This window comes from Myotis daubentonii, chromosome 5 (assembly GCF_963259705.1).
Source record: "Myotis daubentonii chromosome 5, mMyoDau2.1, whole genome shotgun sequence".
NCBI lineage: Eukaryota > Metazoa > Chordata > Mammalia > Chiroptera > Vespertilionidae > Myotis > Myotis daubentonii.
In genome coordinates this window covers 98,725,967-98,793,050 of record NC_081844.1, presented here as the reverse complement: position 1 = coordinate 98,793,050, position 67,084 = coordinate 98,725,967, and the positions used below count along the sequence as shown (strand labels likewise).

The following is a 67,084-nucleotide window of genomic DNA, read 5'->3' as shown; positions in this document are numbered from 1 at the left end:
ACTCTCGGTCCTAGCCTCATTTCATAGATGAAGTCACTAGAGCATAGAGACGTGAATTGCCAATTTGCACAGTTTATGGCAGAGGTGGTATCTGAAATGTGATCTCAACTCCCCAGCCTATGTGATTTCTAAGATGGCTTATTCATGTTTCTATCTAAACAACTGAACTTTATTATAGACATTGGATGAGGGAGAAGTTAGAGAAAATTGTTTTATTATGTTGATATATTTCAAATCATTATAATTCCCATGCAAATGGTGGCCCAAATTATATTTGCCAGTCATGGATATTTGGAAGTTATTTTATTGGCTTAAAAATTATGCGATGTATCAATAAGCCATATTTTTTTAATAGATGGCATTAAAATATTACTAAATCCCCACTTCTATCCACTGAAAGGACATGGAAGGGTTTGCAGTCAAAACCCTGCCAGGCTCTTCTGGGATCATTTATTTGAACTATACATTCTTACCAAGTCATAGTGAGGTTTATGGTTCTTTCTGCATTCTGTCAAAAGTAAGAGTTACAATGCCAGCTATATCCTTAACACGAAAAAATTACATGTGCTAGAATATCAATATTACACTAGTGCAAACTACTGGCCCATTGTTTTTGTGAAAGACCAAATTTCTAGAACAGAGGGCAGGATGGGCAGAAGAAAGAATTTATTCTTTCATTTAGAAAAAGGGATGGTTTTGGTAAGGATTTGAAACAGGCCTTACAGATAGTTAAGTCTCATGTAAGAGTATGAGAATTAAGAGTTAATATGTGAACATGATATAGTGTAATTCCTGACACGAAGAAAGCAATAATTATTGAGAATTATTAATTAGTGACTCTTTGTTATATTGTACATTGGTTTATTTTCCTGTGGAAATTTCTATTTAAGATTCCCTGAAATAACGAGATATGATTGAACATCAAGAATGTACTTTTATCCTGGGGCACCAGCCAAAATTTGTTGAGATGACAAAGTCCCTTTTCTTTGGGTCACATATCACTTTAATCTTACTTCTGAATAATCTCTAACCCAAGAAACAATTTGTTGAACCCAAAATGTTCCAGAGACTACTTCTGTACTCAGTACTCCCTAAGGCTTGAATTTCAAAAACAGTTTTGGTATATTACTTCTGTTTATTTCTTTTAATTTTTTTCAGTAGCCATAAGGAAAAAGACTGAATTTACATGGACAATTGACCTCCGATATGTGGATTCAGTTCCTATATGTCAATTCTCCAACTCCTCATGGCAGTCTCTGCAAAAATAGGACTATTAAGGACCACCAATATTAATAAAAAAAATTTTAAATGTTTATCTTTTAGTACTTGAATAGCTTTGTTAAAGAGAAGTACTCTACAGTAATTTTAAGAGAGCCTGTTGCAACCCTCGCCCTGAGATAATTATCATTTCAGAAATCCAAATTATATTCAACAGTGTGGTTTCACAGCCTTCACTGTTGTGAACATTGAGGCAGTGTTTCATTGTAGTATTCACATTGGCCACCCTCCAAAGATAGATCCTTCTGAGCATGTTATACTTCATCTTTCAGGAATGTAAAAATTTATAATATCCAGAAACCTTTCTCCGCTCTTACATCAGTTGCACACTAGAGCTAGTGGGCAAAGTGGAGATAGCTACAAAGAGCAGGAGCTAGTGTTACTGCTGGACCTATGAGTAGCTGTTCTAAAGCACAGAGGAGGATATATTCTCATTTATAATGTCTGAAATTGAGCTTCCTCTTTAAAGGACAAAGACATTTAATTTTCAAAAATATTTGAGTTTATTGTCTAAGAAAAAAATGTTTTAACAGATTCATTGAATTTTATTTCATCACTTTACTTATACTTGGGTTTTCCTTTGTGGGTAGAATTTATTGTAGTTACTGATTTTATACTGCATGAGGTGAAATCTCTAAGTTTATTTCAATAACATTTTTTAATTCCTTGTCATTGTCAGTAAAATGCATATATTTTCCTTTCTGTCTCTCTTTTTCCTTTCTATTTTTACTACCAATATTTTATGGTAGTAAAGTCAGACTTTATTGCTTAAATCTTCCGTCTCCCCACTACCTTCCTCATATCCATGTATTATTTTAGTTTCTGAAATGAAACCAATGAATCAATAAACATAAGCTGTAGGGAATGTTGATGCCACAGACAAATAATAAAATAATACCTCAAATCTGCTTTTGAGCTCCTTTAGTAACTTAACCGCTTTAATTATTCTTATTTCCAAGTCCAGATAGTCCCTCTGGATTTAATTTTTAAATTATTTCTATATCTTTCTTGAGATCCCCTATTTAGTATATCATTGTCATAATATTTTAGTTTTATTTGAACATTGCTTATTTCATCCTTTGAGCTTCATTATTATACAGTAGTCCCTCTTAATTCACGGGGTGGGGGGGTGGGGGGGTGGGGGGGGAAGGGAGGGGGCATTCCAAGACCTCCCTAGTGGATGCCTGAACACACAGATAGCATCAAACCCTATGTATACTATGTTTTTTCTTATACAGAAATACCTATGATAAAGTTTAATTCATAAGTTAGGCACAGTAAGAGTTTAACGTTATTAACTAATATAAAATAGAACAATTCAAGAATATACTATATTAAAAGTTATGTGGTTGTGCTCTTTCTCACTAGCAGAATTTTCTTTCTTCACAATTTTATGGATAAAAGATTCATTTCTTGCCATAGATCTTAGCAACCTCAGCAAGACTTTTTCTTTTCTTATTAAGTTGAGAGCTTTCATCTTTTCACTTAAAGGAAGCACTTTACAGCTTCTCTTTGGCCTCTCTGAATTTCCAGCATCACTACTGTTGAGCTTTGGGGCCATTGTGAAGTAAAATAAGGGTGACTTGAACACAAGCACTGACAATACTTTGACAACCAGTCTGATAACAGCTACTAAGTGACTAGCGGTGGGTAGTGTATAGTGTAGAACTGCTTGCACTGGATGAAGGGCTACAGCGATGATTCACATGCCGGGCCGGTCAGAGTAGGACAGCGTGAGATTCCATCATGCTACTCAGAATAGTGCACAATTTAAAACTTATGAATCGTTTATTTCCAAAATTTTCCAATACTATTTCAGACTGCAGTCGACTATGGGTAACTAAAACTGTGGAAAGCTAAACTGTGGAAAAGGGGAGACTAGTGTACTTTTTTTGAAGTTAGCCCTCTATGGATGCCTTACTTTCCTCATCTTCCTGTTAGATTTTCATTCCTGGCTCTCTGCCAGTCTTTTTCTTACTCACATCAGTAACTTCTGCTTACCTTCAGTATTGGCCTTCCTGTTCATTTGCAGGTAAATTGCTACTGTTTCCACCAGTTTCCATGGGTATGGAACTGGTGCCTACTTGGCCCCAAATGAAGTAAGAAGCCCTCGGTGGTGAAGGTTTTTGCCTGTACAGCTTGTCCTTCCCTGGTAGCATTATTGCAAAACTGGAGCAGAAAGGGTCCTGAGTAAAATCCCAGGTTAAAACATTTCATATGAATATTGTTACAAAAGTTTCAGTAGTGCTTTTTGAATAAACACTGCTTACTTTGTTGAATGGCTTTGGTTGATTTCTCTAATCCTGGAATTACTGCTTTAGAAAACCTGTCAAGTCTTTGCTTTTGGGGAGTGGATTTGCTCAGGTCTTTATTCTGTCATTCTGGAAAGTCCACATTATTATTGAAGTTCAGAAGGAACTGCTCAGTAGGCCAAGTCAGTATATAGAACGAGATCTCTGATTCTAGTGGCCTTGCAATTTCTGCGACAATGGCAGAATATCAATATACCGAAGAGTATCAGAGAATACCACAGTGCCCTTCACGGCCCACCTCATCATCTCTAGCTTATTTAGGATGACTTTTCCTTACTCTGATGACTGTTCTTTTCAATATGAAATGTCTATTCTTTTCATATTGTATGTCATATCTTATAAGATTATTACTTTTTCAAATAAAGCATAAGTTCATTTTCAAATAAAAGATGAGTTTTGAAAATATCATCTTTATAAGGAGCACATTTAAAAAAATCTGGCAACATCACTTTCTGTGTTCTTTTGTTTGTTTGTTTGTTTGTTTTTGGTAATCCTCACCTGAGGATATTTTTCCATTGATTTTTGGAGAGAGTAGAAGGAAAAGGGAGAGACACAGAGAGAGAAACATCGATGTGAGAGAGACACATCAATTGGTTGCCTCTCGCACGTGCTCTGACCAGGGCAGGATGGATCCTGCAACTGAGGTATGTGCCCTTGACCAGAATCGAACCCGTGACCCTTCAGTCTGTGGGCCGATGCTCTATTCACCGAGCCAAACTGGCTAGGGCACTTTCAGTGTTTTAGGCAAATCAACAGACCTATATGAATTTCTCCTTTTGTAATTGCACTGCCTATGGTAAGAATAAAAAAAAGTATTATGCATTATACTTTGATAGACTACTAATGAGGAAATCATCCTTTCAACCTGTTAGAGTTTGAGAAAGGTGAATTATTAACAAAACCAAAATGAACCTTCATATTTTACAACTTTATGGAAACTTTGACTTCTCTTTATACTATGTTTTATTGACAAATAATGTGACTTTTGAAAATGTAGATAATTAGCATTGTTTTAAATATCACTTTTAAGCTTGCTAACTAACAATGAGGAGGACCACTTTACCTTTCTCTGAAATAACCCTAACACCAAACATAACTGATCAGTTAATGATGATCACATGAATGTGTGAATCTGCATAAGACATTCTGAAAACAGAGATCACTAATCAGTTGAATTAGCTACTTTCAACTAATTCATATATTATGCTTGACAAACAGAGTTCTTTTAAAATTAGAGTCAGAAAGAATTTCAATATCAAATGTTTTTCTGTAACATTAGAATATACTAGTGTAGTGAAACACAGCTTCTTTCTCCTCGTGGCACCAGGTAGCTGGACCTGAGGCTGCAGGGACAGGTTGCACTGTTTTCCACAATCCCCATCGCTTCCTTTAGTGTCCTTTGGGTCTAGTTCCCTCTGAGGTTTGAGCATCTGATCGATGCTTCTCTGTCTCTGGATCTGTTTTTGTTCATCAGTTTATATTGTTCATTATAATCCACAAATGAGTGAGATCTTCGTGACTCTCTGAGTTAAGTTTTAATGTATTATATTTGAATGCAAGGTCTGTCCCTTATCACCAGCAAAAACCCCAACACTGAAGAGCCTGGTAAATGCTGAATCATCCTTGAAAACATAGCTCAGCTAACACTTTCAGTTGAAGAATTTCCTCATACCACTAGGCAAGGATAAATCCCTATTTATTGGTAGTTGTACATCTAGTGTAAAGTGTTGTAACTTCAGGTTCACTTGGATTCCCCATGAAATTATGAGTTTTCCAAGCATACTGTCATCTTTATCTCTGTCATCTCAGGACCTACCTCATTAGCTGAAGGATCTAAGGGTCTCAAATGTTAGTCAGAGATTAAATGGCTAGAAACTCCTAGGGCTGGTGCTATATCCAAGTCCCCGACTTGTGGTCCAGGGCCATTTCACTTCTTATATTTTATTTCATTTTGATATTATTAGTTCCTACATATTCTATTATGTAACCTTATGCAGAATAGTAAAGAACCCCTGTTATGTGTCTCTTATCCTGTACTTTTCTCACAATATTTATATTGTCTTTGCCTGATTCTCTTTCTTTCCCATCAGAACTGTGATATCCTTAATGAAAAAGGCCATGAAATGCTTGTCTCTACATCCCTATATTCTAGCACAATGCTTAACACAGGGTAGGGATTCAGCAATATTGGTAGAATTTAGTTTACTAGTAGTTAAACTACATTCACATTTGGAGTCAATGTATTTGACCGAATTGTGGCTATAATGTAATCAAGTGAGATAATTGTTCTTGCTGTTCACAAGGGCTGGATAGATTTTAGAAACATCCAACAGAAGGTCTCAACAAACAGGTATAGTGAAATTCAAACAGATGGCCAGCAATCATGCCAAGTCCATCCTTGTTTCCACTCCTTAGATAATTATTATGGTGAGCCCCGGCATGGGTGGAGTTGGATAGCCAACATATTCATCATTCACTAGGTTCATTTTTAGGAGAGCCAAGAAATCAATGAATGTGATGGTTTAGCTAGTTTATAATGGGCTGTTTTATGTTGGTTGAATCAGTCAAGTGAGTTGGAGGATTTTAAAAGTATTAATTTTGCTAATAAGTCATGAATAACTTTTTAGGAAGACGCATACTTTATCTGTAGAAGTACGATATACTTTGTTTTCCCCTGGCCATCATTGACATAGAAAGATTTTGCCTCACATGGTCTTGTCTGTAGAAACCAGGTACAATTTTATGCCTGTCATTTAAATGACTTTTCTATTGTCTTTCAAGTAATTATAAGTATTCTGTACTTGCGTCTGACTTTGTGGTTATAGAAACATTAAGGAATGTAACAGCTCCTGGGGAGCTTTTAAATAAAACTACAATACTCAGATTCCTCCCCAAAAACAATTAAACCAGAGTCTCTTTAGAGTAGATTTAAAAAACAACAATAACAGATTTTCGGTATTAACAATAGATATGACCAGACTCTACTCTGATTTAAGCATTTTTTTATGCTGTTCTGTGTATGCTTTATAAAATTTGAGTTGAAGTGCTACTAGTAACACCAGATACCAAGTGTTTAATAATTTTTCTTTTTTAAAGTGATTCATTAAAAATGATAGGTAGCTCTGCTGGTGTGGCTCAGTGGTTGGGTGTGGACCTATGAATGAAGAGGTCACGGTTGTATTCCAGATCAGGGCAAATGCTAGGGTTGCAGGCTCAATCCCCAGGGGGGGGGGTGTGCAGGAGACAGCCAATCAATGATTCTCTCTCATCATCGATGGTTCTGTCTCTCTCCCCCTCTTCCTTCCTCTCTGGCATTGATAAAATTATATATTTTTTGAATGATAGTTTGGGATTATACTACTGAAACATCTTCAAAAACCTTCTCTATATAGCCTAGAACCCTACTAACACTTGGCACTTTTAGGTACTCCTACCTGAAAATGTCTTAAAATAGGGAAACAGCATGTCCTTTTGATAATATGAAAAAACAGTCAGGCATTCCATCTTGTTATTTAATAATGTTAGCTTTATTATTATAATAGAATACAGTATGACATAAAATTAAGAGCTTTTGCTAAACGCTGTAAAGCAATACATGCATCTGCGATAAACAACCTCAATTCATCTTAGGTTTTATTGCCACTTCACTGCACTAATGTGCAATAAACATTCAGTGTCATCTTTAAAAATATTCCTGGTAATAAACAGGAACTGTCCTCTTTAAGAGCATAACTTTATATTCAAGGAAGACTTACCTAGTATTACATGGTTTAGCAAAGCACTGTAGAAAAACTACATAGAATTATTTGTCTTCCATAAATTATGTAATCAATTAATACAATAGAATATTATCCACATATACTAACAAACTAAGAAATGAGAGAAATGCCATCATTGCATAGCAGGAAGCTGACTAATAAGAAATATTCACATCTAATGAGCAAACTACAGACCAAACGTTAGTCATGACGAGTCTGGAAGATAAAATACTCTTAATAAACACATTAGATTGACACAGAAAAATAACAAGATAAACAGTAACATAGAAGTTAGAGCCATATTTTACTTTATTTTCTATACATGATATCTACACACAATACCAGAGGATGAACACCCTTGCTTCAGCCTTTATTGGCCTAGCTCATGGAATTTCGGCAGGACCAAATCAAACAATAAAGCACATTTAAAAAGAAAACCAGAGTTTGTTTAGGAAAACATAGTGTATTTTCCTACATCATTGGATAGCAGCTTTTTGAGAAAGACATAGCTCCAACCCTGGGTATGGACCCTACTGTCTCATTTGGCAATTAGGCTGACAGGCTTATGTTGTGGTACCCTAAATGTGTTGCTTAGACCATGAACTGTGGATTCTGGATGCTAATTTTAAATATATCTGAAACCCTATCGGACAAAAAGGAGACTTCAAAAATACCTTCTGCATAAATATTTATCTCTAAAACATCTGGGAAGTAATGAAACCGCCTAGAACTTTCATAGGGAGTATTAATGGACCTCTTGTCATTAAAGCCCTTACATAGTATACCTACAAATATATTGCTACAGTATAAATGAAATAACATTACTCAATAAAAGCTATTTCCTGTACATTCTTTCATGAATTTTTATAGTTGGTGCTACATATGGTACAGCACATCGAAATAGTTGATATCAGCAAAGATAGCGGTAATATACAGTTGATTTTCTCGCTCTCACTAATGCTTTTCCGTTTCGTTTCTGTATTACAAGAGTGTAATTTAGGGAACTGTGGCAGTACTGGAGCAGATAGCAACTGATTTACTACTGTACACCAGACAGCAGTTTGCAATTATAAGCTTTCTCTACGTAAATGAACTTTATGCCCATATATTTGAAGTTCCACCTGATTCCTGCAAGCTGTTCTAATCTTAAATGCAGGCTCTAAAGGTATTTCCATAGCACTTAACAACATTCTAACGGCTAAGAGCGGTGAGTCTTACACACTATTTTAAGAACACAACCTTAAAAAAAAAGTAAAAAATGTACAATCTCATGCTGTATATGTACATAGATAATTTATATATTCTATTTTTGTTCACTAGTCATAAATTTCAATCTAAAGCTTTTAATGTATGGTATATAAAATACATTCAACAATTCTAGAGCTTGCAAAATATTTTTGCCCCTCTAAAACATCTTTATAACGGGAATGAAGTGATTTATGGAACACATGTGCTATCTGTAAATAGGCATGATGAGAAAGGGAATATTTTTTTAATTATTTTATTTAATTTTCAAATTTTGGGGCTGTTATTGAGTATTAATATTTTTGTTAAAATGATTCTTCATCAAGTCCAGAGATAAAAGTGGAGATGATAGTGAAAATAGCCTGTGTAGAACATTTCTCTCCTTTGGACAAAATGTGCTCTACAAGGAGGAACTGCTCTATTATGAATTTTAAAATAGCACTTAGCAACAAAATAGCATGTTAGGCATTTATAACAGGAGAAAGAATGGGGGAATTTAGCTTTGGAAACAAAAATATTGAAGTTATCCATCGGTTTAAAAAACAAAACAAAAATGTAAGCATACCATAGTTTGTGCAATAAAGATATAGATTCTTTGAAAATTTTCTTCATTAAACATTTATAATTTTCTTTTCTTTTAAACACCTTCACACAAAAATATTTTTGACATATATAGTATCTTCTTTGTTTAGAATATTTGGAAATATATATCTACAAATTATCTAGCGTTATAGTTGTTTTATTTTTCTTCTACTTTACCTCCTATCTTGGGAACTGTGTCCCCCTTCTTCCCTCTCCCTTTCGTTCTGTCTCCTTCCATTGTGATTGTTTTTGCTCTCTCGTTCTCACTCTCAGAATCCTGTCTCTCAGCTGTATTCTCTGCTCTGCTCTGCACTGCTGGACAGGGGTGTGTTCTTGTAGGAATTATGGAAATAAGGGAACCCTCAAATTCTTTAAGACAGAGGCAATAAAGCAGATGGGAATTACCGCGTTGAGAACAGAAAGCAATTTCCGTTGCAGAGGACTGAACAGCAGAATGTGAATAAAAGGACCTACTTATGCGGGGTGGGGGCTTTGAGCTGAGGCTCTCTGTTTAAATAGGTAGCCCAGTAAACCAAGTTGAAGATTCCAAAGAGCAGCGGGAAGGCTATTCTTGACAGGCGGTCAATTTTGCTGACACTGTTAAAGGTTTTCTTGGGTTCTGGAGGTTTGACTTCTGGTTTGGCTTCTTTTGGTTCTATGGTCGCGCTCTTAGCAATGGTGGCTAAGCCAGGGTCACCCCTGGCCATGTTAGGGGTGTAGCTGGTTGCTGTCGGAGCGTAAGTGTTGTTTTTCTTCATAAGAGGATCCTTCACTTTCTTTGGCTATAAAAAAGAAAGAGTAAAAACAGTTTGTTCAGTAAACTGTGAGATAAGCATGCTTATAAGTTGCTGAGTAAAAGTGACCTTCACTTTGGAACCTAAATCTGTGCTTTATTTAAAAATATAAGAACTGTAATTTATGACTGTATTTTTGAGGTAAATTAAAATTGCAGATACCCGTATCCAGTCATAAGATTGACAATTTGGGAGATATAATTTGCAGCGTGGTGATTATAGCTTATAAGACTGTACCATATATTTGAATGTTACTAAGAGAATAGATGTTAAATGCTTTCACTACAGAATGAAATGGTAACTATACAATGAGTGGAGATGATAACTAATGCTACGGTGGTAATCAATTTACAATATCTACATGTATCAAAGCAATCCCACTGTACACCTTAAACTTACCCAATGGCATGTGTCAATTGTATCTTGGTAAAGCTGGAAAAATGCCGACACAATATTTTCCCCACTTTTCTGTCAAGAGCTCTATTTCCCCACCCATTGAGTCTAGAATGGACTTGGGACTTTGGACAGAGTGATGCTGTTGCAATGTAGGAGCCTAACTTCCAGAGGCTTTGCAACCTCAGCCTTGACCTTCTACAAACATGCCACTGCCGCATGAAGAAGCCTGGACCAGACTACTGACTGACAGAGACCAGGTGAGAGACACAGCCAGCATCAGGCCCCAGACCTGTGAGAGAGGCCACTGTGGGTCTTCTCGCCCTGGTGGAGCCTGCAGTTAACTGCAACCCTGTGAGTGAGCCCAGGTTAGACTAATGGGATTACCCCCGGGCTGTTCTCAGCCCCAAATGCTTGGTTGTTATTTTAGGATCTATACCTTGCCATTGCCAGGTGGTTTGTTTTGCAGCAATAAGTTGCTGAGCCAGTTAGTATTATTTGCTCCTTCTCCCCAGGCTTCAGGTAGGCAAATGATAAAGCAGAATTATTGAGAATATCCAGAATTCAATTCTTGTGCAATGTTAGTTGCTCATCAATGACGTCTATGCAACAATTGACAAGTGCAGCATTTCTTAGGGTTTCTGTCATGTACACATTGCCAAAAAATTGAGTAGATCGTTGACTATAGCTGAGTGGCCCAATACAATTGCCAATAGCCACATGTGGCTACTGAGCAATAAAATGTAGCTAGTCTGATTAGATACATGCTGAGAGTATAAAATCACATAGTATTTTGAAGACCTAGTGTGAAAGAAAGAATGAAATCTATCTCCTTAATAATCTTTTGTATGGTTTCCATGTTGTAAAGATAATATTTTTATATATGGGCTAAAGTATATTATTAAACTTAATTCCACTGGCTTATACATAAAAAATAAAGCTACTAGAAAATTTCAAAGTACATATCTGGCTGATGTTTGCAACGTACTTATATTTCTGATGGACAGCAATAGTCTCTGGTTTTCATTCTTTTTTGTACAGTAATTTACTAGTAACATTTTTTTTAAGTGCAGTGGCTTGGACACAGTCTCATATTTTGATTAGGATTTCTCAAGATTTGAACCTGGTTATTGATGTCGCAAAAACTTAGCCATCGATGAGAACCTAAACTTGACCCACCAGATGCAGTACTCTCTGAATAATTTGTATTTTTAAATTATTCAATCAGAATAAATTATTACTTCTAGAAGACCTGATGCTTTTCACTAGACACAATAGTTAGGAATTTTAACAGGTAAATTTATTTATTTTCCAGCTATGTGCCCTGTCTGCTACTTTTTTTTTTCCCTTTCCAAATCCTTAAGCTATTTTGAGACTTAAAAACAAATATATTATGATTTTTTCCAGTGTTACTCCATTAAAATAAGGCCACTTTCTCCAAATATACACTCATTTTTCAGTGAAGGCAGAGTTGGTTAAGCTTTATGAGGAAGAACAGAAATTTCCATAATTAAGTGAAAGTGATTCTCTCTGAATGTAGTCCAAATGACTACAGGTCAGGAAGAGATTATGATTTATTTCAACATCGTTAAAGAGCCAAATTGACCTTATGTTGAGTTCAGTTCTTTAAAAATGAGAGTTTTAATATTATAGATACATTAAACAGCTTGTTATGCCCTTTCGATAACATGTATAATGTACTCTGGTGTTGAAGAGAGGCCAAGGGTTCCAGTGTAACCAAAACTTGTTGAGTGACAGACATCCTATTAGGCAAACTGAAAGAAATAATCTTCTAAAGAAAAAGTTCATGGAGATGTCATCTCTTCCTGTTTCAATTTATCATAACTCCACTACTAAAAATTCTCAAATTAAGTGTTGTTGTATTTTTGCAACGTCATGTTGAATAGAATATTTAGAAATAACTGTTTGGTTTATCGGGAAATACTAATTTCTGAAAATATTGAGCTCCCCCACGTTCTTTAAGAAGTTGGCATTTCTTCCAGCAATTAACAATAGAAGGATGGGTTATAAGCAGGATGCTGTATGCTCATTGGATAATGTGATGACCCTGTGGGAAAGTTCTTTTGAATTTTAAATTGCACCTTGTTAAGGGTTGGAAATTTAACTCTCCTAGAAACATTAAACTAGTATCAGAAAAAATATATTCTTCTTCATCTCTGAATGTCAAGATGAGACCTAGATTAGAATAAGCAAATCAAACTGTCAGAGCCTGCGGGAAGATTTTTACAGAAGCATAAATAACTTATAGAAAATATTGTCTATTTAATGAGGATGATTGATGTAAATGTACATGTATTATTACATATAGATGTAATAATGTAACTAGTATACATATATACTCACTAGTATGGACTAAAGATTGATAGAGATTAAAATATTTTCTTTGAGACATAGCACATGAAAGACTAATGTAGGGGTTAGAATGGGATAAATAACAATCAGGACTATGAGCTCACCAATGCCTCAACCAAAATTCCATGGTCTCCATAAAAATTCCTATTCATCTAACCACTAGTCAGTAACAGCTGATACTTAGGAGCCAGAATCGGAAAGATGTTGGCCTCTCACAGCATGCATTGAAAGTAGAAAGCTAGAAAAGCAACTTTCCCAATGCTTGCACCTCACTTTCACTGTATGTCACCCATGTTTGCATATCATTCATCCTGAATAATTTCAGCAGAATATGTCAGTAATTCTAAGATGTACATTTAGAAATTTTTCACAGCTCTGTCTCTGGGCTGTGTCTTACAATTCTCAGTGTTTTATGATAACCTGTCTCCTGGGTTGGCTCTCTCTCCTTCAGGCTGCCCTTCTGGTCTAGGGCAAAGGGAGCCATGGATGACAAAGGCACATATTTGACAATTAACTTTGTCTCCACCTTCTTGGCCCTCTCTCCAGCTGATATATGCAGTCCCTGTATCTTGTCTCTTCTCTCTACTCAACCTGAGTCAAAGTTCTTGGTTTGCAAATTCAAATAATGTTTATAATGGGCAAGAAGGTTTCAAGGCAGGCTGGATTTTCAGGGCCTGCTTCTGGTACACTTTGGCTATGATAGTACATCCTGTGCAGAACCCTTTTGCTTTTACTTATGTAGCGCACTGGGGTGTTGAACTGACTCATCTGTTGCTGAGGGGTAAATCTAAAAGAATTTTACCTTAACGGAATATTTTCTTTCAGTTGTATTTGATCATAGAGCTGTATTTTCAGGGACCATCACAAGAAGATAGCATTCAATGGAGTGGAATTCGGGGAAAACTGCTGAAGAGTGAATCCTCCTAGATTATTTCTAGAGGTCTTACAGCCTCTGTCTCTGACTTGCCCTTCTTCCTACTGTCCCAAGACTCACTTGCATTTTGATATATTTTTTTCCTTCAAAAATCAGAAGTAGACATAGCCTCTCTGTTTTCAAATCCACTCTAAAATAGGTTCTGAGTGATATACTCTGTCTCTCTCTTTTTTTCTTTCCTTCTTTTCTGTTTTATTTTTGTTTTGTTTTGTTTTGTTTTGTTTTGTTTTGTTTTGTTAATCCTCACCCCAGGGTATTTTTCCATTGGTTTTTATGGAGAGTAGAAGAGAGAGGGAAAGACAGAGAGAAGCACTGATGTGAGAGAAACATATCAATTGGTTGCTTTCTGCACAAGCCCCCACCAGGGCCCAGGCCAGGGGAGAGCTTGCAACCAAGGTACATGCCCTTGACCAGAATCGAACCTGGAGCCGTTTGGTCTACAGGCCAATGTTCTATCCACTGAGCCAAACTGGCTAGGGCTGAGTGATATTCTTGACTTGATAGTTTTCTACATTTTTCTGTGATTTCTATGTGTCATGACCCTTAAAGCAAGCCTTTATTTTGGAAAGAGAAAATGTTTCCTGCCCTTTGCTTCACTGATAATTGGAAATAATGCATTTTTCAAGCACAGTTAAATTGAGGCGGTATAGTAATGATGTTTATAACCAAAGGGATTAGGTTTAAAAAGTAACCAAAAGCCTATGATTTTCAAGTTATAAAAATTATAATGCTATGTGTAAGTTTATTTGCTCCTAATGTCAGGCTTGTTAAAACTCTTCTAAGATCAATTGAAGCAATAGAAAAGCATATTTGAGTAGAAATATTAATTTTTGTCTCCTTTCTCTTCTGCATCTACTCTGCACATCTGTCCATCAACTTTCTTTAACAAGAATTAAATGATCATAGCACTTAATCATTGATGATATAAGAATTGCAATCCTCATTAACCACTCTCTGCATTCTTCATCCATTTCCACAAGTCCAAACATGCCATCTAATATGTTTAAAAAGACATATTAGTGCTATACCACAGGGGATATTAATGCATTTACCTTTTCTGGAACCACGCTTTTGCCATCCCAGGCATAACCTCTCTTGGTGAAATAGTTTACTGTGGCGAATTCAATCAGAGCGGAGAACACAAAGGCATAGCACACTGCGATAAACCAATCCATAGCAGTTGCATAAGCCACCTTAGGGAGTGAATTCCTGGCACTGATGCTCAAAGTTGTCATGGTGAGCACAGTTGTTACTCCTGTAAAGAAAGAAATTAAGTGAATTTGTCAATTGCTACTACACAATGGCATCACTGGATGTCATGCTACTTGTACAGAGGGAGAGCCACAGTACCCCAGAGTATAAGTTTTCTTGTTCATCACATTGTGGTCTGGAATGGATGAGTTTTAATTTAATCCCAGTGTAGTTTGCAGTTGATGGAATGGCAATTTGAAGGGGATCTCTTCTAGGGATAAACTACTTTGCTGTTGAGCTGTTAATAAAATAGCGAACTTTTTAAAATGGGCATCTTGAACGTGGTGTCCTGGTTAGAAAAGGAAATAACATTCACTTTCTCCAACTCTTTGAAATAGAAAGCATAGATCACTATCTCTGATCCACAAGAAAGCTCTGAATCCTCAGCTCTGTTTGGTATTCTCCCTGTGTACCCCAAATGTATAAACCGAGAAGATAATAGTGTATTGATGATTGATAAGTGATAGATAGCTAAATTATCTTCAGATAATACTTTGTTACATTATTAACTCTTCTGTTTTTATACTATTTTTTGTGCTGATTTTGAAGTAGCCACTCTTTTGAAGAAATTCCTGAAATAAATTGCATGTAACTTGCCTGAGGTAATACATTTCAGAAGGAGCAAAGCCAAAATGTAAACACATTTTGAGATTTAAATGTCTGCAATCTTTTCTTTCCTGTTACTGCTGCCCCAATGCCATCTTTAAGTCAGTTGTTTTTAGTTAAGTTATATAATTATATGAGTTGGTATATGAATAATGATACCCATTAATGGTCACTTAACAAATTAATATTACCAGCCTACTAAATATAACACACTGTATAGTTAGTCTGTTGCAAGGTTCCGTATAAACCATTTGAGAAGTATTTAAAAATTCACATAATCCAGTAAGGATGACTCAGGCTGCATGATGTGGAAAAATCGTGACCTGTTCCAATGACTACTCTCAACCTGACCACTTTAGCTCCATGACCTGAGTAAGTGAATTAACTCCCAGGGACCTCAGTCTTCATATCTGTGGAGGCATGACTGAAACTTCATTCCTTGACTGTCTATATCATCGTTGAAGCTCTAAGAGAGGAAAATTTCCACACAACCATTCACAAGATTACTTGAGGATAAAATGTAGTAATATGTACAAGCATTTTAAAGATGTAAATAAATTATTTCCATAGAAGATGCTATCTTCCAATGGGTCTAAGATTAATACCTATAATTCCCCCCATTTGATGACTTTTCAGAGAATTGGTAGGACTACAGAGATGGGGGTGGCTAATTTTTATGAACTGCTTTAAACCATCCAGTATTTCCTAGTTTTCCATGAATGTCAAGGTAGATAATCTTGGCAACTATTTTAGAAAGTGATAGGATTAAGAAGGAACACTGAGACTTTTATCGAGTCATAGTTATTAATTTGAACTTTGATGGTGTTACAGAAAGTTCTGGGGCCTTGTCTATATTACCTAACCAACAAATGGTTTAAAGAATATTGGCTGGAAAACAGCCCTCAAATGTACATGTTGATATTAACTTGAGAAAATAGCAAGGTAACTTAAATACCAGTAACTAGGAAACAGAGCAACCCAGTTTTAAATCTCAGTTCTATAATTGCTGGGTGACCTTGGGAAAATTGCCTCACAATTCAGAGCTTCTGCCTCATTCTTTAAAAATAATTATTTCTTTGCAAATTAATTTCAATAAGTCTAACTCAGAGGAATGTGTGACTATTAAATACAATACAGTAGGAAAGTGTTTAGCACTTAGCCTGATATTTACTTAGGGCAAGATTAATTACTTATCATTATTGACAAATACAGTCCTTTTGGATAAATTCATGCTTATAGTGAATTCATTTCTTTAATTTTGTGAGTTTTGGTTTATGTAAGCAGCATAAGGAATTCAGGAGTAGGTGTTCTTAAATCAAATGCATGCACAAATTAAAAGCAGTGAAGAATAGCATAAAGAGGTGTGTGTGTGTGTGTGTGTGTGTGTGTGTGTGTGTGTGTGTTCTTATAATTCCTGCTATAGGGGAAGGGAAAAGAACAAAAGTGTTTTGAGCATCTCTTAAGTTCCAAGTACTAAGCCATACAATTTACATATTTTATTTTTATCACTTAATCTTTTAAACAGTATAATTTGACATTAGTTGTATTCACATTTTATTGGCAACTGAAGCTTAGAAAAACAGATTAAAACTAAAACTTGACTCTGTCTGGCAGCAAAATTCCATGACCACATTTCCTCCAAATGTGAGCATGGAAGGTCAAAAATATGATATTGACATAAAACAGGCTTCAGCTTTGTTATATAGTCTGGGTTGCCTTTTAGTAAGCTGTTATAAATTACAACTTTTTTTATTTTTATTCTTGTATTTCTTTAAATACCCATGGCCCTCTCAGGCGCCTTACACAGCTCAGAGAAATATACTGAGTTCAGACAAAAAAGGAATAGAAACATGTGTACTAAATAAATGTTAAGAGGCTAAAGGTCTTAGAAAGTAGTATTTATGTTTTTATTGAGCTTGAAACATTAGAAATATAAAACTTGATAGACAGAAATACTTGCCACAACTAAGGTTATACATAGGTAGTTATGTTCAGCAAAAAGTCATGAGTTGCCTGATTGCTGAAAGTGTTAAAAGCAAGGTTTTTAAAAATAAATGGATAAGTATTTTTTTTTAAAAAAAGAAAAGTTTTTCATTTATAAAACAGTCCAAAATGTTTTAGAAAGTTTCCAAACTGGAAGGATCAGATATGTTGGGATAAAGTGGGGAAAATGACATTAAAAAACGTATTTTTTACTGTAGTGCTGGATTCATTCTACATAAAATATAATGAAATATCTTATGTGTTCTAATTAAAAAAATGCTTGCGGGGAAAAAGGGGCTCAAATTGCATATACACACAGAAGCTATTGTCTTCATTTCTAACAAGTAGTGTCAAAGCTGGTTAATATTGACAAATGGTGATAAGGAATGTTTGGAGTGATCGCCTTTGCTTGGTAGCTGACTCTTTCTGGATCTTGATTTAGTTGTGTTCTTAGGTTATTGAAGAACAAAGATTTGGTGGTTTCCAAAACCTAGAAGCACCTTGCAACATTCAGACGGGAATAGTCTTTTCTGGGCACTTGGAGTAGAGTCTTGCTTCTTTTCTGAGGTAACTGATTTTCTCATACCTTGCATATTATTGGAGGATCTTTGCATATGAATGATCCCCAATTTAGATTTTAAGCTTCTTAAGGCTTTTATTCTGTAGTTAAGGGTCTTAAATATAGCATTGTGCCTAGCTGATATTTCTGGAATGAACCTTGGTAACCAGACCTTTCACCAATGAATATATGGTTGTTATTTACAAACAAATGATGTTGCCCACAAGAACCCCATCCCATGTCTTGTCATTGCAACAGGATAGCCCACTGGTGGAGGTACAGCATGTCATTAAGGGCACAGACTTGGGATCTAAGGGTGTGGGTCTTCCTCCACACTCCTTCACCTCATAGCTTCTGACCTTGAGCAGGTGACTTAATCTCCAGTTTCTTAGCTTTCTTATTTCTAACACAAGGATAATAATAGTACACAGGCTTTACATTTTAGTGTTAAATAAGATAGTGTAGGGTTTTTTTTCATAGAATAGAGTCTGCAATAAAAACACCCAGTAAATAATGATTATGATTCTATTATTATTCAAATTTTAAGCTCCAAGTTATAACCTTCATGAGGGGAGTGGTTTATGTTAAGGTCACTGCTGTATTCTGTGTCTAGCACATAGAAGACTTCAAATAAAAATTACTGAGTAAAGGAATGAATCAATAAGTTCATGGTTATGGAATATTTTGCTTACATCAGTCTAAAAAGTATAATTAAGGTAGTATAACACTTTTTATGAAGTACAAATTTCTTAAATAATAAATTAGGGAATGACTTTTCCTATTAGTAAAAGGTTATTACCCTTTAAGCAGTTTTCCATTAGCTTGCCTTAACTTGAAGCATCTAGGGCATTTTGATGGAAAAAATGCATATTTGTCACTCTTCAGAAATGCACACTTATAGGTAAATGAAGTATTCCTGTACTGTCATATGATACGGTCATTAATGCTCTCTACCTATGTAAGGAAACCCTGCTTTCATATATGTAAAGAAATACTTCTGCAGGTATTTTCTTAGATTATAAAAAATACACAGGTATATGATTATGTAATCTGAAAGTAGGCTTTAAATATTAACGTTTCTGTGCATGTGTGTATGTGTGTGCGTGCATGCGTGTGTGTTTTCATCTAGTATGAATGACTTTATGCCTGCTTCATTCCAGTTGGTCTCCCAAAATATCAGATCAAATGTTTATTAATCCCATCGATTTACATGCACTGAAGCAGCTTGCTATTTAGGGCAATACTTTTTAATTAATAAACAATTTATATTGTACTAACTTCTTATTTTAACATACAATTATTTTTTCATTCTACTTGCACTATCACCCAAATAACTTGCCCTCCAAACCCTTGCATGCATGTTTTGCTTGTTACTTACCAAAGACGGTCCTTGCTGGTACAGACTCTCTGTTGAGCCAGAAGGAGACTTGGGACAGAATGACGGTCATTATGCATGGCAGGTATGTTTGAATAACAAAATAGCCAATCTTTCTTTTCAGGTGGAAATGAGTGGTCATAACAACATATTCTCCTAGAGGGTGAAACAGACAGTAACTTTGAACAATCTGACCTTGAAAAAAAAGTTAATCTCTGAGGTTTTCCATCAGCAACAAAGACCTGGAGGTTAGACACATCCTTTCTCCAGGTGATACCTAGTTCCTGAAGAGGAAAGCCTTTATCCAGGAAAGAGAAAAAAAGACACTTTAATAACATGACAAAATGGCTCTGAGGATGAGATTGATGTGCCAAGGATGTCACCGATAGTCTTACATCCTTATCCTGGTACATACATCTAAGACATATCTTTCATATAATATCAGAAAAATGATATGTGTCTCTACATATGCTTCATTATCATCTTTTGTTGTTCACAGTGTGCCCTTTTGGGAAAATTCTTCAAAGAATATGATTTTGGTGTTCTGAAGAGCAATTATTTGACATTATATTTGTTTTATAAACCACTTCCTTACTAAAAAATTAGAATAGGAGAATATCAGACCTTTTAAAATCATCTTTCTAAGTTAAACAAAATCTAAGTTTTGGCATGAAATATTTGAAAAAGGAAAAAAGAAGGCAGCCAAATCAAAATCATGTTGTAATAATTAAAAAAGGAAGGAAAAACAACAACAAAAATGCTCTCCTAAATTGGATTAAAACAATGTCTAGATATTAAGTGTTTATGCACTAAGCATGTCAAATTCTTTTCCTCTAACTCAACAGTCTAGAAGAATTTTAATTCAAATATTCTTGTACATCATGTAACCCTGAGGGAAGCTTGTAAGTTAGATGTGATAATATTTCCATTACATTACAATACAAAATTAAGGGGAGTAGAAAAATAGAAGCAGGGATTTAATTTTGTAAAGCAGAATCGAGTGTTTGTGTAGACCTGGCCTCCATTCTTAGCTTTCTCAAATGTTAGTTACTTGAAGGATAAATACCTTGCTTAACCTCTTTGACTTTTTCTCATTTGGTCAAATAAAATGATAGTGTTTACTTCATTATTCCCGAGATGCTGTGAGGCTAAAATTAAATGATGGAAGTGAGAGTATTTTTTAAACAGTGGGAGTCACTTGAAGATTTGCAGTGTAAAGATATAAGATCCGAAATGCATTCTCTCCAGCTCAAGAGATAAACCATTCACTTTTCAACAAAATTGTAGTGAGCCTTGATTCCATGTACAGCTATCATTTTTTTCTTCCAAGTATTCAAAAGTTAGTATTTTCTGAAAATACTACCTTTTTAAGAGGAATGAGATATTAAAAATATCATTGGCAGAGTGGTTGGTATGTTAATATCTGCTTCAAAGTATACTGAAATAGAAATGAAACAGTGATTATGGTTTTAGGGCCATTAGCCTTTTTGGACCCATCTTGTTATCTGAACTATGAGTAGGTTGACCAGGTAACTATAGAAGTTTCCCTTCCCCACCCCCTAATTTTCACATTTTATGGTTATAATTATTTCTCTGAATATCATGCACTAGGCTTTGTGAGTGGCCCTCAGGTTCCTTTGATGAATGTTAATCACCATTGTTGCTCCCAGGTCAAGGAAGATAGTTCAGTTCCTCATTTATTTTGACTGTGTAACCCTAACTCAATGCATCCTTAAATCAACTTATCCACAGGAAACTGGAAAGAGGACCCCACAGTTTCTTTTGGTCATCTGTTATAAGGATTAACAATAGTCATTCATGAAGAAAAGACATTTCAGTTCAGCAAAACTAATCTACATTTCCTTTGATCAAATCTGTGTGTTGACTTAGGTAAATATGAAGACTTTGTAGTCATTATGTGTTTTTAAAAAAGGATTACATATTATTTCATTCTTATTCTCTCTGGCCATGAAGTTATTCTTATGACTAATGGCAGTTTAATTATTTTACTTCTCTGTATGTTCTTCTATCACTTTCATAATGTTTACATGGATTCTCCTTAAATAATTACTTAGGAAGCATACTGTGGTATAGTAGAGTGAGACAGGGGCAATGCCTGACATCTATTCCAAACTGCCTTTCCAATACATAAAGCAGAAAAACACTCTGCTTCTTTATGTCATCAGGTAGCTCTCTTAGACTAACTCTATCATTAATAGTAATAGCTAACATTTATTATATAAATTTTACATGTCAGATACTCTACTAATCAGTCTGTATGCATTTTTTTTTCATTTCAGTCTCATAGTAGCTAGTGATGTACAATCTCTTATTATCTCCAAATAGTACAAAAGATAAACAGAGAAAGGTCTTGCCAAAGGTCACACAGTTAATAAGATAAAAACAGCCTTTAAACCCTCATGGTATAACTTCGGATTCCACACTCTTAAACTCTGTGCTTCATCACATTGTTACATCTCCACACATGCCTGTCTTGCCTGTTACTGGTGTGCCAGAGTATGTGGTTGACAGCACATAATTTGCAGCTAGACTGCTCAGGTTCAGATCCCCTGCCATTAGCTGTGGAGAAATAGTTAAGCCTCTCTGAGCCTCAATTATGTCCCATCTGTAAATGTGGGGGATAATAATAATGTCTCTATCACTCAACTATGAGCTTCTTGAGAATAGGAACTATATGTCCTTCTCCAGGCCTAAGCACAGCACATGAGAAAATAAATAAAGGAATAAGAGAATAAATGAATAACAGATAATTGTATTGGGTTTGAAAGATAATTATGTGCCTTTAAAGGTTTTGCTCTGCCAGTTGAGTAAGTACATTTAAAACAATGTCTCTGACTCATTTTCTTCCCCAAAATATGATGGCAGACTCCAAGGAAGGGACTGCACCTCTAAAAAACCCAAGTATTGGATTGAGCCTCATATATTTTGCTCCCGTGATACAGAATTGGGTATTTTGACCTGCAAGAGGTCACTGGCAGTGTGTTTGTGAGTTTGTTCCCACATGAGTGTTGATTGCGGGCAAGTGGAACCATACCTTCTAACCTTCTACAAGATGATCTGAATTGATTCTCTCCCCACAGAGATTTTAAGGTGGAAAAAGATGTTCTTTATCTAATCATTGTCAAGATGTGTGTTCTTTCCTGCCATCATTCCTAGTCTTCTGGCAGAAATGGGGAGGTAATAGCACCGAATGTCATTTATCTTGATGTTTTCAGGTCTCCACTAGGAGATGTGAAATATAGGATTGCAGACCTTACAAAAGATCTTTGTTTCTTCCCACACGAGTCTATCAAGGTGGATTTTTTTGTTGTTAATCCTCACCCCAGGATATTTTTCCATTGATTTTAAGGGAGAGTGGGAGAGAGAAGGGAAGACAGAGAGAAACATCGATGTCAGAGAAACACATTGATTGGTTGCCTCCTGCATGAGCCCCAACCAGGGCCTAGGCCTGGGAGGAGCCTGCAATCAAGGTACATGCCCTTGACCAGAATCAAACCCGGGACCTTTTGGTCTGCAGGCTGATGCTCTATCCATTGAGCCAAACCGGCTAGGGCATCCAGGTGGATTTTTGATGTGCAAAATAGACCCAGAGGAGGTGTAACTACACTTGAGTGTCATGTTGTGGAGTTGAATATGTGCATTGTACTAGACTCCTGCATTTGAGAATTTGCTCATTATTCTCCTCACCATCACCACCAGTATTCATTATGGAATGACAAGAAAAAGCTCTAATTTTATACAGATAAACTCTAGCACAGAACGATGACCTTTAATGGACCCAATTTTTAAGGTCCAGACAGCTTGGAGTTGATGAGTTAGCCACTGTCTCTCACCTAGTGCCCCTCTTTGTGACTGTGCATCTTTTCTGAGTAACTAGAATGAGCTAGGCTGAATCCTTAGGAAGTCAGAGATGAAAGTGGTCTCCAGGTTAATCAGACTGAGACATCAATTTGCAGACATGAGAACTGGGGCATAGAGAAGGGATACCATGACAAGTCAGTCACTGGTGCTGGGACTAGAATGAAGGCACTCCTGCTGAGTAATGTCTGTGGCTTGTATATACTTCTATTGCATGTTTGCTGCTGCACTTGAAATACTATTTCCCTGACATCCTCCAACTTCCATTCTAATGATTATAGATGGGGAGTTTCTTGAGGAGAAGTTCTATGTCTATTATTCTGAATGCCTCTAGAAGAGTGATTATTTGGCTCCCAACTAGTACAGATTAACAAAATGAAAGTCAAATCCTGCAGTAATCCTTCCTTGATTATTCCAGGCTGGATTCATTTCCTTTTTATTTACTTATTGCCTCCTATATTTCAGCTACTATGGTAAATGCAAGGGACACAAAAAAACAGATATGGTCCCTGCTCTCACAAAAATGTTAATCATGGCACTCACCACTCATTTTGGTAGTTATAATGTATGTGTTTGTCTTCTCTTAGACTTCATGACAAGATTTCTGCCTTGTCTATCATGGAATCCCTAGTGCCTGCCACAATATCCAGCCTATAATAGTATTCCATTTCTAAAAAGTCAACACTACTCATTTTAATATATTTTCCAACATAACATGTGAGGAGAAAAAATTTCAGTATTTTCCACATTCTGTGATATTTTTAGGACTATAGCAACAAATACCACATACCATTTTGAACATTCATTGTATAACATTGTAATCAATGATTTATATTATCTTCTCTTTAATGCAAAATTATAGAATCCCCATTCTTAGAAGAGATCAAAGTTTATAATTGGATATATGACTTTCACAAAGTCACAAAGCTTCTCCTAAGGGTCAGGACCAGAAATCCAGCCCACGTCTTTCTCACTACAAAGCCTAAGACCTCTCCACTATGCTACATACATTTTTAATTCATTATTTTTAAAATTTGAAATTACTTCTACGTGCAATTTTAATGTTTGTGAAGCTGAGAAACAACCTACTCCATTTTTCAAAACAAGAAACACAAATATTTGAGTTTTTAGAGTAGCCATAGATACTTTAAAGTAAGCAAAACACAAATTCTGTTAAGCAGGGATTATCCTACAATCACAGTAAGAAATATTGACCTATTTCTTAAACATGTTAGAATGATCAGGGTCCCAATATAAAGTCTGAAATCTAAGTAAAAAAGTTTGAGGAAGAAGAAAATAAAAACAGTCCCACCCTTCCTTATTACTAAGTTGTCTTTCTTTAGAAATTACAAATCAAAATGAAGAAATTAATTTAAAATTTTAAAAACATCCATAAAAGTAATTGTTGAGTCTTGCTACGCTTTCAGTAATTGAACGTAGTTAAAAATATTGGGATTGGAAGAGGTAAGTTTTACTAATTGTTAGAACCCAAATTTTACTTATAATTATATGCCCTTAGGATAACAATTAAGTTAGTCACAAATGTATACTTGCATAATTAAACTCTTATCTTATTTCTTGATACTAGTTTAAAACTTTGGATCCAGTTATTTATTATTATTTGATCTACTAGGAGCCCAGCGCGTGATTTGAAACTGCTCAGCGCCACCCACTCACCTGCAGCCCTGCCTTGACAGGGGAACCTGTCCACACAGAGCTCCAGGGCGCCTGGCCCAGCCCCCAAACCCTCTGGTCTTCTCTGGCTGCTTCATGCCCCACCCTCAGTCCCTGGAGTTGTCTGGGGCTGGTCCCACCTTCTCTGGGTGCCTCCCCACTTCTGCCCCTTCTCCTGAGCAGTGCAGCAGCTCCGCCCCATCATGGCACCGAGGAGAGAGTGGAAGCCTCCCACCTGCTGTGCTGTGCTCCTTCCCCTGGCAGGTGGGCCGTGGGGCACCCAGAGTGCGAGCAGTGGGTGGCGAAGGACTGGTGAGGGGGGCGCTATGGCCTCTCACCTCTGCCTTCCCAGGCACGGGATGGTCCAGCCTCCTCCAGGCGCCTCCCAGCTTTCGCCCAGTCTCCGGAGCAATGCCCCAGCTAATATGCTAATAATCTGGTCGTTACTGTTACAGCGTATTGACCATTAGCATATTAGCTCTTTATTAGTATAGATTTCTGAGTATTGCATTGGTAAGGTAGTTATAACTCTAAGAAGGATGGCACGCCACCCACTTTTAATTCCAAAATGGAGTGATCAGTAATGTGATTATATTTCCATAGGATTTAGCTAAGGAAGATTCTTGGCTAGAGATACAAATGGATTTGTAGAATGAATTGTTTTTTGATGTCCCATGTGTAATGATCACTGCTATAATTTCACCAAGATTCATTGAATCATGGCAGTAAGTGGGGACTAGATGACATTAATACCTAACATTTACTAAGAGTTTTTTAAATTATTTATTGATTTTTAGAGAGAGAGAAAAATCGACCTATTATTCCACCTACTTATGCATTCATTTTCTGATTCTTGTATGTGCCCTGACCTGGGATCAAACCCACAACCTTGACGTAATGGGACAATGTTCTCACCACCTAGCTATCCACCCAGGGCCCATTGAGAGCTTTTTATGTGCCAGGAACTGTGATATGTATTTTTAATGGATGTGATTTTTTCTTTCCAACTACCTTGTGAGGTGACCACAAACAACTGGCAAGGTAGATGAGTAAGGATTTAACCCAAACAGTCTTCCTTAAGAGTTCACATACCTAAATATTGTGCTATGCTGAGCACATGGAATCAGTTATTTATTTTGCAGATAAACACAGGACAAAGGGTATTAAATGAAAAGTCTAAGATGACAAGTCTATAGAGATTACACTAGTTTTCAGCTCAACCGTACCCCAGTTTAGTGCAGTTTTTTTTTCTCTTTCTCTTATTGTGACTTTGAAAGACTTACTGAATAACCACATTCTCATTAAAAAAAAAATCTTTTATGCTCCCTCCTCCATATCTGGAGTTGCCAAATGGCACTTACCTGTGCTGGACTGAACAATTCCAGAGTCTACGGTTTGTCCAAGAAGATCGTACTGGTTGAGGCGTGACCCATCTTCTGCTACCACCACTGAGCGTGCTGGCTCCCTGGTCCACTCATAAACAACTTCTGCTCTGGTATAAGCATCTAAAAGGAAAGAATGGAAAACAGTCCATGTGTCATGCCACTTCGCTTCTCCTAATAAGTTGGTTCTCTCAGCTTCATATTTTCTAGTTCATGGTTCCAGGGGCAGGCTAGGAACAGACAGCCCATGTCCCTTTGTTTAGGAACACTAAAACACATGTCCCTGATTCATTCAGTTACCTGTTCACTCTCATAACAAATGGTCACTAAGCATCTGCAAAGGACAAAGCACCTGAGGATATAGTAGTGAGCGGTAGCAAGATTCCCTGATCTTAGAGAATGGGCATTGCAGTGGTGGGGGCAACACCAGATAAGCTAATCAATGTATACATTCATATAGTGTTAAATGCAATGATGCCATGCACAACAGGTAAGAGGATAGAAAATGAAGGGGGTAGGGTCTGTTTTAGGGACTCAGAGAGGGTCACTGAAGAAGTGACATTTACATAAAGGCATTAGAGAATGAGTCATCTTAAGTCATGGTGAAGAGTTCTCTGGATAGGCAAACTAACAAGGTTCTTCCTCCAGGGCAGGCAAAAGTGTGGCATGTGTGAGAACAGAAGGAAGACCAATGTGGCTGGAGTGAAGTGCATGAGAGATGAAATAAGGGGAAGGCAGTAGCCTGCATCCAAACTATGTCAGGCTACTATGATGTATGATATTCCTACCTATGAGGATAATTTGTGGATTAGATGAACTGATGCATATACAAATGCTTACTGCACTACCTGGCATACAATTAACACAAAACACATAATACCATTGTTAAAAATGAAGCCGGTAATCAGGAGAAAACATAATAGTTCTTGACATAAAACATTCATTAAAATGGGAAAAGAATGGGGGAGAGGGATTGATCACCGAAGTTCTATTTAGCTGACAGCTTGTGAAGTGGTATAACCTTGGGTTTCAGTTTAGAGTGAGACTTACAAACAAAGAAATTTGTCTCTCCATGACTAGTGCTGTTAGGAGCCTGAAGGCCCTTTGCTATTTTTTTTTTTGGCTTGCTGTCTTCCTGCACTACCACCATTTTCTTCTATGAATCATATACCTTCACTGAAATGACTGCTTAGACTGCTCCTCTAGAGAGAACAGAGAGCTGGTTAGTCCAGGAGTTGACTCAGTCCTTGTATGTACCTCCCCTGCAGGAAACCAGGAATGCATTATTCCCTCACACTTTCTGCACACACACTGGTCAAAAGCAGAAGGGCAGAGGAAGACCAGAGAACCTGGCTCTGGGGCCACTGTTCTCTTGGCTCCTCTAATGTGTTCCCTCATATTTAGTAGCAGAAACTCAGAAAATTATTATGAAAAGCATTGATCTAAGAGACCTTCAAAAGCATTAATATATACATGAGTTTTATGCAGTGTGCAAATGGATCTATAACATCCCAAAGACTATGATCAGAGTAAATTTTTTTTTCCCTGGCTGCATCTTTTAGGTGTAAGCTTAATTATTAGGAAACAGCTAATTGTTGTCCTTTGCCAACTACCAGTATTTCCATATGATAAACAAGCTGATTTATTCTTAAGGTCAAACAAATGTCAGTAATGATAGAAAAGAAACACAATCATCTCCATTTATCAGAAAGAAAATGTTATCTATTTGGTTCAAGCATCCACACTCCAGTTGCTTTTCTGTGAATACAACTTCAACAGAAATAGAATTTTCCTCTAAATAGTTAAATCCATTCTTTCCAGTCCAGTAGATAGAAAGTAAGTCCTTTCTAAAATAACATTAAAAAGTGCAGTCAAAGATTATTACTTATAGGTGTGGCTCAGTGGTTGAGCATTGACCTATGAACCCAGAAGTCAAGGTGCAATTGCCTGTCAGAGTACATGCCCGGGTTGTGAGCTTGATCCCCAGTGTGGGGAGTGCAGGAGAAAGCTGATCAATCATTCTCTCTCATCATTGATGTTTCTATCTCTCCCTCCCTCTCCCTTCCTCCCTGAAATTAATAAAAATATAAAAAAAGATTATTACTTCTAGAAAGCACTTGCAGCAATTCACTATTTAAAGTTTCTTGATGCTCTTTATAGATCTAACAAACTTAACTAATTAGAGATCTCTTGCTTAAAGACTTAGGCCTCTCATAAAAAAAATTTTACATGAAAATAAATTTACTCACAGCTTCCAAATTTTAGTGGGCAGGCATGGGCATCCATAGGGAAGTCCTCCAGATGCATTGGGCATTCAGCTCTCACTGTCAGCCTTATCATTTCAGAAAAACATGGGACACAAAGAAGAGTCCTATAGGTTAGATGCTTGCTGATACATACAAATGTGACATTATTGCCTATAGCAAATATATTAACAAAGCAGGGAGACAGGCACAAACTGTAGCACCGTATTGAGCTGTTAGTAATCAAATGATCTAAAAAGAATTATTTACAATTATTATGATTTTATCCATTTTTTTGTTTGTTTTGAGAAAGTAGGTGACACCTGATTCTGTATGATGGGCAAGCATTGCTAATGTTTTCCAAAAACAAGTATCATCAATAATCCACCTAGCAACAGTAAATCCTTCAAGGATGACACTGGATGTAAGCAAATAAATACTTGCAAAATTACCAATTCATCCTTAGTTAATAAAAATTCATGGAAAGGAAAAAAAGAGAATTTCTCCTTTCCTACGAGCAGTTCTCCCTACCTCTGCCTCTAAAATAGCATCAAACGTATAAATCAAAGGAACTGTGTCCTCAGGCTTTGTGTAACTGAGATTAACATAAGTGTTCTTTAGAGTGAACACGTGATCTCACTATATCACAACCATTGTTTTATTTAAGAATCCACTGCCTAATTGAAGCCAGGATTATGTTGTGCTTCCTGTAGTCCATATCTTCTGGGAATGTGAATTCCACCCACGTTTTAAAAGAGTACTTAAGAAAGGAGTTTGCTGAAATAATTTTGCTCTCCTTTGGTGGAATTTCGAGGGAATTTGTGCCCCAATTCCTCACATGATCTTTAGAAAATATATTGATCCATATTGATACTGTTGTAATTAGCTAGTTATTAATACTAGGAAATGAGCAAAAGGACGGCCAGACATTATAGACATTGCCATCTGGGCAGCTACAAAGTAGATTATTTCACATTTCAAATATCAATAGATCCTGCTTGGATGATCTGGAAAGGTCTCAATACACCTGTATACTGATCCTCTATTTTCTCCCTTTTTTGATTTTTTCATTTTTAAGTCCTGTTATACTTTTACTAGTTGAGTTCAACATCTAAAGTGGTTCTTGAAGCATTTTTTGTCTTTTTTATTTGAATACTTTATTTGAATATTTGAATATTTAATATTTATTTGAATATTTAAAATAAGCTAGGAATTCTGGGAGCTCTCTCCAAAGGCAAAATATCACTCTATTTCCATGCTAAACAGAATCCTTCAAGTCTAGGATTTTGCCTTCATTGTCTTTCCATACCAAAGGAATAACCATATGGTCTGAATTGCCAAGTGCTGGCCAGATCTACAAAAAGAACATTTTAACAAGTCAACTGGGTGTGAAATAGCTGTTTCCCTTAAAAATGAGCCATAAACATATATAAATACTTTAAAATATCTCTATTTTCTTAAAAATATTCAAAGTTTTATTTAAGCCATGTTTCCTTCATTCAGACATAAATAAATGATTGGTATCTAGATGCTAGGCTCTCTGGTAATCTCAAATTATAGAGAATGTTTATAAAGCATAAATATATACTAGTCTTCAATTTAAGCAACATTTAAAATATCTATATTCTTAATCTAACTTACAATATCATTGTGAATTCATACACCCCTTCAAAATGTATACTTCCACATGAACCTATCATTTCTAAGAATTTTGAACCTTCCTTTGTGTTTTTTCCCTTCTTTTTAATTAGAAAGATTTCCATATAGACACCTTGAGGTAGCTTTTAGAAATTTGATCTAGACCTTATTGAAATGCAGGAATGTATGAAGTTAATTCTAGGGAAAGGAAGTTACTCATATTGCACTAGAGCATGTGAGAGAAATACATTAAATTACTTAATATATATTGTAAACACTTTTTTAATTTTATCTAGTCATTGTATATAACACTTAATACGTGTGTAATAGTTTAGCTAGCTTATTTTTCATAGTAGTAATTATTGAAGTTGAATAATAGGGAAAAAATGAAACCAGATGTCCTACCATTGCCTATCAGCTTGATGATCACATAGCCATGGATAAAAGGAAGGACAGAAAGATTCACAAAGGGACATGGTCCTCCTTACCTCATGGTGTACAGCAAGGTACCATCTTCTGTGATCCTCAGGAGTTTGTTGGGCATGGTCATGTTGTGTGCCACTGACTTCTTTCCATTGTGAAAAAAGGTATCTGGAGTCCAGATCTTGCTTGCCATTAGGTTATTTAACCGGAGAACTGTCATGGGTCCCTTAAATTTTAACCTTTCATCCTTCCAGCTTTGACGGAAAAATACATCTATTGTATATTCCTAGGTAATTATGGAAAATGACAAAGAGTTTACTGTGCTGTAATTTGCAATGCAAATAGCTTACACAGACAATGCATAATTTTTGCAACTTTAGAAGTAAAATATGAGCTCGTGATGTTTCTAGAAGTAAACTTGTGGTGGCCTGTACATGTCAATGTCAGGTGAATCACTGGTTGGCATAATCATTTTCTGAAATATTTCTTGGATCTAGTTATCTCCTCAGATAAATGAAAATAACACCCTGCTCCCAGCCCACCTCCACTACACCAGCACCTGAAGAGATAGAATATCTTGCAAATAAAAATGGAAGTCATGTTAGAAGTTATTACATATAAGAACAATTTTTAATGAGACAATTCTAATTATAAAGATAAAGCATAGTGTTTTGGAGAGCCCTTCATGGTCTCTGAAGACCTCACACCCAATTCCAAATCATTCATGATTCCAATGTGAGTGCGATAATCCTATCTCCGTTGTTTTTTTTTTTGCTAAATTGAACATTTTTTATCATAGATAAGGTATGTAGACTTTCAACTCTATGCAAAAAAGATGAATCTGAAAATAAGGAATCTATTTTGCTGATAATTTGGATCTTTTCCAAAGAAACAAAGACTATAGAATATGTGTGCGTGTGTGTGTGTGTGTGTATAGGACACATGAGAAATGTATGAAGCTCATCATCATTCACAGCCAGGGACTCTGTTTATTTGAATAAACCAGCCTTCCTTATGGCAATACCCAGAGACAAACATCTGCTAATCTGAATACAAGCAATGTGACTTACTGGCTCCTAAAATTGAAAACGGTAATATCCATCTTCCTTGCAGGATTTGCTACACTGACAGTAAATTTGGAACTCAATGGTTTGAAATAACGATTACTGCATTCTCCATTAATCTTAGCATGCTCCAAACTAGACGGAAGGCTAACTTGCAGACATCGTCCTACATTTACTTAACTCTGATGCATCATGCATCAGAAAGCTGCTTCTGTTGTTTTTTTTAAAATCACATCCATAGCAACTTTTCAACTTGCAAACTAATATCTGTGTCTAGGCAGTTTGTGCATGAATTTAACTACCTGTCTCTTTCTTAGACTTTAAGCAAGATTGGGTAAAGCCTGAAGGTTCATTCTTGACGCACCATTGGCTCTGCTGGGCCTTTACTGATCAATTTATATTGGTAGTTTATAATGCACTAAGCATAGTGTGGAATTCTGATTGAAACAAAAAGGGTAACATGATGCTAGTCTATCTTTGTAGGCAGGGAAGTTACCTTGTTTGATGGCTAGGTTTTTCTGTGTCTGGCAGTATCAGATGAAGTCACTAAGATGCATAAAATAGGAATTTACTCACCAAGAAACATTTGTTTAAGCATCTGTTAAATTCAGCAGAGGGAGAGGTGGTTTGATTTGCATGCTGTAAGAAAAACTCTTGGAGGAATAGAGTGGGCATAGAATGGTCTCTTTGGTGAGGAGAGAAATGGGGAGGGAGCCTGCAGATCCCATCAGGAAGTGATCCAAAGTAGCAGTGCTAGCCCCGGAAGCTGTGGGTGCATTTACTCTTGGCTGTGCATGGCCACTTCTCTGGACAACAGGCCAGTTTATGAGATCATGATGATATTGCCATTACTCAGTAAACTACCACATGCACTCTCTTCTCTGTCCAGCTGAACTACTTTAGCCTGGTCAGCAGTGGAGGGAATGGCCACTTGTAAATGAAAGTTCCAAGGATGTGATATCTAAACTGTCCAAGTCCTCATGAATCTAAAAATTGGGTTCATTTGTTTGCTTGCTCCAAGGATATTTCTGAAGATAAATGTTAATTCAGAATAGACTGAAAATATATTTTTTTTCAGAACAGGGCTCTGTGGCTGTGCTGCCTGGTTATAAAATCTTTGACAAGATCTATACCAAAGTCAGTGATTTTAAAAATACGTCTTGAAAAAATTCTCACATTTACATGGATATCATGTCTACCGCCAACTTTACCTACCTGTGCTAATAACAGACAATGAAATCCCCAAGTTCATTTAAGATATTCTCTTTTCAAATGTTGTACTGGTCACACACACATCCATGTAGCAAAACTAATTGGATACGTTTTCATTTCCATCTCTCCTCTGTTAGATGTGGAAATGAAAATCGAAATAAAAGGAGTTGATAAAGATCAGCTCCTAATGTTTGGTCTCCCATGTCCTAAGAATTGCCCCTGCAATAGTGTCATGGTAGCAGCAGGGGGCTGCCAGCAGTACCTTGTAGAGCATGACCTTGCCCCCAGTAACAGTTCATCAGGCCAAGTTAGGCCAGAGCCCCTTCTTCCAGAAGTTGTAACAAGACAGAGGAGAGGGCAGAGCCATACTATAATGGTTACAGAAATAAATTCTAAACCTGCTAACTAGAGCTGAATTGTCTGTGCTTGCTGAAAGGCCTTAGGCCATTTTCTTACCTTCTCTAAACCTTGGTTTCCCAATTGATAACGGGGATGATAGCAGCACTTATTTTCGCTTGCCTCTTTTGATAAGTTAGTTACTATAAGTAAATAGTTTGTCTGGATCCTAGAAAGCTCTCTGTAAATGTTAGAGGTTATTATACGTCTCCTATTTTATTATTTTTTATGAACATATATTTATAATGGATTTTTATGTAGCTGGGAATGAAATATTGCTATTTCTTTGAAATGGTGTTAGGGCAGAAAACCTGAGGAAAACAAGAAGGTAATCATAACCAAGCAAAGTAAAGACAGAGGCAAAAGAGAGGACTCTACAGAAGGTTGTCTGAACAAACAGGAAGCAGTGGTGAAGAATTTGTTCAGGGATCACATTCCAGCCCCCACACTCAGGTGAAAAGTCTCTCCAAGTTACCTTGTTCAACAGAGTAGGTCCCTCGAAAATGCAAGGCTTGTTCTGAAGACTGGGACAAAACGTCTTATGTTCCTAAGTAAGTATTGTAATGAAGTGTTCCCGTTTGCACCATTTATTACCATCTGTGTGTGCGTTGGGTTACTACATTGTAAGCACCATGGAAAGCAGGGCTCTGTGGCTGTGCTGCCTGGATATTTCTGTCAGAACCTAGTGCCCTGAGAATGTGCTGTTTGATTGCTAATTAATGGTTTTTAAAACAAAGTTAAGGAGTTGTCCTAATTTTGTTTTCTATTCCAGTTGAAGTCAGATGCTTAGGGAGCTGTGGAGCCTCTTGGGACAGACAGTCTGAGGTCAAGTTGCTACCTAGCTGGGTCACTTTCCTCCTTTGGAAAATGTGGATAATAAGAATACTTAGCTAAAATACTGGGTATTAGGATTAGTTGAAATATGGTCTATAAAACCCTTAGCCTGGTGCCTACCATATCGTATGCATCCAATAATGTTGAGTGTCATAATGGCTATTATTAATTAGATACTTTATTAGTTCCCACTTTAAAAACTAGGAAGCTTTTCCTGTCTTAAAAAAAATAGCTTTGTCATTCTGCCTTCTAGTTCTCACAGTTTCTAAATCCTGCTTCTATCTTTTATGCATAATTCTACTATAATGTGGTTTACATGATTAATCTTCTCAAAGTGGTCAGGTACCATCTCCACTAGCCACTTAGCAGATCAATTGCAGACCTATGGCTAGTGTGATTACAGAACAATTCAAATGTTGTCTGGCTCTGGATATTTAGGCGATAGGGAGTATCAGTGACGGAGACACTCTGCCCCTTCTTCCTATCTAATATTTGAACAAAGGCCATGCATGAAAAGGAATTCATGATAATCATAGGGTTAATGGTTTATTAAAAATCCTACTATGAACCAGAAATACCAATCAGAAAGGATATATGAACCCCTATGTTCATAGCAGCACAATTCACCATAGCTAAGATCTGGAAACAGTCTAAGTGCCCATCAGTAGATGAATGGATTAGAAAACTGTGGTACATCTACACGATGGAATACTATGCTGCTCTAAAAAGGAAGGAACTCTTACCATTTGCAACGTCATGGATGGAACTGGAGAGCATTATGCTAAGTGAAATAAGCCAGTCAATGAAGGAAAAATACCACATGATCTCACTCATTCATGGATAATAGAGACCATTATAAACTTTTGAACAATAATAGATACAGAGGCAGAGCTGCCTCAAATAGATTGTCAAACTGCAGCAGGAAGGCCGGGGAGAGTTGGGGGGCAGGAGGTAGGGGGGTAAGAGATCAACTAAAGGACTTGTATGCATGCATATAAGCATAACCAATGGACATAAGACACTGGGGGATAGGGGAGGCTAGGGGACTATCTAGGGCGGGGGGATAAAATGGACACATATGTAATACCCTTTGTAATACTTTAAGCAATAAATAAAATAAAATAAAAAAAATAAAAATCCTACTATGTACCTCTGGTCCAAGACCAAAAAATAGATATCATTGTTTCCTTAAATCACAGTTAATCTGAAGCAATCACTCAAAGGCGTGCCAACTGTTTTTCAAGATGAAAGGTTTTGATTGCCTAGGGCTTTATTCATTACTATCTCTTTACAACACCTATTGGGCATCTACTCTTTGTGAGGCATCATGCTAGGAGCTGGAGAAAGAATAGCCATTTATTATTATTACTAGAGGCCCGGTGCACAAAAATTTGTGCACTCGGGGAGGGAGGGGGGGGGTCCCTCAGCCCGGCCTGTGCCCTCTCCCAATCTGGGACCCCTCGGGAGATAACGACCTGCTGGCTTAGACCTGCTGCCGGGTGGCAGAGGGCAGGCCCAATCCCTAGGTGCAGCCCCTGGTCGGGCTCAGAGCAGGGCCATTTGGGGAGTTGGGGCACCGCCCCATGTCATGCACAGAGCAGGGAGGATCAGGAGGTTGCGATGCCACCCTCAGTCACGCTCAGGGTAGGGCAGATTGGGGGGTTGGGGCACCGGCCCCTGTCACACTCAAGGCAGGGTTGATGGGGAGGTTGCGGCGCAACCCCCTGTCACGCACAGAGCAGGGCCAATCAGGGGGTTGGGGCGCTGGCCCCTGTCACTCACAGAGCAGAGCCCATCAGGGGGGCTGGGACGCCGCCACTCTCACACTCAGGGCAGGGCCGAAGGGGAGGTTATGGCCTTACCCCGTCACACACAGAGCAGGACCCGTTGGGGGGGGAGGGGGGGGAGGGGGTTGGAGCACCACACCCTGTCACACACAGAGCAGGGCCGATCAGGGGGTTGGGGCACTGCACCCTGTCACACACAGAGCCTCAGAGCGATCAGGGGGTTGGGGAGCTCCCCCCTATCAGGCACAGAGCAGGGCTGATCAGGGGTTTGGGGCGCCTTCCCCTGTCCCGAACAGAGCAGGGCAGATCGGGAGGTTGTGGCCCCGCCCCCTGTCGCACACAGAGCCGCAGGGCGATCAGGGGGTTCAGGGGGTTTGGGCACTGCCCCCTGTCACACTGATGCCGGTGCCGGGAGGCCTCGCGGCTCCGCTGATCCCCGTGCACTGGGTGTGTGTGTGGGGGGGAGTGTCCCTCAGCCCAGCCTGCCCCCTCTCACATACTGGGAGCCCTCAGACGTTGACCCCCATCACCCTCCAATTGCAGGATCGGCCCCTTGCCCAGGCCTGATGCCTCTGGCCTAGGCGTTCGGCCCGGGCAGCGGGAACCCGCAGCTGCAGCGGCCCCACGACGTGGGCTTCGCTTTAGGCCCAGGCAAGGGACCCCTATCTCCTGGGACTGCCAGCTTCAACCGTGCCCAGCTCCCATCACTGGCTCCACCCCTACTTCCTGCTATCACTGGCCAGGGCGGAAAAGGCACCTGATTCTCCGATCATGGCTCCCCCCTGGGTTTCCGATCACTGTCAGTGGCAGGGGGCTTCTTCCTGCTTTCCCTTTGGCCTCCCTGCATTGTGCCTACATATGCAAATTAACCGCCATCTTGTTGGCAGTTAACTGCCATCTCAGTTGGCAGTTAATTTGCATATAGCCCTGATTAGCCAATGAAAAGGGTAGCTCGTACGCCAATTACCATTTTTCTCTTTTATTAGTGTTGATTATTATTATTATTATTTATTGCAAGATTATGATGTCTGTAATATTTCACTTTCTCTCTTGATGTTTCCATTGATTAGAAGAGTGCAGATCCAGTATAAGTCATTTGAATGCTCTCCATTCCCTAATACTGTTCTATTTGGGGAGGGGAGGAAGGAGAACTAATTTAATTTGATGGGTGAATTTGGAAGGAGAAATCAGTCTTGCCAATCTTAGCCTCTTCCTCTTGACTTTTCCATTTTGGATGCTGGCTGTTCATAAGACTCAGTTTTCTGTGTACCTCTATGCTAGAAGGTTCACATGGACAATCTATACCCTAGCAGAAGGAGGCCAACACTGCCTGTTGACTAGGTGGGTTAATCTGGCTGATCCTGGGGTTTACTCTCAGAAAACCCACTTTTCTGCAGATATAAACCGCTTTCTGCAATATCATTATTAGTAATAAAGGTGATTTTGTCATATTTCATATCCCTTACTCATTGTCTTATTTCTCAAAAGGTTCAGAACTCAAGTTGGGAAAATGATGTTCCTTGAGACCTTAATTTTTAAAGATAATATAAACTCTTAAATTTATTCCAATTAAGTAATAATTCAACACTTATGGTAAGCTAGCAGCACACTGATACTGTGAGGAATGTGAATATGTATCTTTAATATTTTGGGGCACCACTTTAGGAAAACAAGACATTTTTTATAAGAAAAATAACCTTATAAAGCAGTTCTTTATGTGAGGTTAAATTGTATTTTACAGTCAGTAAATGTAATTAGAATGCTGAAAAGGAAAATTATTTTTATATTAGATTAAAACATTTTTTTCATAAAGCATTTGGGTCTTGATTTGGGCCTTTATTTAAATACGGGATTTAGATGGATGTGGAATAGAGGAAATTTCCATGAAGGGTACATAAGGAGTTCAGAGGCAAAAATTATAACTATTATTTATTGAGCACTATCAGTAGACACTTAAGTTGCATATATCATTTAAAATTCCTAACACTCTTATAATAATAGGTAATGATACTAACATCCCCACTATAAGCTTAAGTGATTTGCCAAGGTCATGCTGCTGATAGTGAGGAGATTTGCATTCAGCCAGCCTGAATCCTAGAGCCAGTCCTGCTCACCCCCAAGTTGTATTTGTCTCACACAATGATTAAATAGTCAATATTTAGAACAAGTGAGGATCCATTAGTAAAATCATTTATGGATTGTATGGAATACAATCAGAGGAGTTTAAATTTGACCTTAAACGTGACTGGGATCTATGAAATCTTCTTAATTAGAAAAGTAGCATGAGAGAATGGTGCTGTGTGAAGGTCCTCAGAGAGCAATCAATATAGCAAAAACTATTGTATCACACAGTATTTCAATAAGCGTCTACAGACTGACCACGGTGGCAAAATGTTTTGCCGGAGTAATAAATCTGCAATTATGGCTTTTATATTTCTATTTCTTCCAGAGTAATAATGGCTGACATTTGTTTAGTGCTTATTATATGCCAAGAATTTTAAGTGCTTTTCATGTATTAATTCACTTAACATTTGTGCTAACCCCATGAGGTATTATCATTATTACTTCCATCTTACACATGAAGAAACTGAGGCAGAAAGATATTACCCAAGGAAGTATCCTTATAAATGGAGGAGCTGGGATCATAAACCCAGACATTCTGGTTCGGAAATCTGTATTGTTACCCACCACTCTGCTGTCTCTCATGTGCTCTGCTGACCCTAATTTGCAATAGTTGGTACATTACATAACCTGTTTTAAGATCTAAATTATCCTGAGCCTGCATCTCCCAATGTTTGACTCACAGAGCATTAGGTCTATTGCATGTCAACAGGTATTACATGAAGAAAAAGCGTGTTGGATAAATACAATTGGAAGACACTAGATTATGTGACGTTAAGCAGTTTCCTTACTGAAGGAATTGTCAGAGCTTTTACCCTGCCAAGGTGGGTGCACTGTAAATTTCACACTTTGGGAAATGCTGGTCTCAGTTGATATTTTCTATAACTTTTATTTGGAGTCATCTGAGCTACTATGAAATCAGGACTTTTACATTAATATAGCATTTCAAAAATAATATTCAATTAATAGATCTTTGAAATGTTCATAATAATGTATCTTCATGGCCTCTTTGTGATTTTTTTGCTTATATAGGAGCTTGGCTGTGATGACTTCGGAAACATTATTTAATACCTGCAGAGCTCTACTGGTGCACCAGTTCCCATCAGATGCAAGAGAAATGCATGTTAATCATTGGGGTTGGGAAAAGAAAGAACAGGTATGCATTCATTTTATTCACACACTTGATAACAATTTAATGAATGCCTTTTGTAGTGAAACGGAATATTTGTTACTAGTATATTTTAACTATTTCTCTGGCTAATTCTAGTCAAATATGCATTAAGATTTTATATTCATTTCCCCTTTTTAGCCAAAAAATTCAGAAATTGCAATATTTATGGCTATTCTATAATATTGCTGGTTACTCAGAAACCTAGAATCCTCCTAACTGAAATGGAAGATAACTTACACACACACTATTTGGATTACAGAACATAAACCAAGGCAAAGCTGTGGGGTGGAAATAAAGAAGACTGTAGTGATTGATAACCATAAATAGTCTTGGCCAGAAAAGTAAATGGGTATTTTCTATTATATAAATATTATGTATACATTTTCTTTTTTTTTTAAATATATTTTATTGATTTTTCACAGAGAGGAAGGGAGAGAGATAGAGAGCCAGAAACATCGATGAGAGAGAAACATCGATCAGCTGCCTCCTGCACATCTCCCACTGGGGATGTGCCCGCAACCCAGGTACATGCCCTTGACCGGAATCGAACCCGGGACCCTTCAGTCCGCAGGCCGACGCTCTATCCACTGAGCCAAACCGGTTTCGGCATTATGTATACATTTTATATTACATATTATATTACATTTTATATTACATTTATATTACCTATTACATAGACACAAAGCTATAGTCAATCTATTTCAAGTTGTTCCCTAAATGCTTAGTATATATTTTTTCTTTCAAAAGTAAATTTAGAAAACATCCCAAGAGAGCAAAAAAAAAAATGCAGTGTCACTCACCATATCATGGTCTGAAACGGGTCCGAAACTGGTGACGAAGATGTCAGTCTTCACTTCAGTTACGCGCTCTGATGAAGCAGAAAATTGGGACAGTGAATGTCTATCAACAGCCCTTATTAGATCTCACCGCTACACATTTACACCCAAATGGGAAATTTATTGGCTTTGATTAGCTATTTCTAAAATTGGTCCACTGTGTAGTCCTGATAATTTACTGCTTACACATGAAATTTCACAGTTAATATTTTTCAGTGGAGAACAGAGCCTAAATATGCTACTTTGGGAGGTGGAAACTTTATGAAGAAGTCAGCTACTGCTTAATGAATTCTTCAAGAATGGGTACACTTTCCTAAATGATACAAGGCCATTTCACATTGTAATAAAAAGGTGTTAGCATATGGCTATGGTTTAAGCGTCTATATTCTTAAAAACCTTGCCAGATCCGTTAGGTATTTTGCTACTCTTGGGAAATATATACTGTACGGTAGCAAGCTTTATTAACTCTTTATGGACTCAAGGGTACGCTTTATAAATTATTGCTTTCTGTCACTAAATCATAACTGAATTACCCAAATTACTCCCTGGAAAAACCTGACAACTCATATAAATATCTTCAATTTTGAGGATAGGAAGAACATCTTATGGCACAGAAGAGTTCATTTAATAGACTCCATTTCAAGTTCAATATGATTTTATTGTATTGGTCTCTGAGGCATATATATCAACCAATAAAACATATTTATTGTAGTTTTCTAACAACTCAACACAGACATTTTTGAGGAAATACGTTCACTTGCACAAAAAATAGAAAAATGTTTCTTTCATAAAAGGAAACAATTTGTTGAGAGGTGAGAATGAAAAACATATGACTTTGTAATTTTCAGCTTTAGCTCTGAGAAATAACACCCCAGTATATTAAGCATTTTATTTTATTTATTGGGACATGTATCTCTGGCATAGGACATTAAAATGGACATCCAATATATGTGATAATAAATTTTTTGAATATGAATTTTATCCCTCAGCAATTCACTTGTACACAGTTAATACTCTCTGAGCATATTTCTCTCAAGGAAGTCATGTTATACAATACACATAATGTGTACCTCACAATATAAAATAATTTGAAGGTGGAGATAGCCCCTTCAATAACCAGTACAATATTTTTGGCTTGTTTTTGTTGGTTTGTTTTTGCAAACAATTTCATTTGTTCCAAAATGCATAAAGAAATGCTTGACACAAGAATTATCTGGGGTTTACCTTTTAAAAATTTCAAATTGGAGGATCTAGTCTGAGACAGAAAATAGAGTTGTGTTTTTAGAACTCACTTGGGACCTCAGTTTTAATATTCTGCACCAACTGTGCAGCTTTAGAGGAAAGAACAGCTGTCAGCAATAAGTCTAGGCTATATTAACCATTTGCCCCTTATATGGGTTCCCATGCTTGTACGCCCCTTCCAGCAGTCATTTGTTTCCAAGTTTGAGTTTAGGTTCTCTCCTGATTATAACCTATGAGATTTATGGTGAACATTTTACAAATGTGAGTGACATTTATGGCATTAAAATTATATTCACTTTTATTTTTATATTTGTAGCAGGGATCTACCATTAAATGCATGATAATTTGAGAAATATATGAATGCCTTCTGCACTGGGCAATGCTGGGCGGCATGAGGCAGTTTTCCTGCACTCCTTTATCGCGATTACCTACGTCATGAGTACAGGGAGGGTAACATTTCTGCTCTGTAAGGTATTTCCCCAAGGTAGCTAGCTTTACAAAAATTAGCTTGCCAGATGTTTTAGGACCAACCAATCTGTTTTATCGAGCATGATAAAATGCTCTTAAGCAGTGAGATATACACTTGCCAAATATATGTGCTGTTTCCCTCTGATGTTTTTAGCTTTCTAGTAGGTAACTGTGCTACATAAGTGACAAATTATAAAGGCCAAGAAGCCTATTTGTAAAGATCACTGTGCCATTCAAATAGAACATAAAACATGGTTAAATTTGCCTACATTTATTGCCAGACATCATTGTTATTGTGCATGTAGGGATTAGGCATAAATGGAAAACAGGTCACATCAATGGAGATAACCACATTTTAAAGTCTGTTTCTTTATTATTTTATCTATCCTTGCCCCTAAGTGTATTTACCATAGCAGTTCATCATCTTCCAGTACTTCTTCTTATTTTCTAAAGCCGTCTCCCTCTGAGGTTTCCCAAAACTCATCACTGTACCATTGCAAGGCAGATACCCGACCAAGAGCCTCAACTCGTCTCTCAAATGACCTTTTCACCATGCACTATCATGGAGTACCACCATCCACATAAATCCACTATTAATATCTTGATGTAGTCCCTTATATTTTTTCTATTCAAATATGTGCTTAATGATTATCCTTAAATCTCATTCTCACTCAGTTGAGTTCAGTTTCGTTAAACAAAGGATAGACACCTTTGACCACAAGCATGTCTCTCACTGTAGCTCACCAGAAAGGCCTTAAGTGGCTCCTGAAGTGATTCTTCTTTAAGGCAGAATAATCAGGAGTGCAAAGTTTTAAGATATCCAGAGGATTGTTGTGAATGAACTTCAGCTAAATTTTAATTTTAATTTTAGTGGTTTACTTGCTTTTTGGCAAAGAAAGGGTGGTCTATAATCAAAGACCGCTTCAGGTTCAGGATCAGGCTTCAATGGAAGATGTGCCCGTATGCATGCTATTTGAGATCTAGGGGAATGGTTGAGGAACATTCTTTTCCCCAAATCGGGAAAATTTAGTCATGTTTTCCTCTCCCCTTCCGGTTGAAATCGCCACGGGGTGGGAGAAGGGAATCTATCTATGTAAATTATTTATTATTTAAGGAATACTAGGACTTTAGAATCTAAGTGATCTGCTCTAATGCCAGACTTTATTGACTTAGCACTAGATTCTAAAGTGTTATTAAAAATACTCAAAACCTTTCTCTGGATCACATGAGGAAAAGACAAGAAATTTTTATCCATCAAAATAATCTATTGAAGAGCATGCAACATGAGTCAGGAACTTCTAATGAAGGTCAGCTAGAACATTTATACACCTAGCCAAAGTTAAACATAAATGAACCCCTTTATGTAAGCAACTAGGAAATAGTCTGAAAATGAAATTTATTTAAAATAACTTGTTTGGACAACATGTTGAAAAAACAGATTATTCAGCATATTTTTCAATCAAATATTTTTTTCATAATACTCCTTCACTGTCCAATGTAAAAAAAAAAACCCAAAAGATTCTTTAAATGCACACACATGTTCAAGTTTTCAAGGAATAACATGGAATAGAGTTATGTAAAATAGAATTATGATGATGATGATTGATGATGATTGCTCTTCTTACAATGATTGGGGAATATCTTCAAGTAGTTCATCAATGTAAATGAAGATTTTGTTGATAAACAAATCAATTCAAATAAACCTTTTAGCAAGCACACACTGCAAAGATATATATATATATATATATATATATATATATATATATAATATTATATACTCTAACTATTAGACCACAGTAGATCTGATCTTACTTGGGATGTCTTACAATGTTGATAACCCGCTGATAAGAATTGAAATAACAGATGTTTTGTAGTGATAATTCAAAAAGATGATTAGTGCTTGAGGCAGAAATGAGAAAAGCCATGGAGTATAGTAAGCAGTAAGCACTGTGGATTATGAGTCAAAAGACTCAGATTTTAACTGTGATTTTCCTGGAGAACAAGATGCATGATTTTAGGCACTATCCTTTAAGCCCTCTGAGCATCCATGACTATTAATAATGAGATTCTCATCTCAAGAAATAATACCTGCACAGGTGACTGCATTGCATTGGAGTGAGGGTTAAATAAGACTGTGATGCCAAAAACACTATGAGATGTATTTACTGGGTATATTAAATTCGTCAGCAAATGTGTGTGTAGCATTTTCTGTGTCAGGCAGGTAACAGTAACACATTGGTGAGCAAAAGTGCAAATGTTCTTGTTCTTCTGTAGCATATCTCATAGTCTTTGAGAAAATATGTTTTAGATAGATTAGAAACAGATTAGATAAATAGGTATATATATCATTATGTACAAATACACAAATTATACTAATAAATTTCAGATTACTGGGAATTCTCTGAAAGAATGTCTTTTAAAGAGATGACTGTAAACTGAGACTTGAAAGATGAGAAAATGTCAGGGAGGTGCAGATCCAGGGAAAGACATTTCAAGCAGAGGAAAGAACAAGATTCAAAGTAAGTGTGTTATGTTTAAGAAACGGAAAGTTTGCCCTGGCTGGTCTACTCAGTGGGTTGAGTATAGTCCAGGCACCTAAGTGATCCTGGTTTGATTCCAGGTCAGGGCACATACCCAGGTTGCGGGTTTGATCCCTAATCTGGGTGTATGGGGGAGGCAACTGATGGACATTTTTCTCGATGTTTCTCTCTCCTCGTCCCCTTCTTCCTTCCTCTCTCTCTAAAAAAAATCAATTAAAAAAAAAACACCCACAAAGGTTAATATGTCTGGAGCCTGGTGTTGCTGATGATCATGATATAAGATGACACTCTAGTGGCAAGTAGGCCCACACCTAAAGGTGTTTGTGCATTTCACTAAGCAGTTGACCTTTATTCTAATGTAAAAAGAAGCCTTTGGGTAACAAAGTGAAATTATGTCAGTTGAGTTTAAGAAGATGGCTAATACTGTGTGAATAATGCATTGCAAGAGTGTTCACAGAGGGTTGGGGAGACAATCAACAGTGAAAAATTATAGGTGATGTCTTATTAGAAATGCCTATCACAACAACTTATTTACGAAGGCATTGGCCATAGTCTCACTGGAAATGCTGTCTCCTGCAGCACCCAGAGTATTCACTATGCCGAGTGCCAAGGACTTGTACCTTATGAAGGGGGTCTACTGCCCCCTCTAAGCTTCTCGGTGGTCTATTAGTCCATGGAGGCAGTCTATATGGAGACTACATGGACTCACATTAGTCACCAGAATGAAGTGTATCTTTAAATTTTACTTTGAAATGGTCCTGTTTGGAAATTGAAAATATCCTGGACCCCCTACATAAATATCAATGTATGCTCCTGGATTGGACAATGTTTCTGCTCCCTGCCACTCTTTCTGGAACATCCTTCATTTTCATCCCTTAATGTGTTAGAATAGTTGGCAGCTTTCCCTAGTTGGTATGTAGTGCTACTTAATTTTGTGTTTAGCTGCTAAAGATGCAGAGAGGGTAGAGACTCCCACTTCAAGGTGTCTAAATAGTTCCTGATCCTTTGTTGCCTTTGCATTTCAAGAACTCGGGTGATACAAGAAACTCCCAGGGTTGGGGGAACAAAAATAAATTTTACTGTGGAAGACATTTATCTCAGTTCCACTGAGAAATTTCCTCCTTCGCTCCTTATATTATGGGCAGTTTCTCTAGAGAGAGGGCTGTTAGGAAAAAGTATGGCTGCTGTGTTGGAGGAATGGGTTTCTTTCCTTCTATGTTAGTCTTGATTGTGTAACCTGCAGTCACTTTGAGGTAAGATACTTCTTTTTTCCTATTTTAGTTATATGAGAATAATAATATAACAGTCTTGGAGGGAGGCAGCATCCACTTAGGACTTTGTCCTCTGATGTTTTCCAAAGTGGCAGCATTCGTGACGATTAATAATGAGATTGTCATCTCAAGCACTCCCACATTATTTTTCAAATAATGAATTCAGATTTTACCTGAAAAAAAAATGAATCATCTATAGAAAAGATTTTTTTTAAAAAAATTCAATATTGTTTCTAGAAAGAAGATGGGAAATGAAAACTAAATGAAAGGTCAAAATAACTGCACAAAAAAATCAGCTGCATCCTTGTACTAGCCATGTGGCCTTTACAAGGAGAGCATTTTATCTTAGGAAATTCTTGGCACTGCACTGGTAGACGGTTTCTACAACCAGGAAAAGATGAGAGTAGAAAGTTCCGAAACATACTGGCACACCCCTTCGGGTATTTGGTTGGATTCATTAGACGAGCTGGCTTCATGAGCTGACTGGCGATGCCAGCCTGCAAAGGCTGAGAGGTGCTCTCTGTTCATTTTAACAGTTCCTCTTGGGTTTTGGTAACTGCTTTTTCACTGAAATTCAACTGAATTATGGGATGTCTAGATATACGATTTCTGTGGAAATAGATTGCATTATGCCAAAGTCTGAGCTTCTGCTACACACCTTGCATTAAAAGCACCAGATAAAACTACAGCAAGTTCAAAACGAAGAATTCAAGAATAGAATTTCAAAAGATAACACTCAAGGCCATTATCTGGGACAGTAAATATAATAACAATAACAAATATTGGATAAATCTAAGTTTTTAAAATTTGTTTTGGTATTGTCAGTATTTTAGAATCTTTTTTATTTTATCAGAAACTATTCAATTGTGACAGAAATATATTTTGTCCTCTAACCTTTTGGAATTTTAGCTTTTTCATATAAATATAAAACACGTGTTTTAACTTTAGTTGAACATGAATAAAATGGTTGCCTCTAATCTCAACATCACACAGGGTGCGAAAAATAATAAAAGATCACATGGATATCGGATATCTTATAATCTTGAGATAGAACAAGGCTGAAATTTTTATAATGTATTAAACTGTATTGCTTTCTCTATCCCTTAGTAATCTAAACTTCACAAAGTTGCATACAATTTTAAATTGAAGTTAATCAAATTTTCCCCCAGAGCATTTAGTTTTCCAACTTCACATATTTTGACATAAAGACACATATATAAGCCAAGATCCCAAGCTAATTCCCCAAGGATCCAATGCCACCTGGCCAGCTGCACGCATATCCAACCCAGTCAACTTACGTAGTTGGAGATGTTTAAATCTTAAAGCAGAAGACTCTTATAATAATTGGGCTAAACGAAGTCTGAAAGGTCTTATACTGGCATAAAAAATCCAAAATGAGGGAAATTATGTAAATAAGGATAAAGTCTGCTTTGTGACAAAGATTGTTTGTTAAATAACATGTTAGTGCTAAAATACCTTAAGAGAAAACTCGTTGTACTCTGTTTGCCAATACTTATCTAACTGATCTGATACCTCCAATTAAATAAAATATAAAACAAAGCAAAACCTAAAATCTATGACACAGGAAAAAGAAGAAAATATTAACTGAATATCTGTTAAGTAGGGAGAAATAAATCCTGTTCTTCTACCTATATTCCTGCCCACTAGTTCACTTCTATCTACTCCCATCCATCTGGGTTTGTCACCTGACGGTGCATCTCTTTTCTTTTCCTCTTTATCTATATGGTTTGATGATGAAATCTTTGAGAGGTATCCATCATCCTATGCATTATTTATTGAGATTAAACTTAAGGCAGTATTGAGAAATTATAACAATATTTTTAGGAAATACCATTAGTAGGAAGGGAGGGGTGAAAAGTTCTGCAATTCCTTTAACATGTGACTCAACCAAGATCTCACTTCTTTGGCTCTATCCTGGTTGAGTTCTATTTAAAAATGGCTTTTGCCCTAATCTGTTTTCTAAGGAGTGAAATAAAATTGTTTATAGAAGCAAAGGTCTTCTGTGTGAGAATGATCTGGTGAGCAGGAGGAAGGTCAACCCTCAGCCTGGTGGCAAGCCGGCCCAGACACTAAACTGGATGTCATTAACCTGGCTCACCTGGGATTTTGTCATATCATCAATAAAGTGCCACCTGTATATATGGTGGGACAAAAGGGAAGGTAAAGATGTCACTGGAAAGGCAATGCTTGCCATTAAAAACCCAAAAATCTTTCTTCTGAATTAAAGTTTGGATCTATGTTATGGGTTCTTTCTGCAAGCCCCTCTCCAGAGTGCCGGGGGCCACTCTGATGGTGGCTGAACTGCAACCAGATGGGTACAATTCAGAGGGAACATTATTTAATTTTTTTAGAAAGTTGGAGAGAATTCGGGTTTCTTTAGTTTATTATAATCACAGTCAATAAGGGGAAACTTGGGAAAATGAATATCAGAAAAGTGTGTAGTTTGGTCCTGATTTGAAATGAACAGAGGGATCCTGACTCATCCGGGAACTTCTCAGAATGCAGTTCCTTCTCCTTTACCGTGTCTTCATGTTGCTCTCCTTCCCCTTCTCTACCCCCTCACTTCTCTCTCTACTGTCTCCTTATTTTCAATACCCTTTTTTGCTCTCCTTTCTTCTCTAACCTGTACTTTCCTGTCTCACCATTCTTTCTGGCTTTTGCCTTCGCCCTTTCCCCAACCATTGTATTCTTCTATACTGACCATGCTTTAGGTCAATAGAGAATGCCAAGAGCCTTTCAGAAACATTGTTCAGGCCCTGGTGCAAGAGAGAAGCAGACCTCCACACCCTCCCCTCAAAGACAGGGATTTTAAATGAGAACAAATTCCACAATTACTGACAATTTTGCTTTGTATTTTCTGGCTACTGGTTGTATTTAAATTCAGGTTCACTTAGAGTTTTCTTCATTTATTTTGTACTTAAAATATGAACAAATTCAACTTAGTTTTCTCTTTGTGTTCCTAAATAGAATATATTAAATCATTAGAATTCCACACATTTTATTCTTTATCTCTTTTATCTCAAACACAAAACCCCTTCCAGTATATCTTGTCTATATGTGATCCTTTTATTTTCATTTTCTCAGCATTGCTCTTGGCCTTGAAAAGGTAGCCTTGTTAAATAGTGTTATAATATCTGCAGACTGATTTCTGTCATCGGGACGCACCAAGTTAACTATTTTGTTTCTTAGTTATTGGAACCTGGGTATATATTGCCACAGAGTAATGCTAAACCTTCTGATGCAATGAGTGTTTCTGAAAAAAAAAAAAACAGGTCATGATGAATTTGCACACACAGAGTTTCTTACATTAGTCTCAAGTCTCAGCTTGTCACATTTTTATATTTTCTGAGGGCATTCGGAACAAAATATCCCTGCCTTCTGCACAATGTGTTATTATTTTTATAAAACCAGACTTTTGCCATAATAATGAAGAGAGTGAGCCCCTTTTTATTGCAAGAGTAGATTACCCCAGCTGTGATAATAAACCTACTAAGAGAATTCTTTTACTCCCTTAAAAGTCAAGGACAGTCTTCAAATATTTCCTCTACATATTTTCATGTGAAAGCAAATGGATTTTTTAAAAATAATTCTTTATTGTTGAAAGTATTACATATGTTCCCCTTTTTCCTTCATGGATAATATTTTTTTAACCATTTTTGTAATGGAAATCTACTGGAATACATAACCTACCAGAAATCAATGGTAAAGAAATTAAATTAAATAATTTTACAGAGAAATATATATTAGATCATTTCAGTTTATAGCATCCAGACACAATGGAGTTAACATTTTTTTCTCTAATTCTGTAGCTGATTATGTTTTTTTTAAAAAAATCTGCAGTCTGTATTTAATATTACGAAGAATAGTTTTCAAAAAACAGACATTCTCAAAATGTACTTAAAAATTTTAATGACTCAACTCTGGGAATTTTTGTAATAAACATATACCATTACATCCTTTAAGGCTAAAAAATGCACTCCAAAAAAATTACAAAAAATAAGTTAGTCATTATTATTGAAGTTTTTTCCAAAGTGTCATATCCATTAGATTGAATTTCAGTACCTTACAGGATGATACATAAAATAGAAATAGAGGAAAATATTTGAGCTACTTTTTAATTTTTTAAATGTTTATTATATCCTCAAAATCACTTTTAAGGAATCATAAATATCAGAAAAATTATCTTTAGCAAAGATTAAATGACATTGTTCTTTTCAATTTTCCCAAGTCCTTGAATTTGCTGTTACAACAGCAAATTTTATCCATTTCAATTAAGTAGAATATACCTTGACAATAGTCAACTACCTATTTCTCTTCTTTATTTTATTTTTCTTTATTGATTAAGGTATTACATATGTGTCCTTATCCCCAGATTGCCTCCCCATACCCCACTCCCACTCATGCCCTCACCCCCTTGGTATCTGTGTCCATTGGTTAGGCTTGTATGCATGCATGTATGTCCTTTGGTTGATCTCTTCCCCTTACCCCCACCCTCCCCTACCTTCCCTCTGAGGTTTGACGGTATGATCGATGCTTCTCCGTCTCTGGATCTGTTTTTGTTTTATTTGGGGGGGATTAATAGATAATAAAAGTAAATTCTATCAAAATAGTATTGTTGCTGTATGGATTAATATTGTTGTTTTTGCTAACAGAAGGGATGTGTGAATGTTTGTGTCTGTGTAAATTCTTTAACAAACTGAATACATTGCACAGAGCTTAGAAATAATACTCATTCACATGTAAAAATATTAAATGGGATTTCTTAAGCTAGAATAAAGACCTGGTTTTCTAGATATCTTTTAAAAATTCTGATGATTTCATAAGGATTGAAATCATAGAACTGGAAGGAGAATCGGTAAAGAAATTAGATGCATGCCAATCAGCATGTTAAAAAGTCTTGCTTTTTAAAAGTTATGTCACTATCCTGAGTGTTTCTGCTTTTCGTACTTTCCTTCCCTACCTGCAGTCTTTCTAATTTATTTCAAATTTTATGAATCAGGAAATAGTTTTCCTGAAACCAATTAAGATGCTTAGATACACACAGACATTACAGTAATACATCGCATACACCATTATACACTCCAAGTTGTGACCCATACATTTTGTCCCATAAGATTTTTTTCCAAGGACATAGTGAAGGAAAACTTGGTGGAATACAAACCCCAAGGAATTCGTTCTAGAATGAACGTTTGGAATTGGTAAGAAAGGATCCCTGGTAAAGGTCTGTGACATATATTTGACTTGTGTCTTTGACAAAGCAGTTTCCCTCCCACCCCTGAGACATTAATGGCATTTGGCAGCGTCAAAACAGACCCATGATCCACGTTCAGGTGATGACATGACCCAAAGTATTTTAAAAATGAAGTCTAAATCCATGCTGCCATCCAGTTTTAAAATCACACTTTGAATTCTTAAGCTTCTTATTGTTTCCATATCTTTACTGTCTAAATGAAGAAGAGACGACTTTCTTAATATTTCTATTTAATTTAATATTGTTATTAAATAGTTTCTATAAATTCTTCGGAGAAGGTACAGCATCAATAATAGTTGGGAATCCTAGATTCTAACCTAGGTTTCTTGTGCGACTTTGGATGTTAATTTATTTCTTTGCTTCACTTGTTTTACTCTGAGATCAATATTTTGTTTTGGCTTCATTAGTCTTTGTTTAACTAAAAAGATAGGTTGATTATCTTATTCAAGGGTTATTCAAGTAAGTGTGTAATGTCTAATGCTATTTACTTTTATTGTTATAAATATTGTGATATTAAGTCTTCTTCCTAAGCAAAATTTTATTTGTATAAGCAATTAAATATAATTGGTTATAATAAAAATCTATTAATATAACCAAATAGCAACACCAATACAAAGAAAAATACACTTTTACGTCAGAAAATAAGGGTTTAAGTCTTGAATGCATGGTTTATAAAAATCGCTACCATCTATCTTAGTCACCTTTTATCTCAGAGGTGGTGCTAATCTAATGCAAAGTAATGGATCAATGAGTAATATTCCAAAAGTAATGTTCAGAGCAATAGATTCAGAGATATTCTACTTGAATTCAGTGCAGGCACAGCAATGCCAAATGAAGTAGCTGCACTCTTCAGGCTGGAAGAAAGAATATTAACCCCCATTTTCCCCCTGTCTAGTAAAAGTAACGCATCTCTAATGTTATTATAAGTTTGTATCTGCCTTTTACTACAGATGCATATGTACATGGAACTTCCCTGGTAAATTCAATATTGAGCAATCTATTAAAAATAGGGCTAGTCATTTAACTACATGCCACCATTTTTATTACTTTTCCATTTAGATAGAAAGCCATGCTTTAAAAGTAAGGGTCTAATGTTGTTCTCTAAAATTAAAACAATCATGTGACCCACCTCCCAATCCTGGTCTTAGGCGATTGTCATAACCATCTAGGAGTCGGTCCAAAATCCTGGTGAAGACAGTGGTATTGTCTTTAAGTTCATCTTGTATTGAGGGTTGTCCATAGCTGAAAAAAGCATAACAGGAGGTGATAACTAAATGATAACATTTCTACTAAAACTTTTTCTCAAATAAAGCCTTCCCCAGATTTTCCTACTTCCTTCCATTGAATCTTAATATGAAAATTCCTTCTGGTTCAGTGAAAAAAAATCTTATTTTAATTCCTACCATTTTCTCATACTCGTTCTCATGGGTGATAAGCTCTTTATTCTAATATTTCTAACCATGGAAGGAAAATTATCAGGAAATGAGTTCCTTCTCTTTACATTCATAATTCTCAGCACATAAAGGCAATGCTCTAATGTGTTTTTTTCTGGGCATACAAGAAGGTTAATGCATATCGGGGGAGAAATTTTGGGAGACTTCTTCCCAAATAAAAAAAATATATATTTATGAGCTACCAAGATAATTAATAGTTTTATTTTCATTTATTTAACATGGAACATAAGCTAAAATTTCACCTCCTAACATCCCGTTCTTTATCTACTTCATGTACATACTTGTGTATTTTGCTTTTTTTCTTTTTCTTTTTTACCTCACCCGAAGATATTTATCCATTGATTTTCAGAGAGAGTGGAAGAGAGAGGGAAAGACACATCAATTGGTTGCCTCCTGCACTCATCCTAGCCAGGGCCGGGGCCCGGAAGGGGCCTGCAACTGAGGTATGTGCCCTTGACCTGAATCGAACCGGAATCAAACCTGGGACCCTTTGGTCTGCAGGCGGATGCTCTATCCACTGAGCCAAACTGGCTGGGCTGTGTTTTGCTTTTTTGATGTTCTTTCAAGATAACACAGATGAGAAAACTAGAAAACGTGTTTCTTAATATAATTATACTTTTACATCATTGAGTAGTTTCCATTCACCTGAAGGTTTATGAACCTATTTAGGTATGTTTATAATTTGTTTATTCAAACCTCTAATTAATTGACTTTTTGTCATTTCTGGTCTTACAAGTAAAAAAGTACCTTGAAAAAGATATGGTCCAATATTCTTAATTTATGGTTTACTAAACTGTAGTGTAGGATTGGTGTTTTATTTAAGAAAACACAGCTACTTGTGAGCAGAGCTTGAAATAGGACCCAGTTTTCTTCACATTTTAGTCTAAAACTTTATTTCTATTCTTCTATAATATAGTACTTGTTTATACTTGAATCTTTATGGTTGAAGGTGTAATTATTCTTTACCATTGCTAGTCTTTGAGTTTCAACCACATAGTGACTGCAATTCAAATATTGTGCATTATTACATCAATCACATTATTATATTATCTGTACTCCCTGAATCATATTTTATGTAATGATTAGGATGACACCTCCAAAATCCTGTGAGAGAGAAGTCTTCTAATTTAAGATGGATCACAGTCACTGATATATTTCAGTGATAGCTCTGACCTTGAGTAAAAAAAAATGTGAATTAGAGTATAAAGGAGGAAACTTCCACAAAATAACACTTTCATATTTTCTGTTTAACATGCTTTGGCTTGAATCTTGTGTTCATATTACTGATCAATCTAAAAAACAAGTAGTAACATATGAAACTAGGATCCACTTATTTTACAGGAGCAAGATATATAACCAAAATATCATTTCAAAAACAAACATGATTGATTAATTAAATTTATATCAGCAAAATGTAATGGCTATTTTTTCTGATAAATTTTAAATTGATAAAGTGATAATAACTAAATGCTATTCACAATAGTCAATGCACAGAATATACCTCTATTAAATGATCTTTAGTTCTCCTAAATTCAACATCAATATCATGCAGAGTAAGGGTTTACTTTCCTTTGGTAAAATTAAACATCTTAGTAGTTTTTGAAATCAACTTTTTAATGAGTGTCTTCCAGCATGTCTCATTAGTCGATGATAGCAGTAAAGCAAAAATAGTTTTCTGACTGCAATTATTTACAAAAACTCTGTCACAAAAACCAACTGTCAAATGTATCTTTCAAGGATATTAGAAGGTCATCCTGATAAAGATGGAAAAGAAATGTTAGCACACCTTACGTTGTGAGAGGGCCAGATCAAGTAATTAAAGGAAGAAAGCAATAAAATGAAAGGGGGGAAAGATGAGTTGTGTGACATGACAGGGCACAATTAGATTGTTACCATGATTCTTAGAATATGGAGCTAGTTATCCATTACTTTTACCTGTATTCCTTTTTTCTTTCTTTCTTTCTTTTTTTTTTTACAGCTTATATCACATTCAGGCAATGTTTCCCCCCCCCCTTTTTTTAACCTGTAAATGTATTCACCAATTTTTTTTTTGTATTGGAATACAAATGCCAAAAGATATGTATCCCCACACTCCCAGAAAACCAGTTCTGTTATCACAATTGGAATGGTAACCTGATTTTTAAATGTGGTTTTATAAACAGGTATTCTTTCTTTATTTCTAATTTACTATGCCCCATTATAATTGTCAGAGAATAGCCCTGGGATAAGTATAATTGATTTGCTATTAAACACTCACGCCTTTGTAATGTTTCCTAAACTAAATATATAATTTGGTGAGAAATGTCAGTTACAGTACCTGATTTTGATTCCATATGAGCCACTATATAATAAAACACTGTGCACTACCTCCATCTACAGGTCATTACAATAGTAACACTTCATGTAAATTTTCAAAAGCAGTGAAGAACAGTTAACTCCTCAGATTGAGTATCTGGCAATAAAGCATTTCCTGTTCATTTGGTAGTCATTATTTACCACACACAATAGCGAAAATAAAAGCAACTTCTCAATTTTAAAAATCCTCCTAAATTTATATCTTCCCAGGCTATTCTCTCCCTCTGCCTTACTCATAAGGGCTCACTTTCCATTACATTTTGAAGAATCTGAGATTTTTATAATACGTCTAAGACTTTCTTATGGGCCACAGGAATAGACTACATAAGAAATATAAGAGTAGATAAAGAATAATCTGAAATATTTGGTTATTTATATCATTGCTACTATAATATCTTTATATGCTTGGTTAGGTCATTAGCAAACATTTTGAATATGGCTAAGCATATTATTAAATTTGTCTTATAACTTGTCTCCATAGTAGTTATGCTTAAATTAAGAATTTCAATTTTATCTGCTATTCTCAAATATTTTTCTGGAATATTTTACCTCTACTGGTTATTTAAGTAATGTTTTCAAAACACATGTATATACTTTTATAGAGACTATGACTTTCAAATTGCAAATATTATTTTGAACTTTTTACTATCATATAGTCGTAAGTTTCTCTATGATTTTACAACTGGTTAAAAATTTTCTTGTTAAAAAATCAACTCACATAGTATGCAGACATTAACTGATATAACTTTTCTATGAATAAGAAACCGCTGATTTTGTTCAGTTACAGATGAACTGTGAAAAAAAGTTCAATTTAAGACTTAAATGTTGAATTAATACATTCCTCAATAAAAGCATAAGTGTATTCTAACTAACATACAAATAAGGTGATTCTTTTTTCATACTGCTCTTCTTTATGCTTAACTGGAATTTTATTGCAGTTAAGTTTTTTGAATTCCCTTAGTCATGAATTCATCCAAGGGCAATTTTCTTCCCACTAAAACAGTGGTTCTCAACCTTCCTAATGCCGCGACCCTTTAATACAGTTCCTCATGTTGTGGTGACCCCCAACCATAAGATTATTTTCGTTGCTACTTCATAACTGTAATTTTGCTACTGTTATGAATCATAATGTAAATATCTGATATGCAGGATGTATTTTCATTGTTACAAATTGAACAGAATTAAAGCATAGTGATTATTCACAAAAACAATATGTAATTATATATTCAATATGTGTTTTCAGATAGTCTTAGGCGACCCCTGTGAAAGGGTCGTTCGACCCCCAAAAGGGTCGCGACCCACAGGTTGAGAACCGCCACACTAAAAGAATAAAATGAAAAGTTACAGAAATCCTCATGCAGATGGAAAATAAAGCGTCCCCACCTTCTCCCAGTCAGTGTGCCCAGGAGGAGGGTCCAGGCCCAAAGACAGTCAAGGAGACGCAGGCTGTTCTTCTTCATCGCCGGCTTGTGCAGCTGGAAAGTAGAACAAGTAGAGATCAATGTCTCTTGTAAGAAACATCAGGTTATAACCACTAGGGCTGACTGAGGCAGTTCAAATGAATGCTTTGAAGTCAGGAAATGACCTCACTGGGCTATGACACCTCATTGGAAGCAATGGAAACCTGGACCTTCCATTCTCCACTGTCCCTTCCATTTCTCCATTCAGAAATATATCAGTCTCTTAATTTCTCCTGTAAAAGAATACAAGTTGAAATGCTTTCAAGTTCCAATATTGCTTCCAATATAAGAACTGTGAGTTGTTTTTTTTTCTCTCTAGGTTTTATACTTCCTCTAGAGTTTGCATTACTCTCTTCTTGTTTTGTTTCGTGTTTTTTTTTTTTTTATCATCTGAGAAATCTGACCTTTCTGATTCGCGTACCCGCAACTGAACTATGCATTGAAATGTTTAAGCTGGTGTCTGTCACAGAGAAAGAATATTTGGGGACCGGAATGGGGAAGGTCAAAAGTCTTCATGACTGAATTCATCTTTGCATTCTGGATGTGCCTTGATTTCAGAAGCAACTGTACTTATCTTTAAAAAAAAAAAAAAAAAAAGCAACATACGAAACACACTGTTGAATGTCAAAGTCGTGCTTGTATTTTCTGCCTGTGATTGCCTTGTTAAATATGCTCACAATGCTTCGGCGAGGCTAAGGGACACACTTTACAGTCAAACCATGCGCTGATCTCCCTCGCACACGCATACCACACTCACATCAGTGCACGCAAACATGCCCACACATATCTTTCAAGCCCTCTCGTATTCTGCCAGGTTGCCTCTAGAAAATGTTTCATCTCCAACAGATGGAAGCTGAGTGCTTTGCTTTGCATACATAAGGAACTCTTTTTTCTCTCGTAGGTAAAGTGTAATCAATCACCATCTGATTGTTGAATTTAGACTTCATAGTGGGATGCTGGAGAAATGGAGTACGGAAGGCTTAGGTATTTTTTTTAAGTATAGGCTATTTGTGGAGTCAATTTTTAAAAATCACTGCACTACCTAGTTAAAGAGCAGATATGGCAACACTTGAGTTAATGTGCAATAATTCATCCCAGTCACAATATGAGAAATGTTCAAGGTATTTGTTAGCACTTTCCTAAATGTATCACATATCTTTTAAAACCCACTTTTCACTAAGCACTCTATAATTTAATGCAGTATGCCTTTAAATACAGCTACCAAATGCTTTCCACACTCACTGGGATCATTTATATCAGCAAAAACCATAACAAACAGGCATGTAAGCAATACAATATAATGTGTTTAGAGTGAAATGGTCTAGAGGTAAGAACTGTGAGCTTCATAGTTTTTTTTTTACTTAATTTACTGCCTGGCTCTGACACAGATGAGTTGTGTATGACAGGAAATATTAGATAAATTGTATTCTGTTAAAATATTGCATCTAAATTACACGACTATAATTCACCCTTTTATGGATCTTTGACATCTGTTCTGAAGGAAAAACAGTTTCTCTTACCCTATGAATACTTGTTGGTTTTTATTTTTTTAAAAAAAAAAATCCTGAAAGGGTAAATGAATCCAAACAAAACCCCAAGACAAGGTACCATAGCTTTCTGTGCTCTAACATTTTGGAGAGAGGAAAACAAACCTACCATGGCACTTGAGTTGTTCCGTGAGAAAGTTTCTTGCAAATACAAGCATAATAGTTTAAAAGCAACGTTAAGCTGCCTCCTTCCCCCTTCTCCACCGTCCACCTCCCCCCACCAAGCACACACTCCAAACACCCACATTGCATGTCACCCATGTCTGTCCAGCGATAAGTTGAGTGTTTGTGTTAGGAACACCAGAGACCCCTACGCCAGAGGGCATTTCAGCAGCGTGTACACGGACAGGGGAGAAGAGGCATTTTTGCAGCTGGAATGAGAGGATGGCTTCCCCGGCTAGGATGGACCATTGAGACCGGATTTCGGTCCCAGCCTTCTTAACTTTAGGCTGTGCCCACCGAAGCCCCTCCCCACCTCATCCCAACTCCCTCTTGGGGAGAAGGGGGTGGAAAGGAAAAAACCAACAACAACAACAACAACAACGCGACCAAAACAACAGGTCACCACCCACCCTGTGGAATAAATTCTAATCTGCTTAAGAAAGGGGGAAAGAAAAGAAGAGAAACAGAGTAAAAAAAAAAAAAATGACCCTATATCGCTGCGGTTTTCAGCTCCAAAGAAAAACATGCCTTTATTCTACCTGCCAGGAGAGCGGGCTCGGTCCTGGTCCCCCTCTCCCGCGTCTGTCGGTAGCAGCCCCGTCTCCCCCGCCAGGCAGGCAAAGCCGCGGTCCGAGCTCTGCGTGTCGTGGTCGGAAGCAGCACTTACCTCGGGCCCCCTGTGGGCACCGATCGCTCCAGACCCCGGGCGGGCGAAGTGTCTGCCAGAGAGAAAACCGTGCGGAGAGCCGGGAGCCGCCGGAGTCAGGGGCGAGTCCGGAGGCGAGCGGAGGGGCGTCTGCGCCCAGCCTCTCACTCACTCGGTCTGAGCCATCATGGACTCTGCGTGCTCCTCTGCCGAGGATTTCACACCCAGATTGGCTCCCCCAAATCCAATCCGCGGCTCTACAACAAAAGATTTCTCTTTACCGAGACAGTAGTAATACGTCCCAGGGCAAACCGGATGTGAAATAGGCAGTGACTTCATGCCAGATAGATTTTATTTTAGAAAGGAAGGTGGTACCAGTCTCTGGATCTGGAGACCAATCCGCCCATTTTTTTTTTTTTTTTTTATATGCAGCACAATTTAACTTGCACCGCTTTGGCCCTAATCTCCTTCCCCGAGCTACAGATTTAGATCCTTCCACCACCCGATGGCTGCGAGCTTTCCCGGTTTGAGGGGAGTCCAGATGGGGGAGGGAAGGGTAGGCAGGGGGAGAGACCTAGGATCCACATTCAGAATCCCCCCCACACACACACATTCAATTTAGGAGCACGCGATGTTGATGTGCGCCCGTTAAAAACAAAGCTGATCAGGGCAACTGTTCGCCTTTGATCAAAATTGTCAGCAGTGCATGCAGATGAATGAATGCGAGCCGCGGAACAGGGAGATGCTGGGCTGCACATGTGGCGCACACTGCCCGCGCCTCCATCTCCCGCACACTCACTCCCACACACATGTCTGAGCGGCCGTCTTGCAGAGTCACGAATGGGGAGGAATGGCCGGGAGAGTTCTGGACAGCGGGGAACTGGCTGCGGGGCTTGGAGAATCGTTCGCACTTACACAGGTTGTGAGCGCTTTCCAACCCACCTCCATCTGTAGCTTAGAGGACAGCGAGAACACGCTCCGACCAGGTTTCTAACCTTTGGAAGCAAGTGTTTGTTTACTTTGTCATGGGAGCAAACACGGGCTGCTTACATGTGAGCTGTGCTGGGTCCCTAGGACGAGGAGTATTTAACTTTAAATGCATCGTCCAGATCCTGTCTAGGTTTGAGATTCCTACCTCCATTCCCAGAATCTTCCCTTTGCCTCCAATTCCATCATTCTAGGGATTAGGAAAACAAACGGGAGAGGGGGAGGAGAGATGAACAAAAAGATGTTCAGAAGTCAGGACCAAACCCGCTTCTGCTGTTTACCCCTGCCCTCTTCTGCTACCCGCCCTGGTTGGTGGCTCTCCACCCACGAGTAATTATGCATTTAGGGAAGGAGGGTGTGTTTCAATAGCAGTCTAACTAAATTTCCAAGGAGTCAGGGAAGGCTGTAGTTCTCTCCTTGGATTTTGTGAATGGGTGTTTGTAGTAGAGAGGAGATGGGTGCTGTCTTCCACTGAGGGGACCCAACGCGCTGGGAGCTGTTCCTTCAGCACTTTGGCCAGAACTAGGTAGAAAAGATGGGTGCCTCCAAGTAAGGCTTCTGGTAAATAAACTCTGAACTTGTAACTTTGGTGAGCTCCTAGCCATTTTCCCCCAGAGGACTTCTAGCAGAGGAGATACTTCTGATAGGGGCAGGGCTTGGCTAAGCAAAGGAAACACCAGTCCATACCACACATAGGTTTTGATTCTACAAGTGTTCCTTGGTTTTGTGCTGCAACAACAATCATCTTCCATGATGAAAACTTAAGACAGGTGATTGAGATGACAAGGAATATAACATTGAAGACCACATTCACAGTTGGGTTTGGTTATCTTCTGAGCTTTCAAAGGGAAATTGTTGCAGAAATAAATCCTTGAGGAAGGGAGAATTGAAGAACCAGCTTATGATACCCTATTTCTGGGCAGGAGTTGCCTACTCTGTTGAGACTTAACAAATGTTAATATATTCTTAAAGATACCCATTAAAGAAACATCATAACTGCCCTATGTTAAATGTCCCAATTTTTATTGAATTTGTTTGTCCATTAATTTAGTTATTTATTGAGCAGTTCTGGGACTAAAACTCACTTTAATAAGGTTTGAAACCTGAGGTTAACAATAAGAAAACATTGGGGTTTTTCTTTACCTGATAATATATAATGCCATTCCATAGTTTTGTTTTGACTCAATAAAGACTGATAGTCCTAAAAATGTGATCTTTTAGTGTATTTTTCTCTTAGTTGAATTGTTGCAGCTTCTTTTACTCTCCTCTGGAAATTGAAAATAACTTTATTTCCTATTCCTAATGAATGCAACCAAATCACTATACTGATTATGTTTTTATGAGCACAGCCACTGAAACTTGATCATTTGAACAGTAATCTCTCAGAAAAAATTCAATCACATCTTGCTTCAGACTGTAAGAGTCATGTAACTATCCAACAGGAATCAATTGCATAGCAATTCCATATATTTTCAAACAAGTATTTATAAATAACTATTGGGTATATCTTAAAATGTCACACACATATGAAAATGAAAATGTCCATACTATTATTTTCTATTTCAAAAACTCAAAGGTAGTTTTTACTAGATTATTAATGTGTAATTTTTGGGGGGATATATATGTTTTTAATAAGTAAATTTAATAACTTGTGGGTGTTTAAAATTTGACCATTTTAAAAACAGCAATTGCAACTATAAGTTATGATTGTGTTTATTATTTCCCATCTAAGGTATTATTACCATTTGCACATAATACCAGAGAGAATAAAATATAAGAAATTAATGAAAGGAAATAATTTACTTTATATTGTCTTGTTAATTTAACCCTTTAGATAATTGTTGACATTATTTTTACGTTTTACTTAGTGGAATGAATCTCTTCAAAGTGTGTGTGAATCTGATTGAAGTTTTGAAATAACAATAACCATAATGTTCAATATTCTTAAAATGTTTACTTGGTGCCAAATAATATGCTAATCAGTTTGCATACATCGTGCCATTTAATTCTGAAAACATGACTGTGAGAGAGACTCTTAATATCCCCATTTTACAAATTATTCAATAAATTTTGAATTATAGAGAGTATGAGACGTGGCCAAGGTCCCACAGCTGGTGCATGTTCATGTTGGAATGCAAACCCAGATCTTCTGACTTCAAGACTTAGTCTCTTAACCACATGTCTATGTTACTTTATTTCCTTACTCTGTGGTAGTGAGCTCAAGTTAAAATCTACCTTATTTATCTTATGTCTATCATTGACCATCTTCATGTCTGTCAGATAAAATATTCCTCTGAGTATTTTCAAAAACATTTATTCACACCGAGACTTTTCATTTCAATGACCTAGTACATCCAACTGCAATGTGATAGGCTTACTTTAGTATTTTGGAGGCTTCTGCTCTTTTCCTCCTGCTTTATGGGGCCAGCTGCACAGGCCTTCCAAACAGGCCCTAGTTCTGGGCGGAAGGGATTTGAGGTCAGACCTAGGACCAGGGATCCTGGGGAGGCCTAATAGCTCTATTTCTAGTGTTGCAGTCTGGTACATTTTGCTTTTTCTGTCAATTTTAAATGGCAGGGAGCCCTGACCTAATTGAAGAAGTGGCACTGATTCTTTTCAACAGGGATGTTTTTACTTTTTTCAACTAAATGTGAACCCAAATGAGAAAAAAAATAGTAAGAGTGTTCTCATTAATTCAGCATGGCTTTTTATCAAAATATATTGGAGTGAGGGAAAAGAAGATACAAGTAAAAATGATAAAATATCAAATAAGCTTCAGCTGAAATCTAGAATGAAGTGGCCATTTTCAATGTAATTGCATGGCTCAGCTATATACACTGAAATTATATTTTAATGTTAGTATACTATGAAACGTGGTTATCAGTTTGCAACCGTAAGCATACAGGTTACAATTAAACATGACTTCCCAACATTTGTGTATATATAGTTATATTTTATATAGAATATTTACACTCACTAAACTAGCCCTTTTTTTCTAATTTCCCACTATAAAATAAAAACCATCTTGTTAATGAACTATTCTAGCATATCCAAAGGGCTAGCCCTCTCTTTATAATTGGTATTCAAATAAAGGTTTGGTTTGGGGAAAGGAAAGGACTATGACGTAAGTGGTTGAGTAATTTTGAACCTTAACTTGGACACTTTTTTCATCTGGATTACTTAGACAAATTCTTTTGTCCAGGCTGGAAGGCTAGTTTAACATCTCGGCATCATGAGAGACATGGTATCGTAAAAACAAAATCAGATTTTCCCCCAAATACTTAAGTCCTAAATGTTTGGCCCTCTGAAGGGGCTTAGACATAGTTAGCCTCAACCACTCTGACAGAGCACAGAGACTGTGTGGTTTTTCCTGTGATCTTTGCAGAGGTAGCACCCAGGTTAGCCGGCACAGTGAATGCTCATCTGTGGACATATGTCTGAAGTCACTGACACCTAATAGCTGTACTAGTATGTTACTGACATTTTCTGAAGCTCATTTTCTGAAGATTTAAAATGAGGTAACAGTACCTCCTTAGCTGGTTATGGCATAATATGGGAAAAAGTAATCCTCTTGCATAACTCCTTAGAGGTATCCAATGAATGCCATTTTCCTTCTCTTTTATCTGAACATAGAGTCATTATTTTTTAGCATTCTGGTGCATTTTCAATAGTATGCTCATGTAACTCATAATAGTGATTATATTGTCCATATCTTACATAAGATTTAACTGAAACATAAAATATTCAGTTATCAGACAAGGTTCTATGACAAGCTCACTCCCACGCCACTTTAATCCTAGGCCTGTGTTTTTATTTATAAGGTATTCAAAGAAAAAGAACACTTTTCACTACACCTGCCTTAGGCATAGAGTATTTTACACATACCCCAAACCAGGGAGAGTTGAGGAGCCTCTGTTCCATGGTAGATCCAACCACAGCATGTGTTCACACCACAGCTACTACAGCCAGCCATGGACTCACCCAGAGTACATTTTACATTATTTTTCCATAAGATCTAAGGACTCAACCAATATATATATATATAAAATCATATAGTCATATAAATAGGACACTATTTAATTTTCTTCTGTGGCAGTTTTCGTTTATTAGCAACTCATGTGTAACCCAGATTCACCCATTTTCCTTCAAAGTCTTCTCACTTTGTCAAGACCCATCAACCCAAGCAGGAAAATACAGATGATTTATTCAGAGTTAGGAGGAATTATAATATGCTGATAGTTGAAAGATATTATATATTTTAGAATATCAAATAAAATATAAAATATCAATAATTTTACCCAGCCAGTGTGGATCAGTGGTTGAGCATTGAGCCATAAACCAAGAGGTCACTGCTTTGATTCCTGGCCAGAACACATCCTTGGGTTGCAGGCTTGAGCCCCAGTAGGAGGCATGCAGGGGTAGCCAACCAGTGATTTTCTCTCATCATTGATGTTTCTATCTCTTGTCCTCTCTCTTTTTCTCTGAAATCAATAAAAATATAACAATATCAATAATTTCCAAAATGACTGTAGATACCATTAGCAACTTGAAGAGTATAATGTAAGTCAGGAGGGCATAAGGAAGCAGATATTATTAATTAAAATGTTAAAATTTTAGATTCAATATTTGTAGATGTTATATCCTATATAAGTTAACAGAGGAAGCATGTACTCTATTTTTGTGGAGAAATGAAGACATTCAGAATATGTGTGTGTGTGTGTGTGTGTGTGTGTACACACACTATGTATATATACATAGTCTCTCTTTAAACTCCTTTAAACCATTAGAATCCTTATCTACCCCTGTTTTTCTTTATTAAGGTGAACATAATGAATAGATATTTAATCAGTATCATTTATTGTTTAGCATGCAGACTGAAAAATAAAGATCTGAGTTGGGGACCCAACTTAGAGAGATTACTTATCAGAAATAATAATAATAATAAATGGTCATGTTGATACTCAGAAACTACATTTAGTTTATACAGAGCCTTCTGGCATGATTAGGCCTATGCCTTGTTTAGAATACAGTGAGTGGGGCCTTGACTTACGAGTTTAATTCATTCCATGATGGAGCTTGTAACTCAAATTACTCGTATGTCAAATCAATTGTGAATGAGTGAGACACGTGGTGCTGGGCTGATGTTGTGGCGTACTGTGACGTTTGCTGTGCCAAGTAGTGGTGGGATATCTGAAGCTGGCATATAACCCGAATTTTAGCTAGCAACTCAAAGCAAAAAATCGGCCGAGAGACGGCTCATATCTCGAAAAACTCATTAGTTGGGACACTCGTAAGTCAAGGCCCCACTGTATTGAGGATTTTAATGTGGCCTCATTATCCTGTTGGGCAGCTGCGTTTACGTATTTGTTTGAATTTGTAAAACACAAAAAGTGACACAAACAGTAAAGCAGCATTTAAAAAATCAGTCAGCCTTCCCTGAATGGCTGTAGTATTTGTGGAAAGGATATGAAATGGAAGGATTTACTCGAACAAAGATCAAGAATTAAGACACTAATGCCCCATCTGTTCAATAGTTCCCAATTCTTGGTGTTTACAATAATTGTGTTCTGTGGAATAAAATGGAAATGAGTTTGTGGATGTGAATGCATTTTTATTATGATTATTTATAAATATATTTAAATATGACTAATTTCCTTGTGTTAAATGTAGGAAATAGAACTAATTCAATTTTTTAACTATAATTTAAAGCTAAAAAAAAATCTCTCAACCTAACCCATTTCCAATTTTGATTTTAATAACATTCACTAAGACTTTTATTAGAGAAAATTTTACAGCCTCCATTTTAATTACATCTGTGAGATTAGGCATGGGTAGGGAGGAACTGGAGAATTTTTAAAGATGAGTGATGATCACTTTTGAGTAATTTTATTTATGAAACTAGAAGCCCGTACCAATCTTCGAAATATAGACTTTCTCCCATGAGAACTTAAGGTCTGGGCCAGAAAGCACTGCAATGGATGGGTAAATTGGTACAATATAAAAAACTATATAGCACAGAACCAACTTAACATACAGAATCAAGATGACAAAGATATATTTAGGTGTCCTACACTTCGATGCTTCTAAGATGACAGTGCTTAGTTGCCTTGGGAAGATGTAAAGTGTAATTTTGAAGGCAATTGAGTGGGCTTACTGTTTGTCACTACTCATATTTGGTGTTAGAATTTAAACATAAAGTAGACAATTTTAAATTTTCATTTAAGGAGATGAGAGAATGAACTCCAAAATACTGTTTCTTCCCCATACAAAAGGGATTATCTCCTATTTGACACCTATAATACACCAGACACTGTAGTGTGTGTGTATTTTTAAGTAACTTTTGCAATTGCATTCTCAAAATAATGCTGTTACAGATAGAGAACCTAGGTTCAAAACAAATAAGAGATTTTCTCAGAGACACACGGCTTATAAATCAGCCTTGATTTGAACCTAGGCATAGATCTTGTGGCTTCAAAAACTTGTGATTATAAGGCAATGAATGTAAATCTCTCCCATGTAGGGTGGGAGAAGCACTGTCATGAGAGACTGATGAAAACAGTTCTGGTCACAGTAGTTACACAATGAAGTGCAGTTATTATGAATTAGAAAATTTTTAATGATTAGTATAGGTCAATGATGGCGAACCTATGGCATACGTTTCACAGGTGACACGCAAACTCATTTTTTTGGTTGATTTTTCTTTGTTAAGTGGCATTTAAATATATAAAATAAATATCAAATATATAAGTCTTTGTTTTACTATGGTTGCAAATATCAAAAAATTCTATATGTGACATGGCACCAGAGTTAAGTTAGGGTTTTTCAAAATGCTGATTTGCCGAGCTCAAAAGGTTCACCATCACTGGTATAGGTAATCAGAGTAACACATTTAAGAAACAGAATTTGGAGTCAGATATTTTCTTTTTCTGGCAATTACTTACTGTTTGGCCACCTCACTGTCCTGAGCTTCAGTTTCATTATTTTTCATAGAGGACTAATAATTTAATTTTACATAGGATATTAATGAGCTATTACTTGCATAGTAGATAATGTATTAAAATATATCCATCAATTGATAACTATGGTAATTATTAATATAATCTTTACATTGTAACGGTCTATGAAAACATACAACTTTTCCTAGAACATTTCTTAGCTTTCCAAATTTTAAAATTAAGTTTTTGTACATCACAACCAATTATGTTGTGGCTTTGCAGTTGAACCAACTCACTTAGCCAAAATTTATCAAATACCAGGCTGACCATTTGGTTCTTTTGATCATATAGTTATAGCCTTAATCAATAAAACTTTGGCCTTTGCAAAGAAAGTGAATTCATTATTTCATAGAAATTCAACTTAGCAGGTTGTGGGACATAAAACATAAAATGTTTAAGGCTGAAGCAACTGCAAGGCTCAATCATAACCCTACGACAAGAGGCAAGAAATTCTGTCTCCATCCAACTTCAGCTCAGCTATTTTGGCATTAAGACAGTATGTTTAATGAAAATATAGGATAGCTTAATATTGAAATCAGACTGCCATAGACCAATTCCAGCATGTCATAATTTCAAGAACTT

At 36.8% G+C, this 67,084-nt stretch overlaps 1 protein-coding gene across 1 annotated transcript; it reads right to left on the bottom strand.

The window, feature by feature from the left end:
- Nucleotides 1–7,095: 7,095 nt before the first annotated feature.
- On the bottom strand, nucleotides 7,096–59,114 carry GABRA1 (gamma-aminobutyric acid type A receptor subunit alpha1). The gene is made up of 10 exons (XM_059699119.1): nucleotides 58,542–59,114; nucleotides 56,089–56,180; nucleotides 52,026–52,138; nucleotides 40,068–40,135; nucleotides 30,748–30,968; nucleotides 28,628–28,710; nucleotides 26,358–26,501; nucleotides 19,447–19,599; nucleotides 14,722–14,924; nucleotides 7,096–9,957 (listed from the first exon to the last, which is right to left on the bottom strand). The coding sequence occupies exons 2-10, from the start codon at nucleotides 56,163–56,165 to the stop codon at nucleotides 9,646–9,648; spliced, it is 1,374 nt and encodes a 457-aa protein (XP_059555102.1). The 5' UTR covers nucleotides 56,166–56,180; nucleotides 58,542–59,114; the 3' UTR covers nucleotides 7,096–9,645.
- Nucleotides 59,115–67,084: the final 7,970 nt, after the last annotated feature.

Excerpts from the sequence above, each read along its gene's own strand:
- GABRA1 (XM_059699119.1), bottom strand. The coding sequence starts at position 56,165 with ATGAAGAAGAACAGCCTGCGTCTCCTTGACTGTCTTTGGGCCTGGACC. Across the intron at positions 30,969-40,067 it reads CCGTTTCAGACCATGATATG|GAATATACAATAGATGTATT; the intron begins GTGAGTGACACT and ends ATAATTACCTAG. Across the intron at positions 28,711-30,747 it reads ACCTTGCTGTACACCATGAG|GCTGACAGTGAGAGCTGAAT; the intron begins GTAAGGAGGACC and ends TGAAATGATAAG.